A 50,536-nucleotide genomic window follows, 5' to 3' on the forward strand; every position below is an offset into this window, starting at 1 on the left:
TAACCTAACCAGTGTTCCTGAATTCTGTTCCAATGCCAATATGCCCTCCGCAAGTAACTTGAATCAGAGAAAGAGGACGAAATGACCGAAAAATATCTGTCATCAAATCGTCACAAAAACATACGCCTCAACCGGGGATCAATCTCATGCCCCGTAATTGTAGATCTGCGCTCTTTTTACAGAGAAATTGATAGAGCATATGTACCGGTTTAAAATCCCTGGTTGTGCTTTGGTTCTTGCTAACCGTTTGGGCGGATTAAGACTTTTTCAGACATGGTGCAAAATTTATAATAGTAGTAAATGGATATTTTCTCTTCGATTTTGGAGAACTATTTTTACTATTAGTAATCGCACACGACAATAATAAGTAGAAATCCTTTTCAATTTTGTTCCTGATAGGTCTGTTGCTACGTGTTTGCTTTTACTTCAGGTCACAAAATCTTGAGTGAATTCATTATTTTTGTTGTTGGCACAAGTATAAAAAAGCAACTTGCCAACTAACATAACTGATCGATGGTTAGCCTGATGCGTTCATATTCTTGTTGACTTTAAAACTGTTATCTTTACATGTTCTTTGTTTTTACTTTTGATTTACAATTTGATAACATTCCGTCTAATCATCTTATTGGCAACATTATTATTTCTTTGTATATTCATCCATTATCATTAGATTAGTTGGTAGGTCAAGAAGCCTCTCTTGCATTTTGTGAATATTAGGCGTAAAAAATATTGTTTGTTTCCGGTATCCCGACCTACCCTAAATTTTTGGCCCGACCCTAAATGTTTTTATGGCCTTGGAGAATTTTTTTCAACTTTTTAACAAAAATTTGCAAAACTGCACTTTTTATGCTTTAAACATGGTCAGTGATGTTAGAAATCAACTTACTGATGCTCTAAACGCATTACTCCCTTATTTGTATTCATTTTTTGACACAAAAATAATTTCCGAAAAATCTTCCTTAATAAAAAAGTAATTCCAAAAACAAAAACAAAAAATCCGACCTACCTACCCTAATTTTTTTAGCATGTTACCGGAAACAAAAAAAAATTAAGACCTTATGGTACTTGTTAACTTTAGAAATTCACATTTTTAATAACATAGCTTTGAAACTATCCATTTTTGCATCATAAGTAGGTACTTGCAAGAGGCAAAAACCTAACTGTTTTCTTACATCTTGTCTTAATCCAAGCACGTTTGCATTCGCAGGCCTTGCTTTTATAAAGCAAGGCCGAGGTACGCCTATATGATTTTGGTGTATCAATAAACTTATCCAGTTGTCATTCACAACGATATAGTAATAACCTTTATACCCGTAACTAAGAGCTATGTTTATTCATTTAAGTAAGTTATACTTACCAGTCTCTTATAATTATGTTTTGAATGACATATGTTCTTTTATAAGATTTTACTGTAATGTATTGTGTAGTGCAATTTGAATTTGAATATTCGTTAAGCTACTTGTTTTGTACTTGCATGTAATCATATGTGACAATGTACTCTAACATGCAATGTCATGTTCTGCATGATAACATTGATGGCCTCCACCTAAATACCTAGTTTAAAGTTGGGAAACCAAATTATGTCTTGTACCGGTTAGCGCGCGCAATTACCTGTGCGTTCCAACATGTAAATTTCTTTCAAATCTGTTAAATTTGATTGGAGCTTTGATAACCGAAAACGAAACAAAAATAAAATTAATCTCAAGATCTGGAGTCGTTTTACCTAAAGTTCTAATCGATTACGTAATCTGAGCACTTGCAAGTCATACTACAATTTAAACGTTTATAAATAAAGATATTGATTACAATTACATAAGCATTCAATGACTAATTAAATAACTATAACGCTCAGTCAAAATTAGTAATACCTAAAATAGTCTCATTTCTCACAATAAACACCTGAGATAAACTACATAGCGTTATTCATTTTAGTAGAATAATATGAATTGTATTCCCGTTTCGTCATGCTAGATTTAGTAATATCCAAATTCAAAGTAGCCGTGTCTAATCTATACGGAAATAACACGTCATACACATGAAAGTATACATATTTTATCAAGTGCGGTATTGTAATATTTTATATTGTGCGGTATTTTAATACCAATTTATCATACAATGCTGCCTATTTTGGCGTGTTTGATTATTTCACCAAAAAGTAATTCCTCGTTTAAACTTGGAATTTAATTCATTTACGACTGGTTCGAAGATTCAACATCGCAAAAGTATTTTGTGTTATGATTAAATTTTTCTCACATGCACGCATCTGACCGTATAACGGTACTTCAAACCCAACATTTTTGTCGGTTAACACGGAAATGCACAAGCACGTGGAAAATTATACACTTGGAAAACTTTCTAACCAGCCAATTCAAATTAAGGAATATGTTTTAAATGTTTTGGAGATATATTTATTTTTATTTTTTTTTTGTTGTTTTTTTCAAGATATGAAAGAAATCTTCTTAAACTTAGCAACAAGCTGATAACGTCAACATATCCTTAAAAGTTTATTGTAAATACGTGATATTAACAGAATAATTTACTACAGAAACGAGTCTCTGTCCCCACCCGTCTGTACCACTACATTACTGTCCACCAGACAATGCCAACACAGCTATGATTATTCATATTATATACTAAAAAGTCATGCTATTTTTTAATATTAAAGTTAGTTTAGCAAAGATTATAGTTTGATAGACAACAGTACAGACAGGTCGCTGAAATGTCAAACGTAATTTCATATAAAAGGGAGGTAATTTGAAAAAATATATTTCAATAGGCTCCAATAAAATGTTCCAGTTAAGATATAGCAAACTTATCGAATTAAACGGAAAATGCAATATTACACAATAGGCATCTACTTTAAAAGAGCTCTTTTACAGTTTTAATATAATGAGCTATAACTCTTGCAAGTAATATGATCCTAGCTTGCAAGTGCTAATTTTGCCGTCTGGTTCACACAAAAAAATGTTTACAGAAAAAGCATTTGAAAAATATATCATTTTGAAATATATTTATTTTCGTCTTAAAAATGGCTTTTTAAGGTCATCACTTTTGTCTATCTTATCTATTATATCTGTTAAGATTATCATATGATGACAATTTCATTGTCGATTGAATTACGTCACATTATTGTAATACTAAACTTTCTATTTACGATGTGAATTGATCGAACTAGTTTTCAGATAATTCTGTAAATATTATCATTGTCTTTATTCATGAAATCTTTGTATTAAATTATAATCATTGTAAATTATCGGGCGGGGCGTATGTTCTCCGTGACTTTTGATAAACGACATTATGTCTGAAATCATTAGTCCTCCACCTCTGATTCATTTGGGGAAGTTGGCAGTTGCTTGCAGAGAACAGGTTTGCACTGGTACAGAATCCAGGAAACTGCCCGCCGTTACATGACTGAAATACTGTTGAACAACGGCGTTAAACCCGAAACAAACAAACAATCATTGTAAATTCAGCAAAACATATGCATTCATCATATTTTTGAAAGAGTTGATATTATATATCTTTTATCATTTCATAATGACGATCACTCATTATATCCAGGCGTATTACTCAGCCCTGTAACTAGTAAACATAAATATTTTATGGCACCTCGCCAAAATGATTGTTTAAACCTGAGTGTACGTGTACAGTACATGTAATTATCTAAACTTAATGATTACATAACGTCTGATAAAAGAACGGTTTAGCGGGCATACCACCACATTTACGATCATGGATATCAAGTTGAAATATACTGCTATAATCGTATTTTTCTGTGTAGTTTTATGTTCAGCTGCAGTTTTAGTACTGTTTTTGACTATGCCCGATTCGCCATCAACTGTCAGAAATGATCAAATTTGTCTTCCAAGTGAGTTTGGACTTCTTAAATGCGGCACAACAGCAGATCTCCTACACGAGTATTTAGAAAGGGTAAGTCTTTTTTTTCTCTTCCGCCATTTCTTAAAACTACTTCGTAATAATTAGAGTACATAAATAGGATTGATTCTTCATGATTAATTAAGAAGCCAAAAGGGAGGGAGTGTAGCGACCGACCGCGGCTTCCTACATGTTATCATGAAGAGTCCTATTTATGCACTCTAAATATTTTAGTGTATAACCTATTTTTTAAGCCAATGAGACGGCTGCATTTTTCAAATTTTTGAATTTCTATCTCATGTAGACAGCCGAAGTTGAACACTTAATTATTAATAGTGCGCTCTTCAGAATCAAGTCTTCAGATACAATGCGCATGTCCATGATGTATTATCCTGCTCATGAATAAGAAAAATAGACAAACAGTCTTTATTAATAGCACATCTAAAATGAGTAAAATAAAATACTAGTTATATACTAAATTGTAGGGAAGAAGTATCTTTATGCAAAAAAAAACAAAAAAAAATAAATAAAAAAAAAACTTATCATGCTGATCCTAAACCATGAGTAACTGAGTAACTCAGCATGTCAAATTTGATTAAGTTTAGAAAAAAGCAGACGACAATTTCAGCAGACAACAAATTTCATAGCATGAATAAAAGGTCGTCTGTTTACAAATCTATTAATGACACTGCTTAATTGTTTACAAAAATAAGAATATACTAAAATATAGGGGAGACGTTAATAATAAAATATAAGTAAAACATACGGTACATCCTATGTTGTTAACGTAAGACTTAGTCATTTCTTAAGGTTATTCCGTAACCATAAAACTGGGAAAATGTTATTCTGGGTCAGTTTAATAAATGATCAAATGTCTAAAGCAACTTTGCGTCCATCCTTCCAGAGGATGAGCTTTTTCAAACATTTTGGATAAAACTTGAAAATATTTTTTTTTAAAAAGAAAAAAAAGCAGACGAGAATAAATTTTGCCTTGTTCAGGCAGCAACTCCTGGGTTGCAATGGACAGAAACTGGGTTGAAGTATGTACCTCTGTTATATTGAAATCATCGCCGAAAAAAGCTTCAAAATCCCCGATTGCACATAAATCAAAATTGAATATTTCTTCATTCGAACTCATTGTTTTTTTTGTTGTTGTTGTTTTGTAAACCTATGCAGACAATAATCACAATATGAATGGCCGGCCTATGGAACGCCGGGATTGTCTGATGTGATCAATTGTAGTTTTATTAAATTAACATACAGTATTAACTTGTTTAAAGCTGTATTTTCTTGTTAGTTTTCTGTATTGTCTTGTCTACTGACCATATTATCTTGTCAAACGGACATGCCATTATGTTTACATACAGTATTAACTTGTTTAAAGCTGTGTTATTTTGTCTGTTTGCTATACTGTCTTGTCTAGTTATGTTTTGTCTTTTTGCTGTACTGTCTTGTCTACTGACCATATTATCTTGTCAAACAGATATGCCATTATGTTAATTTACAGTATTAACTTGTTTAAAGGGAATTCCTATAGTTTTTTATGCGCATCTTTCTGCGCAGCCGACACTTTCTATGGAAAACTGAAGTGAAGTCAACATTTGTTGAAACATGTGACAGACAATCTTAAATATGAGGAATCTTGAATGAAATAACATTTTTGATAAGTTTTTATCAGTAATCAAATGTTAATGCTGGTTTATGTTATATTAACAAGTGTCATGCCTGACAGGTATCTTGCTATTTTTGTGGTTGTGTTTTCACATCGCATTTTAGTACAAAGACAGAGTTGTTCATATAATGTAAGACAATTGACTTAGTACTGATAAGACAATATCACCTTTCAGATTATTTAGTATTCAATCATAGAAAGAATTAAGAATTTTTAAAACTTTTTTTTAACTTCTAGCAGACATACATGTAATCAATTTTGCAAGGTTCGTACCATTTTCCGTCCGAAGAGGTGTTGTATTCTAGCGGTCTTAACAAAAAATTTAGCCTGGTGACCCATACATTTTAGCCATTTTTATGCTCACAATACAATTATCTATACACAAGAAAAACAGGAAAAAATCTATGAAAGAGTTTTTTCAAAATCTAAAAAAATATTCTTCACTATGGGTATTTTTCATTGAAAAAAGTTCACAAAAGTGAATATGAAACAATTTGTTTTTAATTTGTACCCATTATTGTAAGGATATTGAAGATATTGATATCAAATAAGTATATAATAAAATTTGTAAAAAGAATAAACCTAATTGTGCTGTCTTGGTGGTATATTTTGGCTGGTATTTATATAAAAAAAGCAGAAAATTATGATAAGAGGTTAATGTGTCAATCTACTTTGAATTGGTAACGAACCATAGACCTACATAATGTAAGACAGAATTTCAACGGTAATCATTCATGAATAGAGTGGGAAAAAAAACTATTTGAATTTGCCTAGTAAATGAATCTGATCATGCGACATATTGATTTAATAGAAACATTGACTGTGTGAAAATATGTTATTAATTACTTTGAAAGCATATATCAAGAAATATCAATAACCGTAACCTACAATCATAAAAATGATAAAAAAAACTAGACTGGTCATGAAAATGTACTGGTTAGCACCATATTTTGAAACTCTTTGTGTACTTATTTCCCCCGGAATGAAATGACTATTATTACGACAGAAAAAAAATAACTTGACTTTATAATAGAGCGAAACAGAATGTGAAATAAGATATTTCTTCCGGAAACATTGTGATTTCAGTTTTTGTAAAATAGACATTTATGTTAAGTGGTTTGATCTGATTTTCTAGTGTCCAGTCCTTAATAGTATGTCAACTGTGAAATGTTTTGCATTGAATTCACCTCTAAAGTGACATAATATTATACTCTTAATTTCTGCAAATCCTGTAAAATATAGAAACCATATGTTTGAGACTGAACTCCCTATTGGCTCCTCGAACTACTTATTATATGTCTTGAGCTGTAGCTTATTTCATTTTGTATATAGTCGTTTACTTTCTACAGACAACTGCAACACAATATGACGAAATCAAAACAAAGGACAAAGAGCGACAACAAGAACACCTTGATAAAAACAGAGTTCACTTAATGAGCATCTACGACAAAGCATTCTGGGAAATGAAGCCAGCCGCCAAACTCACTGGAAAAGAACAGCCTGACACAAGAAAGGGTATAACACATTGTCTGTTTCATCTATATGCTGTCGTAGTCTAAATTCTATATCTATGGAATGTTTTATCTCTTTCATAACTGTTTTTGATAAACAATGTATTCATAGTTAATAAAAGTATCAATAATTTTTCAAGTCTTAATGATAATTAACAAAGATGTATTCAGTGCGAGAGTGGCTCTTGTAGGTTTGAAATTTAGACATCAAACACCAGGCATTCCTTTCTATTTATTAGCTAAAGAACCATAATTGTTGGAAAGAAAACTCATAATTTTTTGTATATGTTTTTATTAAAAACTGGCATGGTAAATACCTGATTAAAGCATAGAAAAGGAAAGGAATATCCCTTTCCTTTAATTCACATTTAAGAATATCTTCAGTCATCCTACTGCTCAAACATTATCAAGAAAAAATAGAAAAAGTGAAACAATGGTTTCTTTCCAGGCGATATCGGTGCTGACATGGTGCCTGTAAGAGAATGGTGCCATGGCAGAGAACTTGAGGACACCAGTGGGTTCGAAAGATACGGCATTCGATACAGAAATGGCCGTTTGGTCGTACCTGTAGATGGAACATATAACATTTATTCTTATGTCGATTTATTTGAGTCATGTAATCCATCAACGGGGAAGCCTAATGTAAACGATACCACTAAACCTATTAAGCACGGCATATTTAAATTTGATATTCTTGATAGTGAGGAGATGGAATTAGTTTCAAATGTACAACCACATACGGTTTCAAGTAACAGATATTTCAACTCTTACAGTAGCTATATTTCGTCACTTGCAAAACTTAAAGCTGGTGACGAGCTTTCTGTAAAGGTTAGCAATTTAACATATCTTAAATACACTCGAGATAATTATTTTGGGGTCAATTTAATATAGCAATACGGAGGCCTTCACCACACTTATATCCTCACCGTGGAGGTCACGTGCTCGTCGTGGTGGGGGCACTCTCCGTTTCCGCTAACAAGCAGCGACGGACTGACAAAGACCTCCTTCCCCGTACAAATCGAGTCTGCTATTATTTGTTTGGCCGCGTCCTATTTTTTGAAAACGATTTTTCTTATAGATTATATTCATATATTTTACATTTTTGTAACCGTTTTAATTTTTGTTGTTGTTGTTGATTTTTTTTAATCCTTGAAGAAGACATTTAAGAAGAAAAATGACTAAAACATGTGTAACATACTGTTCTTTTGTATTATCTTAAAAGTAAAAATGTCATGAAATGGCAGATTTCAAATGATCTCACTTCGCCAGCCTAATTTCACCTAAACATGTCCACATTAATTATTGTACTTTAAAGGGATACGCATGTAGAATAATGGATGAAACTTTTATCCTTACTGTCATTGTCAAATTACTGGTCTTGCAATTTGGCAATTGGATTCGCGAGTTTAGTGCGGTTAACATTTCATTCGGAAAGTAAACAGCTTCTGTCTATTGCCTTTAATTGAATGAGTAAATAATTGGAAATACAACGTGGGTCTATTCTTAAAAAGAAATCCTGGGTATCCCTTTAATAAAATATTAATTTTTGTCGGAATAATTTTGTTTTGTTGTATGTATGATACAAACGCAGGAAGAAGAGGACAACTGTAAGCTAATACAGCTTTCTGTCCAATTCTTGAAATGTGATTTTGTAAATATTTCATGATTATCTGAATAAAAATATGTTTAAACTAAACGCAGGAAGTTGAGATGATGAATAAGATTTATTTTTGGATTCAGTGTTGTTACATTTTCTGGTCTTTGGGATCATGGAGTATACTCATTTCCACTATGACAGAATTCCGCTTAAGCCCCGGTGCTAGATAGGGAGGGGAGGTGAGGTTGATGTTGCACATTTCATTATCTCTCAGGAACAGATTTAATCAAAGCGAGTCTGTCTTTACGTTGCATGGTTGCGTTCTTTGCTTCGGACGGATCTTTTAATCTGAAAACTGCCAACAAAACCTATTACTCATAAACAGTCAGTAAGAAAAAGATATAAAGCATTTTCATCTTACCAGGTAATAACGATCTTTCCACTTTGAAATGAAAATTAATTTCATGTCCTGGATCTATGACCATTTCCTTTAAATTGAAACATATTATTCCTAAGTAAGAACTGTCGGTATATGGTGGGCCTTCAATGTTGCGCACTCCGCCCCCGCTCCCAACACACACACACACAAACGCACACGCACACTCATACACCCAACATCGCAATTTACAATTTTTCGCTGCAATAGAAAAATTTGTGAAATGTGTACCATTTGACATTTTTTCGTTGGGAAATAAATGACACCCACCCTTTCCACTATCCCAACATTTTGGAAATAAAACATCATTGTTGGCGGGATAAATACGCACTATGTGCAATCAAAAGAGCACCTATAGTCATTTTCCCACAATCAAATACTGTATGTATCTTCATGGCCACACCTTCACATTTTAGTGCTTTTATACCACCAAATTGCTTTTAAAACGGTTATTTAAAAGAGAGGTTCTGAGCTATGTTTAACTATGAAGAAATAAGATTTCTTTTGACTTTACATATTGAGTAACTTCACTCATATACAGGAGCAGGGGATATTATGCCAGAATATCTTAATAGCAGTGTATTTAGATAAAAATATATAATAAACATTTGCTCCGAAATATAAGTACATTGTAATTTATTAGAGTCTAAAAAGACAGAAATATATAAATAAAGCTGGCATTCAAAATGAATCATTTTGCTCAACTACAATTTATTTCAAAATTGCATTTAATACCCAGATGCCCGGACATGCATCATTGCCCAGTTAATTTTAATTGTGGGTTAGTGCCATAACTACAACATTCTATGATTTTTTCAATACTGCTGTATCCTCTAAGCTAAATTGGTGCTAATTAGATGCTTTATACTTTTACATCAGAATGTGTTAAAAAGAGTATCTACGTATTTAATAAAACATAATGCAAACGAACCGAGTAAAATCAACGATAGAAAAGATGATAAAGTTTCAAGTATTTTGACATGTTACAAAAATCTTAAAAGATCGTAGATCGTAGGGGCATGGTCATGCTCCAAAAAGGATACCTATGTTGTTCGATGAAGTAATTTTGATGAATATTTGTTTCATAAATCATAACTTTTAATTAAGTTTCATGTGTCAAATATTTTCGTTAAACTTAGTAGGCGTCATTTCTATATTTTATTTAAGATTTCCATTGTCTCCTTGTAGAAGTTGGCAAAGGCTGGTATAAAAGGTGACAAATACCTTGCAATAAATGCATATATACAAAATTGTTGAGTCGCATATATGCAGATCCTTTCCAATTCAAAAATAATGCTTTCAGATTAAAATGTAAAAATGTAAAATAAAGCATGTGAAAACTCTATATCGTCATTTTATTTTTCTTTATTTGAAATGTGCTCCGTCATTGTATGATAGACATGGGGAGCGTTCGTCCGGGAGATGTTTGTCATGGGACTCGTTCTGAAAAGGCCGGTTTGTGAGCCGCGGGGTAGTTAAATGAATGACTACCGACTTCTATCCGCCTGGCGCCTGGCATAGTGGCAGGAGTTGGGAGGTAATTGGTACTCACAATAAAGGAGTCTCATAAGCCAAATTGGCTGGCCCTTTCAATAGGGATGACACTATAATAAACAAGACCTTTACCTTTACCTATTGATTATCACTATACAGAACAAGCAAAGTTTTGATTCTATGCATTTAAGTCGCGAAAGTAATTTTATTTATTTCAAAATCAAGGAGTGTTACCTTTCTGGCTTTAATTAAACTAAAATAAAGAAGCGAGACAGAATAAGGTCCAACTGATAGTTATATTGCATTATACTACGAGCACAACATCATACAAATATTCCTATATAATTTATGTGTTTCTTGTACATCTATAATAAAGTTTGCACTGCATCCTATTCAATTGTTTAAGCCAACTTATTCTTATTCTTGGCATCTTAGCTAATTAAGCAATATTTTAGATGATGTTTTACTAACTGGCTATATATGTACTCGTTTAATATATGAAATGAAGAAGAAAATGAATAAGTATTATGTAACCTTCATGAGTAGTGAGAAATTATCATTTTTTGCAAAAATAAAAAATAGAAGTCACGTATTTCAAACATCGCATCATCTAGTATTTTTAGTTATCATTTCATTTTTTTTCCGGTGCAATTTTGAAGAAAACCGGACTAATACATACCTTTCTTCCTTAGAAGTACTTCTTTCTACTATATCAATACTTATCTTCTAGTTAAAGCCTTGAAACAAATACTTTGTATTACTGTGGTTCATAGTTTAGTTGTAGGGCTTACATTATATACCGTTCACATGAAAAGTTTATCTCGGGATGAAAATAATTATTATAATTCATGAGATGACCTTGTAAAGTATTTTCATGCAATTTTTTTGTTTAGATATCGTATTCTCCATAGACAAAATCGTAGAGCTTATCAAAGATACTCGCTGACTAATAAATGTACTTTACATATATTTATATGTACGACCCATCTATTATCTAATACACACAGTATGTGTAATGATTTAGTTAATTCATAAATTGCTTTCTAGTTAATTTGTAGTATGTCTTCAACGAGAAATTATCTCGTAATGATTAACTTGAACCTTTCCTTTATTTTTAAACAAGAAAGATAGATTACAATTGTACTGAGAAAAAATAGTTTACATAAACTACCTCATGTAAGAATCCTAGTATAGGGTGTTGGTAAAAATTCCCTTTGAATTTTTTCGTAGAATTTTAATAATTTATCCTGTTGAGTTTTGTGTGTGTGTGTGTGTGTGTGTGGAATACCACTAGGTTGTACATCATAAGGCAGAAACAATACTGCCCATGGATATAAGCTGTAGATGTGAAACCCGTGAAAGGCAAGAAGGGTATCAAATCGGGATCAAGCAATATCAATAATTTACGGCAGACCCCACGGTGCTCTTTCAGCAGACGCCCAGTGCAGACAATTATATCATAAACATTCATCAAATCCATCATTTCTTGGTAATTGTCTGAGGTTGGAGGCAGATAAACGACTAGACACAAACACCTACTTATAAACACTGATTAATCGAGTGCAGGTAATCGAAAATCAGTTGGACCAAGGGCCAAGTAAATGCATGCTTAGCTTACAAACTGCACCGCTGTAGTTAATATTTTGCTGTTGTTTCTTTGCTTCTTGTATAGATATCCACAATGTAAGGGTTGGGTGCTGCAAGGATTTACTGCTCATTTATTTAAAGGTCCATTACTAAAACCCGAACGGGTATTATATGAAAACCAGAGTTTGTAGCTGAGACTTCCTATTTACTGAAAATATGGCCCACTGCATCGGTTCTGACCAAATAGTCATGAATATGTTCAAGAATAACTAACAAATAAACAAAAACTGTTGCCTATGTCAAACCGAAAGTATGCTTTCCGACTGCTTACGAACCCGTCGAGCATCTTCGGACTTTTTCGGAAGAATCCTCCGAAACGAGGCTATAATTTATAAATAGATGCAAAATATATCATATGTCCAAACGATAACGTGATTTTTACAAACTTAGCACATGGAATTCAGCAATTTTGTAAATCACAAAAACTTAATGAAAATCATTTATATAATACAGGTAATATACAGCTATACTACAAGTTTTCATAAGGACAATTCAGGCCCTTCCTGAATAAAAGTGTTTTTACAACTTCGTCTGTAAACTTTTTCAAATAATCTCTTTTCAGTATAATTTTAAGAATATAAATGAGTAACTGTCTTACACTGCAGAAACAAAGTATGATTGAAATTTACCTAAATACACTTATTTATGTACACATGACTACATTAATTTAATAAGATTTTAGAATTAAACACATTGTCTTGGCCTAATATATGTCACTGTCATTTTGTACATCTCATATTTTTCGTGCAAGTCGTGCATAATTACCATCATGGAAATACAGTTATTTTGTTGCGCGTCTTAAATGGATATTCGTTTGAAACAATTTTAAAATCACGTGATTCCGAAGAATTTCCGACCGATTACGGAAAAGCGGTAAACACGAAAGTAGGACAAAATGACCCCCATGTCAGTCTAAGAAAATACAGAAACAATCATTTGTTTCTCTGTACATGTGTTGATTTCAAGGGAATATTGCACGGCTATCGTAATGTTTAGTACTATATTTCAAAATGTGTAGTCTTTTTTTAAGATTTATGTATATTCATTTGTCTTTATTTTGCACCTTTAACACAGATATTTGATAGTCAGCGGATCGCATGAAAACTAAATTGTATATTTTGTTGATATTTATCTGAATTTATTTTGAGGTGGTATACATTATTGCAGTTTCTAAAGATAGACTTTAAATGTAAAGAATTTGCTTAATAGTTATTTTTGTCCTGACTTACTATCCACTACCCCATTGTCAGGGTACGCAGGATAGATACAATTCGCTAATAGACACCTAAAAATTAGCCGCTGTAATATTTAAATGATACGTAAGAAAACTTTGGAGCATTGAGGGTTTGTGAGTGATTAACCAGTTTAAGCGCCCCGGTGCTAATTTTGCTAATAACCGTTCGAAGGTGGTGCCACAATGTGTTAATTAATGTTAATGCTTTGTATATATTGTCATTTTGTTTTTGTTTATCTGTACTTTAACTGTATATGTCAATCGCTTATAAATATATAAATACTTACAATGGTGACTGGTTGCGGTGTAGAAAGATACTGTCTTTAAGGTAGTTCTGCACGTTTGATAAACCGGAAGTGATGGCGTAACGTCATTTATCCGGAAAACGTTGAATAAAGCCTGGATTCGGCGTGCAGAAATGAAAATTATGGCAAACTGTTAGCAAATGTATTACAATGACATGTACACTATCTTTATAAAGTTAACAATAATTCAAAACAATGTCTTGACATTAGCTTGAAATATGCGGTTTACTGTAATCACGGTCACGTATCTCAAAAATAAGCACACGGATCTATACATTTTATTTCACCACATTATAGACCATATGTTTATGTACGACTGAGATAAGTTTCATTAAAATCTTATTGTAGAAAAAAATCTATTCGCGAAAATGTTATGAAAGTTGTGATTTTTCAATAGACTCCCATTGTGAAAAATTGCGTAAGGTCAAAATGATTTCTCTAGTGAAAATCAAGCATACTACCCTATCTTTTTTATTTGCTGAATTTTGTAAGTTTATTTTGAAGTTTTGAAAACTCAGGGTTTGAACAAATTCTACATTATAGAAAAAATGTCGATTCGAATGTGCAGAAGTACCTTATGCGCGCATTAGAAATGCGGATGTAGTTATTTGAATTTAGATATAAAACCGTTTAATTTAAATTTTCCTGAAGAATGCCTTTTAACGGGGAAAAACATGATTAACAAAAATGCACTGAAAGTGGAAAATTTGACAGGTATTGAATTGAGACTTTTGGCTATTATATGTGGAAAAAATATTTACTAAATACAACATATTCAGACATATTATTAGGAGAGAATATTTGTTATTGTTGCAGATAATTGCACATGCATGTTTAGATTTACCTGCTTTAAAACTGATATGTCTTTTGAAATGGGAGTTCATCAAAAAATCTTCTCTTTGTATGACATCTTTCCTAAAAATCAACAATAAACTTGAGTACATAAAGTGATTTGTGGATGAGCTGCTTTAACACACCAAAATATACACCTGTGCCAACTTTTGTTACAATTATTATTGTCTTATCATAATTAAAGATAAAACATGCTCATTTTATAAAAATAAATTAACATGTATATGAAATTATAAAAATATATCACGAAATTCTTCGTTGGCTATATACATGAACTGTGTACATATAGCTGTAATTACTGTAACCCCGACTATATGTACACTGTAATTACACTATATTAAAGTATAAATAGCAATTTGTTCAAAATTGTTATTTATTTTTTTATATTTAGTTTTGTGATCGCGTAAGTATTACACACGGTACTGTATTACAAACATTATGTTTATTTAAAGTGTACCCATATCAATTATCGTGCGGTTTAAACTTTTAGGTTAACCTAACACAGACTATTTTAAACCAATAACCGTTGCAGTTTACTCTGTCTAGTAATCTCGACGGTGTTGTTTGTAATCTCGTTTGCAAAACTAGGCTACAATAAGTCAATAATAGTTTAAAAATAGAACCATGTAATGATTATTAACTGGATTTGTCAGGGGAATATATCGGCCATTTTTGAATTTGACTTGTTGTGTTTTCCGTTGCTTTAGATTAAATATTTCAACTTTAAGATATTCTTTTTTTTTTGAATTTAGTTTAAAGGACCGCTTGTGTTTAATAACTTAACAGGTAGAGAGAAGTAAATATGGGCGATAAATCGAAAGAAGAATTTGAGAATAAAGAAAACGAAGCGTTAAGAGGACCAGACGCCGAAAAGGGTAAGCGTAAGCCATATTTCAAGAGAGAATTGTCCTCCATTAGCAGCAGAGAAATAGCAAAAGACAGACGAAGATACAATTTAGGGATATGTCTATTTTCTGTTTTGAATGTACTCTTGATATCCTTGATTATAATCACGGGTTATTACGTCTTCTCTGAGAAAAAAGTTATCGTGTTGCGTGATGCCGACATATGTGTGCCCTGTGAAGACTTGAGACTACATCCGGATGACAAAATAGAAGGAATCGAAAGGCGAGGGGAAAACAAAACAGTATGTTGTATGAAGGAAGAAGAGGGATCAGATGCTCTTGTTGGATATGTACGTAATTACATGTCATACAATAACATTAAATGTATATGGAAATCGAAAGTACTTTATAAATTTGCAAACGTTTTTATTTTTATATTATCATAAAGGTAAAAAACAACTATGGTTTAGCAATATAAATAAAACTGAAATAAGCGATATAAAAATACAATGAATTAATTTATTAACAATAGTTTTATCTCAGTTAAAAAAAAAAGAAACATGATATAAAAGGAAAGAATGAACTTCCCGCAACCTTCTATATTGGAATATAATTAAAAATTGGTTTTTAAGAATGACGTTTTGATTTTAGTTGAACGTTATGGAAGTAAGGTTATGAATTATCGTGGTTAATCTGTAATGTTTTTTTCCACTGATTCAAGACTACAAACCATGCAGTTACATTTGTGTGTAAAAATACTTTACAAAACCTTTACAATCTATCATTACAGTTCATCGATCACTGGTTAAAGAAGAAACTAGCGACTGGTAAGACATTTAAGACATTATATACTTTTTAAAAAAAAAAAAAAAAAAAGAGTCGTCTGCTCATACTTAAAAATATCTGGTAACAAGTGAATCTTTATTGTAGATAAACTTAGATAATATTTAACACTTTTAAAGTAACAACACACACAAATTATACTATTTATAGAAATACTTTTTCATATGTGTATAAAATCTAATGTTGAATTTGACCTTATTAGGTAAGATAAGCAAGAAATTGTTGATGTATAATCATGACTTGTGTATTGATACATTAACAATTACAACATGCATACAAAAAGGTACATGACCCTGTAGGCCGGTAAATACACTTTGTGCAAGAAGTTAACTTTTATAAACCATGTACGAACCTATGCACAAATATATTTATTATTTTAAAATCAACTTAAGTATATCAAGTTACAAGATAGAATAGAACAAAAAAAAAACAATACCATTACATATAAACATATGTTTGATCAAGTATATATATAAATATCTGGAAAGTGTTACAAATGTTGAAAACAGTTCGTCGTCGGATATGTATATTGAAATTATACTAACCTAAAGCTCTTTCGTGGCAGATGACCGACAGTTCATCCGGTACGAGTGTAATGATAAAGACAAGACCACATCACAAAAACCTATCATCAAACTGGTTGGAAAAACGGAAAAACAAAAGGGTATCTTTATCAGTTCCATGTATATTCATGTATATATCAAAGAAAATTTAATAATATACATAAGTTCAACTTTAACTCAAATATTTCGTCACTAGATTTTATTCTAATGGTAGAATATATATAATTTGGCTTCACATAAAAATAAACATGTGTGTAAATCTATATGCACATGCACTGTCATATAGTACTAATTTTGTTAGAAAACATTATTATAAGTTTTTAGTTGGATAACTATTCGATTTTTGACTAGTTACTCATGATGATCATTTATCAAGTATTTTCTTTTTAATCTAATAAACAATACTTTTTTGAATGCATAAAATATGTGTATTTCGTGTTTACTGTATAACTTTCTGTGCCTTTCTAATGATGAAATTTGGGAATAACATTAAGATTTCTCAAAGCTTTAAATGTAGTTTAAATATAAACATCACAGATGTTTATTTATTTATAATTATATATCAATAATTTCATTTCATAAACTAGTACATCTTTGACATCAAAGAAATCACAGCTCATACTCTAATTTGATTTCAGAACAACACTTCTTAGACTGTAATATTTCCTTTAATTCTACGATTTTTTTTTTCAGCCGAACACCACAAGTTGCATTGGGATGGTGACTCAGAAATGGCAATAAAGTCAGAAAATGGTGAACTCACCCACCACAAACAGCATGGCTTCATTGAAATAAAGAAATCTGGACTGTACCAAGTATACAGTCAAATAGTCCTAGACCATGATATGAAGTCGCAAAGTCAACACAACGCTCCGGCTATCTACCAACACTCTGTCGTTCTCATAGAAGCTGGAACAATGCATGACAAATATGCCAGAGAGAAGATTATTTTGAAAACATCGAACTCGCACTGTGCGAGTAAATCGAATAGACAGACAATTACAAGTTACCTTGGTGGCGCCTTCCAGCTTTCAGAGGGAGATAAACTAGCAGTCAAGGCTCACAACAAAACAGAACTGGTTCCAGTGCCTCATATGAACTTCTTTGGTGTTCATATGCTGTAGACAAGAAATTGGTAAATCCAATCCAGTTATCAAATATCATTTCTAGCCAATTTCCATACATCAGAACATTTACTTTTAAAGCTGAGAAATAAATGTGGTCATTTCTGGACACTTTCAATTTATTTGTATAGGTGAAAACAAATCTCATTTCTAGTAACTTTTAATACGTTCCAACATTTATTTTTATATCATTTTAGCTAATTTCCAGACATCGGGACATTCATTTTTGTAACTGTAAACAAAATGTGGCCATTTCTAACTATTATATATATACATTGCACCATTTATTTTAGCAACTGTAAATCAAAAATGATCATTTCTATCTACTTTCCATTAAAGCTGAAAACCTTAATTAAATCAGTTTAGCAACTTTCCATAGGTCGCAACATTTAAGTTTTATAACTGAAAATTAAATGTGATAAAAATACATATCAAATTTTGACATTATGTGTGATATTTTTCTGTTTTTTTAATGGAAAATTGGTGTCACAGAATAATCTTTTTCTAATGTTATATTTCATAAAGTATGGAGTGTATTATGGATAACAGTACAGTCAAACCTGTGTTAAAACCACCTCTGAACAGAGACACCTGGCTCTAAAGACCACATGTTTTATTTCCCATTTTAACATTTACAGTGTACTTTAACCTGTGAATAAAGACCTCATTTTGGCTCTCCCAAGGGTGGTCTTTGTAGACAGGTTTGACTGCATTTCATTTAAGTTTAGCTGGTCGATGTCGAACATGCTGATAAATTGTTTTCAAATTCAAATTGTAGATAGTTATTGGAGGATTATCCAAATAAAAACTGAAACCTTTGTAATGTAATTGCAGTAATTTTATAAAACATATCTGGGATTGTTACATCTTGAATATATACCCGACATCTGAAATCCAATATTCGTATCACGTTTAAAGCTATTTCGCTGAAATGGCAAATTAAATATGAGCCGCGCCACGAGAAAAACAAAATAGTGGTTTTGCGACCAGCATGGATCCAGACCAGCCTGCGCATCCGCGCAGTCAGGATCCATGGTGTTCCCTTTGAAAGTCTAATACAAATGGATAAACTGTTAGCGAACATCATGGATTCTGACCAGACTGCGCGAATGCGCAGGCGGGTCTGGATCCATGCTGGTCGCAAGGCCACTATGTTGGTTTTCTCATGGCACGGCTCATATAAATATACTTTTTGACAAAGTAATAGATAAGGTAGAACATGTTTTTTATACTAGATTCACTTTAGAAACCTCTCATTGAAAAAATATGCAGTATTCATTTTCATTTTGTTTGTTTAATTTTTATGCTTGTCAAATTATCTTAATATTTCCATAACCAGTTAAGAAGGTAAATATTTACTATAAGAAAATTAACAAAAAAAAATATTAGTAGAAAAGAACCTAAAATATATGGTAATTTCGACAGATGAACAAACTTCATTGGTTAACTTTCCTGAAATATATCTTTCTTTTAAAGTTGACTGTATGTTTGTAGCCTGATGACTAAAACGAAATTTCCTGAATTTGTTGAAATGATAAACATTTTTTTTTAGTATTTTGTCCATTTCTGAAGCCAAGCTAAATCATCATTTGAGCCGCGCCAGGAGAAAACCAACATAGTGGCTTTGCGACAGGATCCATGCTGTTCACTAACAGTTTTTTCTAATTGCAATAGGCTTTGAAAGCGAACAGCATGGATCCTGACCAGACTGCGCGGATGCGCATGCTGGTCGCAAAGCCACTATGTTGGTTTTCTCATGGCACGGCTCATTTTATAGTTCATATCAGTAGTTTAACTTCCTCGTCTAAACCAGGACAAGATCCCCATTGTTGGAAATATGGAGGCATAGGATATTTTATCAAAACCTGTTTAATATAAAGTTGTTTTTGATGTTATTCAATGAGACTGTGAATACGTATTCTGGATCTTGTCGGACCAATGCTTAGGCGAAACTTTCCAAAATGATAAACTTTGGTTTTGTTCAGTATACATATCCCGTCTCAACAATCGAGATGATGATATTTTATTTTTGTATAGTATATATCCTGTCTCAGCAATCGCGATGATGATTTTTTGTTTCTTTTTAAACCTGGGGTGTCCGACATGTCGGTCGCATTCGTTTTAGCTATAAAGTCTAGTTCATTTCTATAAAATCAGTATACTATTTAAACTATTTATAGAATATTTATATCTGTTTATAAGGAGGTGGAAAAGTGACTCTTTGTTGTGTGATGTCATAATGTTAAGAATAATTTAGAAATTCATATATAAGAAGACATTTACTGATTTACAATGCATGTTTACATCTTCCACCATTTTCTTGGACAAATAGCTATTTTATGAACGTTTGCGTTGATCTAGCATCCACTTGGAGGTTAAACACTTTTATTAGATAGGTTGTTACTTTGTCTGCATGGGCCAAACAGAATAAATGAGCCAGACAGTGAATATTGTTATTTTTTGTACTTGTATATTATTTGCCGACATAATATCATGATTCTTCTTTTAGCTTTTGTGATTCTAGTAAAACTAGCATTTTTTAATAGCGCCTATAATATGTTTGTACATAACTAAATGCTTTGTCCTTAAAAAGAAAGGGACTGTATGTATAAAAATACGTTTAATTTAACCATTTATATATTTTCTGTACTTCTGATTGATTAGTCACATAAATTATCATGCATGTATTTAATGATATCTAAATATTATATTTGTTCATAAATTTAAAAGCATCGAGTACTTTTTATTGCATTCACTAATTAATGTACTATTCTATTTGTTTTCGTATGAGCACTACAGTAATATGACAATGTCTCCTAAGGATCGCTCTGCATACTGTAAATTTCGTTGTGGTGTGACACCTATAAGAATTAAGACTAGCTGATAGGTTCGAAAACTTGAGTAAAGAAAATAGAACATGCCCCTTTTGTCAAGCTATTGAAACTGAAAGTCATGTTATTTTCAATAGCTCTATGTGTGATGATGTTATGATTCAGTTGCTTGCCCTAGTTTTATCAATAGAACCTAACTTCAATAATATGCAGGATTTCGATAAGTTAAACTTGTGTTTTCTAATCATTCACTCATTAGAATAAGTGCTTAAATTTGTTACGACATTTTAAACAGAAGAAACGTTTATCTATGTAAATAATGTAATTTCTTTTTAATATGTTATTTGTACCTCTTACTTACTCCTAAGAAGTAAGTGCTAATCAGTTCATCTACGATCTGATCGGGATGATATCTGAGTTTTAACCTATTTTTCTAATCTGCGCAATAGTGCTTTTTTCAAATATCAGTGTTTTAATCGCTCATTTTAATATCCTCTTAATATATGGATTAGCGTCTACTTCTTAGCTTTGAAAATATGTAAATAGCATAGTGATATAATGTAATGTTAAGCGTACCCAAATACCCAAATCTCTTGTAACTCATTACATGAGGGGCTACGTACTTTTATATATATATATGTTGTTGTTGTTGTTGTTGTTTACAAGTTTGTATAATATAATTGTATGTACATATGTACATTGATGAGACTCAAATAATAAAGATTATATATACATGTTGTATATATAACAGTTGACGAGGGCGATTTCAAATTTGTCATTCAATCGCCATAGATGAAGTATTTAATAACTTAGTCAATGAAATTTGTCTGGTTTTCACAAAGGTACTAGCCTGGATTTGAGTACAGAAAGTTCGATATGATAACATAGTTTGCAGTAGCTATAAACGTTGTGCTATTCAAGTGGCTTAAGTACAATATCACGAATTATTCTATATCTGTTTTATCTATCCAGTCGTGAACGTTTCTTTGCAACACGTGACCATACAATATAATAGGGATATTATAACAGTAACTTGATCTGGGATGCAGTATTCGGCTCGAGTGGATTTTGCCAGATCGGATCTCACGAGGCGCGCAAGCGCCGAGTGTGATCCGACCTTGCAAAATCCACGAGAGCCGAATACAAAGTCCCAGATCAAGCTACTGTTATAATGACCCTTTTATTATATACCTTTACCATTTTGATTCTTGTTTTGTTCTTGAACGAAGTCTTCAATGTTTATCGATATTAAATGGAACTTAGTGAAGTTTTTATGTGCGCAATTTATAGAAATGTGCCGGGTCATGCATATTAATGAAAATAGTCCGGCAGCATACAATACGGAAGGTACAATACGGAATTTAAAAGGTACAATACGGAATTTTTGTCTGTCTGTTCATATTTAATTGTGAAATACAAGCCGATTTTTTACAGAATTTTCATAGGTATATAGTAAATTACTGTACTGGACACACGTGCGTACACAATCACCTGTATTTTTCCGTGTTTGGACGGTTCAATAGTCTCATGTTCAACATACGATAAAGACCGAAACGCGTGAAAACGTTCCGATTGTAAATCGGGTGACATAGGCGCTCTATGTACAGAGTTTGATTATGTGTCGTGAAATCAGGATCCTAATATATCCAAATATATCTCCGTAGTGAACAGAACAATGTTAAATAACTTAATAATAAACTGATTATACAATATTTATATATTCATCTTTTAATTTCGTGTTATGTATAGTATATATTTAGTTGGTATAATATTTACATGTACAGATGTTACAATTGTTGTATGAAATGTTAATCTGTGGGATAAAGTACGTAAGCTTCAAAATTGTTTTTGTATCTGACTTTATCGGGATAAATTAGCAAAGGAAGTGATAAACGTTTTTATTAAGTATATAAATCCGATGAGAAAATATTGAATTTGTCTTAAAATGTATTTATACCAATATACAGCTTAGGTGGATAATAAGAAAGAAATATAATGTTAAACAGTATTTTTATTAATGGTCTACGTTAGTTTTGAGATAGTTTGATGTCTGTTTTTAAAGTGGCACTGTGGAAGAAATGTTATATTTTGACATATGTTTCTTTTATTACGTTTCATAATTTCGCAAAACATTTACAATCATATACATTATCATACAAAAAAATAAACTGTTATTCATTATTGAATGTGGAATTCCACGCTTAGACTTCTGAGATAAAACATATATTTGGAGAAAGCATGTAGCAATCGTTTTAATCTTTGTTTCAGCCTCTTGTGTACATGGCAATGAACGACTGTTTTTTTTTTTTTTTTTGGGGGGGGGGGGGGGGGGTGCAATATTGTTTTACTAAAAGTATTCTTTGACTACATTTATAATATAAATGTAGGTGGAAACACATATCTCTTCTTATTATGTAAGAATTTCGCTAAATGGAACTCCTATTATATTACATAATCAACAATGGAAAATTATAGTTATATGTACAATGAACGTGTTTTTTCTGGGTAATGTTTTTTTAAATGAAACTTCTTGATTTCAGTTAAAACCCATCTTATATAAGAATATACAAACTTGTTTCTTTCAGAAAAAGTAACAGAACTTACCTAGAGAAGTTTCTTAGTGTAGAAATATACATTTTAGCTTTTGATACACACTGAGCGCTAAAAGTATATTTTGTAAAGAACACAGGGCTTTTGTTTTCAATTTCAAATTTTTGAAATGTGCATGTTTATAATTCTATCACAACTGAAATTACAATGAGAAAACTGGAATGTTTACTTTTTGTAGACGTTACTGTGTAGGGAAATACATATTTCGCTCAGTCTAATAAATATTTCTAGTGTTCAGGGGCCCATTTTGTATAGAATATCTAACTTATTGTTTTGTTCGTTTCTAAACAAGGTGTATATCTAACATGGGTTATATTACATGCATAGATAATTATGTCAGACAAAAGTTAAAGTTTGTGAAAAATATTTTTGAATAAAAGGTTTTGTGTTCTCCAGAAAATAGACCATTGGCCCTTAAAGTATTTTATAAGAAGCAAACTTTACATTTCTAAACAAAGCAATCTAGCTACTTTTTTCTGAACAATTCATAATAATATTATATTGAAGAGAAATACAGTTAAGGGGAGGTAATCAAAATAATAACATGAAACTTAATAAAACGTTATTGAAGAGTGTTGATATATTGCCATAACTTTGTTAATTATTTTTTTCTATTTCAATATTGTTTGTAGTGATCTCAAGGAAAATCATATGTATGCTTTTTTAAACAACATTCATATCCAGTGCTAGAATGTGTAAACTTATTTTGAATAATGAATTATAGTTTATCAAATCTAAAATATCCAAAAAAATGTAAGTATCTTCAAAATCTGTAATATTTTGTTTGTTTCTGTTATTCTAGGTTTGAATTTGAATAAAATGTTATTTAAATGTTATTTATTTTTTATTTAATGTGTTAACTATTTCATTGGTCTTTATTAAGTAAAGGAAATAGCTCATAGGTTATGTTCGTGACCAGTTTCAAAACATTAGAATCAGCGTTTGATATTGCACAGCTACTGAGATTTGTCCCATACTTCAGCGCTCCGATCTTGGAGCCTGGTACATTCCCTCACCTCGGATGTAGTGAGACATATATGTAAAGCCGGGTTGGAAAGCCAGTGCATCAAACCTCTGGCATAAGATGATTGATTCTGGCTTTATTTTGTTTTCCGTTTTTTGCTCTCCCAAGATGTTGATGTGGGAGGAAGCCCACAGATGCTCTAAATGACATTGTTTCTTGTTCGGACTCTTCGGCTGAATCACTGACCTTCAGTAACCCAGTTAAATAGCTCTCTCGAAAGAAAGATTTGATATTTATCTAAGAGCAATGTCTGTTGTGAATGTCATGGAAATGGTTTGATAGAGCGTTTATAAAATCAAGGTAAATCGGGGTCAGGAACACAGAAAGTGGTACGTATGAATGGCATAAGAAAATAACTTCCTATTTTTTAGTAATTTCTAAAGTAAATGACAACATGCTAAATAATTTGCTTTTATTGCATTGACGTCTAATCAGACAAAAATATCTATTTTATAGGTTGGCAGTAACCGTTTTTGTTTCATTTTCCGAAAATTGTAGGCCGCTTTCTTATGTTAATCCAGCTATTCTTTTCTCAGCAACGCAGAAACCAATACTGCATATATTCCGCTTATCTCTCAGGTACTCGGTACAATATCTAGAACCTACAGAGGAAGGAGTATGTAAATGTGATTCTAACAATATACATTTTGTATCGGACTTTAAACATTTGTACAGAATGATTTGTTGCAAAAACGTTAGCCTTGTAACTGACTGATCTGGTTTCAGGAAAGATATTTTTATATTTAGAGTGAGTGGGAGGAAGTTTACGTGTTAGTACAAATAGAAGAAATTGCAATAATTGGATCACTCGTAGGATATCTTTTGAGAGTAGAAAAAATATAACGTATTTTCTTTCCCTATTTTAAGCCAAAATAAAATATATATAACTAAAGTACTTGTTGCTACTTTCTGTTTCACGGGAAACATCAAAGATTTTTTAAGTACATATATCAAGTTGTCACCACCTACTGTTGTTGATACTGTTATCTGAAGGAAGTTATATAGAAAAAATATAGGAAAATAAATAAAGTGCAGTAGTTGAAAACGGATCTTTTATTCGGATAAAAAGGGACAAAGTAATGGGACCTGTGATGAAGTGGCTGGTAATTAGTGTACTAGGTTTGGTTGTTGTCGTTTTATCTATCGTTCTTGCGCTTGTCTGGTCTATGCCAGACCTGCCGACAACCATTAAACATGACACCGTATGTCTGCCGAATGAACAAGGAAAATTAATATGTGGCAAAACACCTCGTATTCTACATGATTATCTTATGAGAGTAAGTGTTTCAAGTGTTATGTCTTAATATTATTTTATAAATTTACTCTAAACCTGTATAACAAAAAACGGGCAATGTATTCTTATCTGTTATCCTGTCGGATTTTTAAAAAGAAATGTTTTGTTTTATTTATTTCTATTTCTTTTAATTTCATTGAATTACTTTGACTTACTTTCTTTACCTTTTGCTTCTTTTTCGCTTCTGATTTTTTATATCATTGTTATATAATTTCTTAGGAAATGTTGCTTTAATCATTATAATTTCAGAGAATTGCGTAAAGGTTCATTTTTAACTTTCCCGTGTTCCTTTAAATCAACATATTTCACAATTGTACGAGGTTTGAGACTTGCTACATGATACGGCAAGTGTTGGGGGAGGGGGTAGGTACCGGGTATATACTTGAGGAGAACACTTAACAGACAAGATATTTCAAATTAACTTATCTATCCTGCGCCGAACACAACATCCTGTACCGAAAACAGCAACATTCGCCAGAAATAGCATTATACTCCGAAAATAGCACCCTACTTGTGCTCTGACAATATCATCCTGTGCCGAATACAGTAACATGCGCCGAACGTTTCTCGTTACATCGTGTGATAAATTACTCACGATTGGGTTCCTCTTCGAATAATATATGAAAACAGGAAGAGAAACTGAAAGGACTAGAAAATGTATTGAACTATGCATTCCTAGAAACCTGGTTTCCCACTTCTGTCGCCATAAGATGGATAAGAAATGTATTGTGTGAGTTATCAATCACAAACGGAAATTCCATTATAAGTAGCAGTGACAGAGAATATCTAATCTTTCCTTCAACCTTTATCATAACTGAAGGTATTTTGTGGAAGGTAGAAATTATATTTTAAGAAGCGTAAGGGCAAACGTTTTTTTCGTCAGTGCAGTAGTCTTACACCCGACACCCTGTTTTACTGTTAATGAACTAACTGAGCAGGAGTGGAAATTTTATTTTAAGTTACAATGACCTTGACCAAAGAGAGTCTAAAAATACCTCCAACATTTCCAGCACTTACATATTAATATGTGCACCTATATACTGATCTGTGCACCTTTACACTAATTCGTGCACTTGAATATTAATTTGTGCACATATCCTTTCCGCAGCCTTTAAGTACTAAAACGTATTAGCGTCTGATGGCCCTTTCACGCTTCCGTAGAAACAACATTTATTACACGAAACTTATTTTGAAAACATTTCTGAAATGTCTAGGTCTGCAGCTCTCAAATACGGTTATATCTTACATCTGAGGCATATACTGACACTCTCAGACAACATCAAAAATGACATTTTGAGCGATTTGATGAAGTTCCAAAATTATCAATGTACCCTTGATCCGTTACGGAGCCCTGTGGGATTTCTGTTTATCCAGAGCTAAAATATTTTCTCGTAGATTAAACGCAGACATGCTGTACTAAAGCCCAGGTAATTTCAAATCGTAATAAAGTGCTGAAAATTGGCTCCCGAATAGCAAAAAAAAAATGAAGTCCACGCGCATACATTTAGACGGGGTGACCCCTGCGCGTGACCCCTGACTATCTACGAATCAAACTGCGGCTTTCGTTTTCAAGTTTAGCATTTCTACTTTCATTTTATTTACTTCCGGAAATAGCTGAAGGTCGAGTGACGTCATTTTCTGTGTTGTCAAAAACATACATATGCCTGGCGAGATTGCATAAATATGTGCTGGCCGTCCTAAGGATATACACTAATTTATGCACCTGCACACTGATCTGTGCACCTATAACGTTGAACAAACAGAACTTTGCTAAATGCTAATGATCTTTACAGCATCCCGAAACCAAACCTTCCTTCCGTTCAATGTAACATGCCCAAGCAACAAGTTTCACTGAAACTGTAAATGAAAGGTAATAAATGATTGTTTGTTTTCTTGTCTACATTTAATATGATTACAAATGTCGAGGATGTTAGAAGTAATTTCTGACATCCTGAAAGGAAAGAAAATACAGTTATACAATGCACATGAAACTGTATTCTGGATGCAAATAAAAAAACTTTGGAAACCTGGCTGCGTGAAAACAAAGATAAATTGCATATATCTGTCTAACACAAAAAGTGGACTGAAACGAAGATGTGCAAAGGGTCCATATAAAAAATCTCATTTATGAAAAATGCCACCAGCTAAACCGTTATTGGTCAAAGCTCTTAAATTTGATTCTGTAAAGATAGGAAGTATAAATTTCTGTTTTTGATCAAACCAACAACAACTTTTCCATGAGAAAATACGGTCATCTTCATGATTTTCAGATTCATCTTCCTTATTTTTAGATTCGTTTTTTTTTTAGATTCATGATTTTCAGATTCATCGTCAAGATATTTTTCAGGTTCATTTCATGATTTCCAGATCCATCGTCAAGATATTTTTCAGGTTCATTTCATGATTTTCAGATCCATCGTCAAGATATTTTTCAGGTTCATATCATGATTTTCAGATTCATCCTCATGATTCTTTTTTCAGATTCATCTTCATAATTTTCAGATTCATCTTCATAATTTTCTGATTTCATGTCATGATTTCAGATAACCTTACATAAGTACGGCAGAATTATTATTGTTATTATTATTATTATTATTATTATTATTATTATTATTATTATTTTACCAGATTTAAAGAAGCTTGTGTGATTTTTTTCTACAAGTTATGATCAGCCAGAAAATATGAGATTTATGTTTTCATTGCAGGAAGATAAACTCTTATTAATACGATAAAAAAAGTCTTTACTTTGCCTTAGGTTATATCTAATGAGTACGAAAGAATAAAGCAGGAAGATGAAGAAAGACAACAAAAATATCTGGATGAAAACAGAGTCCGCTTAATGGCCATTTATGACAAATACTACTGGGAGATGAAACCTGCAGCTAAAGTGACTGGGAAAGAGCTACCGGACCTAAGAGAAGGTAGGGTTATCCATACTTAAGACTTATTATGAAATGGAAATATCATTGCGAAATACTGTATTCCAAACGGTGATTTGTCTTTTAGTTCAGATGCGAAGAAACTAGCAGTTTTCGTCTACTTTGTTTAATGGCAAATAAATCGGGTCGTGTAAGAATGGCAGAAATAGTACAAGCGGAGTTGTCTCTCTTTCTATATTGTATAAAGTATGTGTTACGAGGGCCATTTCAATATTTTATGCCAGCAAAACTATATATATTCCTTACAGGTTTTGGTAAATTTATGGACGAACTTATGATTTCATGCGTCCTACAGCAGGTACTATCGCATGACTACTCCAAAATTCGTTTGCCTTATAACAAAAGATTCGAGGTCACATACAATATTTATTATCTATCAAATGTGAAACAAATGTCTTGATTCACGGTCCATAACGCGTTTTCTTGAAAACTATTTGACTGAAAAAATGCTTCTGTCTCCTTAAAGTGGAATTAAAGAAACTGAGAGTTTATGTTTGGCATGTTAACCCCAACAAAAATTTAACAACAGACAAAGCCTTGACTATTGCTTTGTTCAACAAAAGTTACGACATTTCTTTTACGTTTGTGAAGAGATATTATTAACTACTAACTGATTTTGAAATGAAATAACCTGCACGATTTTCTAAGATTCATTCAATAAACACTTGAATCTATAAAAGCAGTGGCACTTTTAAGTGAATTTCTCTCTCGTAGGAAAACAATTGTACATTTACCTTTTATTCTAATAAGACAAAATTAATCATTCTTATCTTTATTGTTACGCCCCAACAGCGCTAGCCATATTTGATCTACGATTTTACGCATAAAAATGAAATTCGAAATAATATATAGCAGAAACATGTTTAAATTAATTAAAACACTCCGGAGATGTTATAAGGTCCTCGGAATGATTTCAGAAGTACACATGTCGTCGTGTTGAAATTAATAAAAGTACGCTTTTGCTCCTTTTTTTATTCCTTCAATGGAGTGTAATAATCAAAGAAGTAATCAAAGCACTGAACAGCAATTACGTTTCTGGCAAACGTTTGACTATATTTTATCTCAATGCATTGCTATCAAAATCTTCTTCCTACGGTTTTTAATGTAACAATTCATATGCAGTTATATTTTCAGCTGATGTTGGTCAGGAAATGACACCAATCAGAGTATGGCGACACGGCCGAGAACTCTATGACACAAGTGGCTTTCTAAGATACGGTATCCGGTACAGAAATGGACGGCTAGTTGTACCGGTTTCCGGAACATACTTTATCTATTCATTTGTTGACTTCTTTGAGCCATGTAGCCCCACAACAGGAAAACCAAATATAAGTGATGCAAACAAACCAATAAAACATGGAGTCTATAAATTCAACATTCTTTCTGAGTTAGAAACGGAAATAGTTTCAAACCTGCAGCCTCACACTGTTTCCGGAAACAGATATTTCAATTCCTACAGTAGCTACGTTTCATCACTGGCAGATCTCAAAGCAGGCGATGAAATATCTGTGAAGGTTAGCAACTTAACGTATCTGAAGTATACAAGAGATAATTACTTTGGCTTAAATTTGATATGACGCGACATGAAATATGTAAGTTCACAGACTTTGAAAGACATCTTTATACACAGAGCTGTCTCAGTTCGTATTTTCATTTTCAGGATAGTGTTATTAGTCCCCTACTGGTTGAAAACCAGTTTCGGGGACTATAGGAATGCGTCATTTCGTCCGTCCGTCTGTCTGTCTGTCCGTCCGCAATTTCGTGTCCGGTCCATAACTCTGTCATCCATGAAGAGATGTTAATATTACTTGGCACAAATGTTCCCCATGATGAGACGACGTGTCATGCGCAAAACCCGGACCCCTAGCTCAAAGGTCAAGGTCACAATTGGAGGTCAGAAATCAACAGGGCTTTTTCCTGTCCGGTCCATAACACTCTATCTATGAAGGGATTTTAATATTACTTGGCGCAAATGTTCCCCATGATGAGACGACGTGTCGTGCGCAAAACCCGGACCCCTAGCTCAAAGGTCAAGGTCACAATTGGAGGTCAGAGGTCAACAGGGCTTTTGTCCTGTCCGGTTCATAACTCTGCCATCCATGAAGGGATTTTAATATTACTTGGCACAAATGTACCTCACAATAAGACAATGTGTACTGCACAACTTTCAGACCCCTAGCTCAAAGGTTAAGGTCACATTTAGCAGTGCATGTGTGTGTGTGGTCGTATATGAAAGAGATGAACTAAGCGTTGTGTTTCAGGTTCGATCCTTTTATTGCTGTATACTCAAGTTAATCATAACAACGTTGTGGCCGGAAGTAACGTCATGGCACAACGGTACGTTGCGCCATGACGTCGCGCGTTAAAGCCCGCAGTCCACGACATTCTCCGGGCCCACAAAAGATACCTGTAAAACTATAGTAATTGATACATATGAACAAAATATCTCAAAATCATGTAAACTGAAATGTCGAAATGTTTCTCTTTGATAATTTTATAACGTCTCTGAAAAATAGAAATAGTTACACACATAGAATAGTTAAGTCTATGTTGATCAGTAAACAATACTCTTCACGTTTAAATCTCAATCACTAATTATGTATCACTTAATTATGAAAGTGTCTCTGTTTGTACACAATGTATTTCACTAAATATATAGAAAGTCAGTTTATGTGTTTTCTTGTCTCACTTCTAATGGGAACAGCTTCACGAGTGGTCTGTTAGTTACTCCTGTGGACGTCTTGACCACAGCTGAGCGAAATAGTCCGTCTTTACCAGGGATTAGTTGTTGTACCACGGCTAGTCTCCAGCGCTTTCTCGGCGTCTCGTCATGTATTTGGACAACATCTCCAACTGAAATCGTCTGCGAGTTATTCCCTGTCGCCTGATGATTTTCTCTGAGGCCCGTCAGGTACTCCCGGCGCCAACGTTGATAGAAGTGTTCGACCAGCGTCTGTTGAATACGAGCCTGTTTAATAATAGACTGGTGGTTGCTAAGGTTACCACTGGTCAGATCGAGATTGTCTGTATCGTTGTGTGAAAACGGAAGGGAGGTAAATCGTCTGCCAAACATCAGGTGTGACGGTGTTAACGGCTCTGGGTCTGAACTATCGGATGTGACATATGTTAGCGGTCGGTCGTTAAGAATCGCTTCTGTCTCAGTAACTACTGTACTTAATGTCTGGTATGTGACAAATGAACGTCCAAGTACTTTCTTCAGTGTTTCCTTGGTCAGTCCGATCAACCGCTCCCACCATCCGCCGTGCCAGGGAGCTCTCTTTGGAATGAATTTCCATTCTATGCCGCGTGTGGTAAGGTTATGCTGTACTCGCTCATCTTGAAATAGTTCATGTACGTAACGTGATGATGCGTGGAACGTCGTTGCGTTATCGGACATAATGACTTCCGGAACAAATCGTCTGCAGCAAAACCGCCTTAGTGCATGTATGAATGTATCTGTTGTCATATCTGGAACTAATTCAAGATGTACTGCTCTGGTTGAAGCACAAGTAAACAAACAAACGTATGCCTTCATTTCTCTACTGTCACGGTCACGTACGTGTAGCGCTCCTGAAAAATCTATACCAGTTACATGGAATGGCTTTGCATCTTCAACTCGTATCTTATGTAAGGGCGGGGCGTCTGGGGACATGTAAGGTCGTCCGTTGACTTTCTTACAAGCTACACATTTCTTCAATACAGACTGGACGCTACGTCGTATAGAAGGTATCCAGTATAGCTGGCGTAACTGGGTAACGACAGATGATACGCCGGAATGTAGTAATCTCTCGTGTGTATCTTGAATGAGTAGTCTGGTATAGTTGTGCTTGTCTGGTAACAGGTACGGAAACTTAGTTTGTTTATCTACCGGTGCATTGTGAATTCTGCCACGACATCGTATGAAACCGTTTTCATCAATGTATAGTCTAAGTTGTCTCACTAGCGTTGCACGAGCTGATCCGGTTTCCATAGAGACTATTTCTTGGGTAAATGTAGATTGTTGAATATCTTTTATCCAAATATTCCTAGCCGTGTTCACTTCGTGTGATGTCAAACTACCTAGTTTCCGGTCTGTACGTGGCGAACGGCAATTTGAAGCGAATCTAAGCACGTACGCTGTCACGTTCAATAATCTATTCAGCTTGCTGTATCGGTTAATGTCTACTATCTGACTAATTCCCGTAGTATAAATGGTGTTATCTGAAGTATACTGTACTGAAGTGGTATGTAAGTCGTGCGATATCAGCTCTTGTGTGTTCTTTTGTAAAGATGTAGAATTTCTATCGTTCCAGGTTGGCCATTGAAGTTTGTCTGTAAGCCAGGTAGGTCCGGATTCCCACAGGGTACTCGTACTTAGGTCTCGTGCTGTGATTCCTCTAGTCAATAAGTCGGCTGGATTATTTTTCGTACGGCAGTATCGCCAAGGAAAGTCGCCACTCAAACTCTTTATTTCATCGACTCGATTTCTAACAAATCGCTGTAATGGTTTATCGCTCGATAACCAACTCAAAACAATCTGACTGTCGGACCAAAACGTTACTTTTTCTATTTGTAATGAATCCTGTGCATGTTTAGCTATGCGTGCGCCTACAACTGCAGCCATGAGTTCAAGCTTCGGGAGGGTCAATGGCTTCACTGGTGCAATTCTGTTCTTCGATATCACGATTCTTGATTGTATGTTGTTGCTAATGTAAACTGCTGCTCCGTATGCTTGAATGCTTGCATCCACAAACACGTGCAATTCAAAAGACTGTTGGATAGTGTCGCTGGATGGTAAATATCGTCTGCTGAGATGGGTATCGTGACAAGAGCATAAATCTGTTGTTAGCGTATTCCATTTCTGTAGATACTCATCTGATAATGGTTCATCCCAGTCTACTTTCTGTTTCCAAATATCTTGCATAAGTAGTTTTGCGCGAACGGTCACCGGGCTAAGTAAGCCAAGAGGGTCGTATATGCGAGAGGAAAACTTCAATATATCTCGTTTTGTTACACTGTCTAAGACTGGAATATCTCTCTGTGCGAATGTAAGCGTGTCTGATTTTGTATTCCATAGCATTCCTAGCACTTTGCTTGATTCGTCTTCTTCAGCAACTTTGTCGTCTGCTGCTAACTTCTGTATTTCTAGACTGTTGGAAGCCCATGATCGTAGATTCATTTTGGTACTAGATAGAAGGTTTCTGGATTCGCGGTAAAACTTTAATAACTCATCCTCATCTCTAAAACTGGATAGTACATTGTCAACGTACAAATCACGTTCAATAGTTGATGCAGCTTTCACGTGCGTGTTGTTGTCAAGGTGTTTACTAATAGCGGCACTCAGTATGAAAGGCGAGCACGTGGCACCGAAAAGAACGGATTTGAACCTATAGGTCACAAGAGGGCTGTTTGGGTCGTTTGGATTGCTGAGCCAGAAGAAACGAGTTACATCACGGTCATCTTTGTGGAGTCCTATTTGTAAAAAGGCTTTCTCTATATCAGCTGTCACTGCATATCTGTGTAGTCTAAACCTGAGCAAAATGGATGTGATATCGTTAAGATCTGGCGGTGTGGATTCAAGACAGTCGTTTAAGCTGGCATGGTCTTTAGTCTATTTGCAACTGCAATCATACACTATCCGAACTGGGGTGGTACTTGATTCTTTACGTACGGGATGATGCGGTATGTAATGAACCCTGGTTTGAGTCTCTGTGACGTCACTAACTTTTTCAATAAATCCGCGGTTCTCTTGATCTGAGATTATTTTACTGTAGAACTGCAGCATTTTGGGTTCTTTGGATAGTCTACGTATGGTGTTCTCAGTACGTCGTAGAGTGACGTTGTAGTTCGTCGGTAGGGTAGGGTGTTCCTGCTTCCACGGTAGTTTGGCTATATACTGTCCATCTTCGATATCAATGCACGTATCCTTGTACTGTTGTAACACGCTGGTATCTTTCGTGTCTTCATCCTCTGGTAGAATTCCCATACTCTCTAATTTCCAGAATCGCTCTAATGACATTTCGTCTGCTGCACGTGAGGTTATACTAACATTCATCACGTGTTCTGATTGGTTCACGTTACGATGTCTATCGTCTGCTACTGGTCCCGATAACAAGTATCCCAGCTTGGATTTCACAGCTGTCGGTCCTTCTCCTCTTATAATCTGGTCTTCTACTATCGTCCAGTAGTAATCTGCTCCAATCAGTATAGATATATTGAATATCATTTCTCCGGTTATGTGATGGGCTAGTTTTAGGTCTCTCAGGTAACTGTATTTAGACACTTGATGTATGGTTCTGTTACTCATGGGCGTAGCTATGCTGGGGACAATTAGTACATGGATTGGTATCAATTCACGCTCGTCTGTTACAATATGCACGGTTGCTGTATCAAGATGCATTAGTCTGTTGTCATGGTTACCAAATGTGGAAAGGGAAATTGTTTCAGGACGCTGACGTGTTAATTTCAACTGATTGGCTAGATCTTCTGTTATAAAGGATCTTTGCGCACCCTCGTCTAGCAGTATGTTCGCAGCCGCGTCTATACTTCCGGAACTTACTGTTGCTGTCGCAGTTTTTAGCAAAACACCTGCGTTGACATTTCTAGACGTAGAATGAAATATAGCAGCTTCTGGTCTTATGGTAGAAGATATTTCAGGCCGGGTCTGTGGTTGATTTCTGATTACACCATTGTTACATATACTAGTATGATGGTGTTTGTTGCATTTGCGACATCTACCTGTAGCGCGACAATTAACAATACGGTGCGACTTCAGACAATTAAAACATAGTTGTTTCTGCTTAACGATCTGTATTCTAGCAGTATAATCAGTGTATTGAGTACAGTCATTATGGGCGTGGTCACCTTCACAAAATGCACACTTCTTGGTTGTTTGAGTATGGACCGGGGTTTGGCGAATATTTAGTCTGTTACCTGGTTTGTGGGTTTTAACGTGGGTTTCGGTCAAGAATTATGCTGTTGTACTATAGCTATATAGCCCTTGCTGTCCTGTAGATATACTATCACCAGCTTCTATTATGTCTAGCTCTGTACGTATAGCCTCTCTAAGCTCACATAACTGCCAGCGATTGTTACCATGGTTACGTGTCATATTGCGTCTTATCTCGGAGGGGAGTTTATCTATAACAATGGGGACTAGTAAATTTCCGTTTGATTCCTGACATTCACCAAGTGACTCTAGACTTCTTATATATGCCTCTAGTTTATCATGGAAGTTTCGTAGACTAGGCAATGCATTACCGGGTGCTGGTAAACTAAGTAACGCCTGCATTGTAGCATGGGTGATCTTATGTACCTGACCAAATCTTCCTTTAACAGACTGACCGCTCTGCTATAATTATCGTTGGTCAAGGCAAATCCTTCTATAGTACGTTCAGCCTCGCCTTCTAATTGGTTCTTAAGATAGCTGAAACGTTGTACATCAGTTAGGTTGGGGTTACTATGGACTGTGGAATCAAACGAGTCCCAAAAGATCTGCCAGCGTAGAATACTACCATCAAATGTGGGAAGGGCCAGATTAGGAAGTTTATGAAACTGGGACGGATGGGAAACTCTAGAAAGTTCACTTACAGTTTGGCTGTCTGTCATTACCGCATTTGTGTTCTGTCCTTGCTCTGTCGATGTTGATTGTGTTATCGTTGTTTGTTCTTCTCTCTGCTTACCAAAGTCTTTCAATAGCTGTAACTGCATGTATAGATCCAAGGAATACATCTCCGTCTGTAACGTCTCATCGTTGAGTTCCTCGATATCTGTCTGATTTGAAAATTTCTCATCAAGTACCTTGAGCTGTTGAAACTTCACCTCCAATGACTCCATACCGGCATTGTACTTTATAGGTGAGAAGTTTGCTTCGTCTTTGATCGCCTCGATTTTCTCTAAGTATTGCTGCACTACGTTTCTCTGGGCGTTTCTCTGTGTTAGGAGTTTCTGTAGAATCATCTCTGCTATTTCTATCCTGGTCACGGCACCAAAATGTGTGTGTGTGGTCGTATATGAAAGAGATGAACTAAGCGTTGTGTTTCAGGTTCGATCCTTTTATTGCTGTATACTCAAGTTAATCATAACAACGTTGTGGCCGGAAGTAACGTCATGGCACAACGGTACGTTGCGCCATGACGTCGCGCGTTAAAGCCCGCAGTCCACGAAATAGCATAAATAGGGTCTGTTTCGTGTCCGGTCCATAACTCTGACATTCATTAAGGGATTTTAATATTTCTTGGCACAAATGTTTTTCATGATGAGACGACCTGTCCTGCGCAAATCACGGACCCTTAGCTCAAAGGTCAAGGTCACAGTTGGAGGTCAAAGGTCAATAAGGTTTTTTTCCTGTCTGATCCAGAACTCTGTCATCCATCAAGGGATTACAATATTACTTGGCATAAATGTTCCCCATGATGAGATGACTTGTCATGCGCAAACCCAGAACCTAGCTTTAAGGTCAAGGTCACACTTTGAGATCAAAGGTCAGTAGGATTTTTTTCTGTCCAGTCTATAACTTTGTCATACAAAACAGGATTTAGATATCAGTTGGAACAAATATTCCCCTGGATGAGACAACATGCTATGCGCAAAACCCAGGCCCATGGTCTAATGTCAAGGTCACACTTAGAGACCAAAGGTCAGACACAAGAATGACATTATCTGGAGCATTTCTTCTTCATGCATGGAGGGATTTTGATGTAACTTGGCACAAATGTTTACCAACATAAGATGGATTGTCATGCGAAGAACCAGGTCCCAAGGTCTAAGGTCAAGGTCATATTTAGAGGTCAAAGGTCAAATTCAAGAACGACTTTGTCCGGAACATTTCTTCTTCATGCATTGAGAGATTTTGATGTAACTTGGACCAAATGTTCACCACCTTGAGGCAGCCTTGTTTTTAGAATTACGTCCCTTTGTTTTTACTATAAATAGATTTTATTGTAACTTTTTATTACTGGCCGTAGAGAAAAATCGAGACCACTTTTCTGTGGTACAACATTCATGTTTCATCCAATTTTTAGGTGTATTTTTACCTATCTCTACCTGGTAAAGAGTTTCTTGTGGACTTACATTATATAGATTTTTTTTTTAAGATTAATTTCCCTTTGTTGGTACTATAAATAACTTATATGATAACCTTTTTTATAATCGGCAAAAACATTTCAATATGAAAATAACTGTAGGTTTTTATATATGCACATTTTAATCCAAATGCGTTGTTATAACATATTGTGTATATAATACAATATTGTTTATACATCATTGACAGATATCAGTTCATTATGTTATACTGCAGTAGAGAAAATTAGGTGCCTTCCAGTAGGGGTCTTTGTATTGCATGGCAATACTTCATTCACTTGTTTTGTTTCATTCTGCATTTGTTAATATTTCTTGATATTTCTATGATAGCTGTTAGCAACACATGACATTTTTTTGTTATTATTCATGTATTTATTTATCCAACATTTTATACAAATGCGACTTAGGGCACTTTTATATAAGTTTGAGATTATTTCACAATCAGGTTTATTTTATATATAATAAGTTGTTTTGCATAACCATTATATGCATATACCATCGTGATTCGCAATCTTTCTGCTCACTGCACTGCAAATTTGATGTGATTCTGATCATACAGTCAGTCAGGAGTTACGCTACTTCGAAAACAGTTGCTTACACGAACCCGGCGCACGGTGATCATATTTTAACGACGTCGCGCCTTCATTGAGATGCTTTCATTAGGTTTGCATTATTCAATATTTATAAATTTCTTTTATTAATTTTGATGAACAACACTTAAGCCATAATGAGCTGTTTGGTTAGAATACTGAAAAGTATGAACACTTATGCCAAGCATCCCAGACATGAGTACTTGGTCTTTATTCAAGGCGTCATTTATTGACGATAACGCTCACAGATTTTTTTGTTTTCGCCCCTTCACCTTCGCTGTCTTTAAGCAAGTATGGGACATTTGCGAATCGTTTGTACCACTTGAAAAATCAAATCACAAATGATCGAACATTTTTGTGGCGTCTGCTTCATTAGTTTATAAATGACAGTTGCTTTTCACCAAACTTTCTTTCTACATAACAAACAACCGCCTGATTATCTAAGCGAGTCGATGACGACATAACATGCATTATAATCAGTGAAAGAAAACACAAAAAAGGCCCAGCAAATCAAAAGACTGTTCGAATATACAATTACGAAACCTAGCCTAACGGGGCTCATCAGTCACACCCAGAAACAAACGACGTAGTAATAAATATTTACATTTCACAAGCTTAGATATCCGTTAATTTATATTGAAATATATACAATCCGTCAAATTAAATGTCATAAAGAATCTATCATTATTAAATCTCACTGTTTAAATGACAACGGAAACATTTACTTATACAAAAAAAAAAATATGAGCCGCGATATGGGAAAACCAACATAGTGCGTCTGTAGTCTGGCCAGGATCTATGCTGTTCGCTTTCAACGTCAATTGCAATTATAGTAACTATTAGCGAACAGTAAGAATCATGAGTAGAGTGCACCGATGCGCAGGTTGATCAGGATTCATGCTGGTCGCAAACGCACTATTTTGGTTTTCTCATGGTGCGGCTCAATTATGTTTTTAACAAATACATATTTTTTCCTACATGGTAAAAAGCTACATATGATGAGATGTAATCCGATCGTCGGTAAAATACAATGTGATGAGATCACTACTAGTATAATTATGCGTCTATCTGGGTCTGGTGTCTAAATGCTACATGTATTTCGATTTTTCAAAGTTCGACGCCCAGAATTGTAGGAGTTGGACAAGATATGATAGGAAAACTATAGTTATGATTTTAAACTTTCAAAAGCACATGTGACTCTGATTAACTGCATATTGTCAAATGGTACGGTCATTAAATTCTAGTATTTGTGACAGGCAATTGGAAAAACCCACATAACTTGACTCGCGACTTGGGCGGAGTTAATGTAAATGACGGTTACAAAATTAGCCACTCACAATAAGAAAATCGATATCAGTCAGTGACTACAAATGTATGATGCAAACACTGAAACGGCGAGCTATTCTGAAATTGGCAGTATGCAGCCAAAAATTAACAGAAGTTAATAAATAGAGGATATTTGTTTGTTTCAGTGTAAAATCGAAATATATTTCACCGAGTGAACACTATAATGCTGCGCCACTCGTGAAAATGTAAATTATGGTGTTCTCGAGTGAAACATATTTCGATATTACACTGAAACAAACAAATTTTCTATTTATTTTATGCATTTTCAATGTTTTAACCAAATTATATTCAGTTTCTCCGCGCAACGTCACATGCATCGCCTCATAACATCATAATGTCGCGACGTCGGGATGCTTTGTAGAAAAAACTATAAATAGTTCTATTACGTTTCCTGATTTCTTTTACATTTCATTATGATAAAATGTAAATATTTATGATCCTTTTATTCTTTTTATACATCTTTACCTTTACTGAAGAATTTTTTGCAAGGAAATTCCTATCATTTATAATTCATATCATTTCGCATTCAAATGTAGTTCCGCCCCAGTGAAAAATAAAAATTATATTTTTACTGTTTGAAACAGTGAAAATATCAATTTTATTTCACTGATAAATTTCAGTATATCACAGAAGAGCATAAAATAAATGGTGCGATATGTTTCCATCAAATTTAATAAAATGATAATGGTGCGATATGTTTCCATCAAATTTAATAAAATATGTACTTTTACAGTATGTGTATTTCATAGACTAGCATAACTATCTGTTATAAAGGTAGGTACCTATGACACGTGCATTTACAAACGTGACATTTCAACGTCGAGCTCTTGTTTGCCGTTTTTCAAACAAACCTCCTTGACTACTGTAAACTTCTTTATACTAGCCGTATACGGTTTTCTGCATAAAGAGTCTACGCCAAACTCTGTGATTAATTGAGTAAAAATTATTTGATACCAATGCATGTGTATGTGACAGTGATTTTTTGTTATTTCTAAACGATTATGACTTAGTTCTCTTTAATGAAACATATGGATATCAAAAACTGATTACTTTAACTATGACATTGTGGGCTTTGAAAATACTCATATCTTAGGTAATAAGTCATAAAATACGAACAGAGGAAGGTCAAGTCGTGGAATTTCATTGTATTATAAACACTACATGAAAAGGTATATAACCATTGTTGATAAAAGTCAGTATGGATATATTTGGGTAAAATTAGATAGGTCATTATTATGTCTCCCACCACACTGTGGTGTGGGAGACATATTGATTTACTCCAATCTGTCTGTGTGTCTGTGTGTGTGGCTGTCACAAAGCTTGTCCGCACTCTAAGTCGAACATTTCTCATCCGATTTTCACCAAACTTGAACAAAATGTTTTTGACCATAAGACCTCGGCCAAGTTCGATAACTAGCCAAATCGGTCTAGGCGTCTTGGAGTTATGGCCCTTGAATTACCAAAAATCGGTCTTTTTACTCTTGTCCGCACTCTAATTCGAATATTTCTCATCCAATCTTCACTAAACTTAAACAAAACGTGTTTGACCATGAGACCTCGGCCAAGTTGGATAACTTGCCAAATCGGTCCAGGCATTTTGGAGTTACGGCCCTTGAATTATTGAGAAATTGGCCTCTTTACTCATGTCCGCACTCTTAATCGAACATTTCTCATCCGATCTTCACTAAACTTGAACAAAATGTGTTTGACCATGAGACCTCTGCCAAGTTCGATAACTAGCCAAATCGGTTCAGGCATTTAGGAGTTACGGCCCTTGAATTATCGAAAAATCGGCCTTTTTACTCTTGTCCGCACTCTAAGTCGAACATTTCTCATCCGATCTTCACCAAACTTGAACAAAATGTGTTTGACCATGAGAACTCGGCTAAGTTCGATAACTAGCCAAATCGGTCTAGGCATTTTAGAGTTACTGCCCTTGAATTACCGAAAAAATCTGTTTACTCTTGTCCGCTCTCTAAGTCGAACATTTTTCATCCGATCTTCACCAAACTTGAACAAAATGTGTTTGACCATAAGACCTTACGCAAGTTCGATAACTAGCCAAATCCACCCAGGCACTTTTCATTTATGGCCCTTGAATTACTGATTGGATCCACTCATCCAGACCATCTAATTGGATCCACTCGTCTAAAACATCTAGAGAAACTAACATTTTTCATCATCTAAGGGGCAGTTGTGGGAGACATGCGCTTTTCTCAAAAGCATCTCTAGTTTATTTTTGATGAAGATGTTTTATCTGTCATTTATACATTCCGCCGACTTCTTCTAATGTTATTAATAAAGAAGAATTTGATTTTTTTTGGATAAAATTGAATCTGATATCTTAAAATACAAAGAACTTGGTAAAATTTACGTTTCCGGAGACTTTAATAGTCGTACCTCAGATTTGCCTGATTATTTCGAGTTTGATAAGTACATTGATCAACATTTGTCATTTGTAAACAGGGCAGCCATTTTATAAATAGAGAACGATAACGAAAACATTATCGGAAAAGTCGATTATGTCTCTATTGGTAATTCAGGTTTACTTCATGGTAAATCAGGGTTTTCTTTATAGTTAATACTATTCAAAATTAGTACAACTATTTTGTCACGGATAGTGGTTTCACTACCCGATTCCCCTTTTCTCAGTAGTAACATTTAACATGTTATTGTTACAAATAACGTGCGAGAGTAGTACCTCGTAAAAGTCGAGATAAAATTACTGACGCACAAGGTAGGCGCTTAATTGACAGGTTGTGTAATCGCTAACGGGCGCTTGTTGGCAGATAAGGGAAATTGTAATTTTACTTTCTGTTCCCAGCAAGGGGAGAGCACTGTTGATTACTTACTTTTAAGCAGTGAAGATTTACATACCTTGAATAAGTTTGAGATTTTATCATTTACTGAATTTTCGGATCACGCACCGTTGAGATTTTCTTCGTAAACAGGTTGAAAGGGATGAACCAGCGTTAGATAATGGGTCATGTAAGGAAACACAAAGAATTATCTGGGATGCTATCAAAGCCGAATTATTTGTTGATAAAATAAAACAACACGCGGATGATTTTAGTAAACTGACACATGAACTGAATTCCGTCCCGGTCTCTGAGGTTGTTGACAATTTTACAAAAATTTTGAGTAATGCGTCCATTGAGGTTTTTGGTAATACGAGGTCAGGGCGTAGTTCAGATACCCGTAAGCATAATAAACGGTCTGAGTGGTTTGATTGAAACTGTTTCAAGGAAAAGAAACTGTTTAATAATGCAAGGAACACATCCGTTAGAGATAAATCTGATGCGTCTAGGCGAAGTTTTGTGCGTGCTAGAACGAGATATAACAAAGTAAACAAGAGGGCCATGAAGGCCCTGTATTGCTCACCTGACCTATTGACCTAAAGATCATCAAGATCAATATTCTGACCAAGTTTCATTAAGAGAAGGTCAAAAATGAAGCCTCTAAAGTGTTAACCAGTTTTTCATTTGATTTGACCATGTGACCTAGTATTTGCCCCCGCATGATCCAGATTTGAACTTGACCTATGGAAAATCAAGATTAACATTCTGATTAAGTTTCATGAAGATACAGTCATAAAAGTGGCCACTATTAACAAGCTTTTCCTTTGATTTGACCTTGTGACCTAGTTTTTAAATCCACCTGACCCAGATTTTAACTTGACCTAAAGATCATCAAGATTAACATTCTGACCAAGTTTCATTAAGATATGGTCATAATTGTGACCTCTAGAGTGTTAACAAGCTTTCCTTTGATTTAAATACCTGGTGACCTAGTTTTTGACCCCACCTGACCCAGATTTAAACCTGACCTATGGATTATCAAGATTAACAATCTGATCAAGTTTCATTAAGATATGTCATAAATGTGGCCTCTACAGTGTTAAATAGTTTTTCCTTTTATTTGACCTAGTAACCTAGTTTTTAACCCTACATGACTCAGATTCAAATTGTATTTTGAAATCATCAAGATTAACATTCTGACAAAGTTTCATGAAGATACTGTAAAAAATATGACCTCTACAGTGCTAACAAGCTTTTCCTTTGATTTGACCCGGTGACCTAGTTTTTAACCACAGATAACCCAATATCAAACTCGTCCAAGATTTTATTTAGGATAACATTCTGACCAGGTTTCATTAAGATTGGGCCAAAATTGTGACCTCTAGAGTGTTAACAAGCCTTTCTCTCAATCTGACCTGGTTTTTGACCCCAGATGACCCAATATCAAAGTCGTCCAAGATTTTATTAAGGGTAACTTTCTGACCAAGTTTCATTAAGATTGGGCCAAAATTGCGACCTCTAGTGTGTTAACAAGCTCTTCCTTTGATTTGATCTGGTGACCTAGTTTCTGACCCCAGATGACCTAATATCAAATTTGTCCAAGATATTATTGAGGGTAACATTCTGACCAAGTTTCATTAAGATTGGGCTAAAATTATGATGACGGACGACGACGGACACACGGCGATCACCAAGGTGAGCTAAAAAACATGCTTTAAAAAAAGGTTAGAAAATCTGTCGAAGAAAACCCCAAGGCAATTTTGGAAAGCAGTCAATAAAACTATTAAAAAGACTCAAGAAGTCCCAAGTTCCTTTTCTGTAGATGATCTTTTTAATCATTTTCATACACTATTTGGAGAATCAGGCCAATCTCATCCAGATACAGAGACTAGGGGTCGCGAAAATGAGGAATTAGATAGAAATTTTAGCGAAACTGAGCTACATAGGGCAATTTTTTCTCAAAACAATAATAAGTCTCCAGGCACTGACAAGATTACGAGTGAAATGTTAAAATCTTGTTATGACATTATATCTCCATTTTTACTCAGTCTTTTTAATCAAATTTTCAACTCTGGAAACTACCCAGCATCATGGGGTGAGGGTATTATAGCCCCGATATTTAAAAAGGGCAATCGGTAAATGAGGCAAAGAATTACAGAGGGATTACATTGATAAATATTTTAGCAAAGGTTTACTCTCAATTATTACTCAATAGACTAAATGTATGGGCAAGATCGCACGATACTCTTTCTCAGAATCAGTTCGGATTTCAGAAAGGGAAATCTATTATCGATTGTATCTTTATTTTACAGTCTGATATTACAAAGGTTCTGAATTCTGGTAACAAATTATACTGCATCTTTACAGACTACCAACAGTGTTTCGATAAAATAGAAAGGTCCTTTCAATGGCATAAATTAATTGCAGAACAGGTTAGTTCTAAACTTGTGATGGCAATAAAAGCTATGTACAATTCCGTCAAATCGTGTGTTAGATACAAAAATACATATTCTGAATATTTCAATACACATATAGGCTTGCAACAGGGTGATCCAAGTTCGCCTCTTCTCTTTATGCTATTTGTTAACGATATTATACAGAACATTAATACGTATCTTGATTGGATATTTACCATTAATGAGCTCAAATTATTTCTCATCTTGTATGCAGATGACCAAGTGTTATTTGCTACATCCCCTGAAACATTACAGTCAATGTTAAATAATATTGGTGATTATTGTAATATATGGGGGCTAAAACAAAGGGCAATGATTTTTGAACGTGGGAGACATACGTATCATAATTTTTATATATATAACTCACAAATTGAAACCGTTGACTCCTTTAAATATCTTGGGATCACGCTTTGCAAGAATGACAATTGGTTTCGTACCCAGAAATACTTATCACAGCATGCATCATTCTCCTTATTCAATCTTTTTAAATTATTTGAACATGAAGATTTTTCAATTGAGCAAATACTTAAGCTTTTTGATACTCTAGTTGGGTCAATCCTTCATTTCGGCTCGCCAGTTTGGGGTTACCATAAAGCGCCAGACATTGAAGTTATACATACAAAGTTTCTTAGGCGCATTTTATGCGTAAAACGATCTACTAATTTAGCAGCGCTTTATGGAGAAACAGGACGAATACCTTTATGTATCATAAGAAAAATCAACATGCTCAAGTATTGGTTACATATACTCAAACAAGGAAGTAATTCACTTGTTAAGCAAACATTTGTAATGTTGAAAGAGGATGTAGACCTTCATAGAACTCACTCACAGAAAACGTGGGCCTTTCAAATTAAAGATATTTTAGACACCAGCGGATTCGGATATGTCTGGGATCACCAATTTGAAATAGACATACCTTTTGTTGCCATTAAAAATAGAATACTTGACATTTACAAGCAAACATGGTATAGTGAAATTAACAATTCAAGCCGCTTACAGTCTTATGCTCTTTTTAAACATGAATTCGGTATAGAGAAATATTTTTCATGTATAACAGAAAGTAAATAAAGAATTTCTCATACGAAATTCAGAATCTCATCACATAACTTACTTATTGAATCGGGAAGATACGAAAATATGCCCCGAAACGATAGACTTTGTAGATTTTGTAACATGAACCAAGTAGAATCTGGATATCATTTTCTTTTGATATGCCTTAAATAGGAGACTTACGAGTAAAACATTTATCTAAATTACTTCTGCCGCTGGCCATACTCGAACAAGTTTGAAACTCTTTTATCTTCGAAATCAAGAAAATCTATACAGTGCCTTGCTAATTTTTTGTATTTTGCATTCAAGCGAAGGGGGAACTAGTTCGTTCTTTTTCACAATATATTCTGTATTTCGTTAGCTCTAGTAATACAAGAAAACCATACTGATATCATTATCTACCAGACATTATTTAAAGAAAATCAAGCAAATGTCAACTTCAGTATTGTATTCATGTACTCCTCTGTTAACCATCTTTGATGTTTGTTGTGAATTTGTATTCTACCATGCTACCTTTGTACTTTGTATATTTGCTAGAAACAATGTAAATTGTTTAATGCAATAAACTATTCGTATTCGTATTCGCAATGCATATATTACAACCTGTGTTATATGTTTAATTGCAAAAACCAAGCTGTTCCCTGGACGTTTTCGTGAAAACATTTTTTAATGATTATTTTCGCACGTTTTCAAAGCATGATGCTCATTTGACTAATACTCTCTCTATAAGTTTTTGAATTTTCTTTCTTGTTTACCTTCTTGAAAATTATACCAGGCTTTAGCCCGTGTATTGTGATAAAGAATACATTAGATATCCAGCTTCTTCTTGAAACTTATTTTACCTCCATAATTTGACATTCCTCGGACATTTCCGTATTATGTATAAACTATATATAAATAGAAAACCTCACAGGTTATCTTACAAAGACATCTCTTGCATCTACCAGCTGGATTGTGATTGATGACGCTTGAATAACTTAAACTTGCAAACATTGACAGTGTACGCGCAAATGACATAAGCATTTCATATCCAAAAGTTTTCGTCATATTGACAGATGTTTGAATATTTAAGCAAGTAACTTGCAAAATACATGTATACGCTGAACATTGTGACTGAACATAAGCTCCACCATTTCCATTTACAACATGTTTTACATTCTAGACACACATTCATAGCACATCCTTTCCATAGCCGTAACGTACTCAAACGTATTAGCCTCTGGTGGTCCTTTCACGCTGCCGTAGAATCAACATTTATTAAACGAAATTCATTTTGAAAATATTTCTGATATGCCAAGGTCTGTAGCTCTGAAATACGAAGATATCTGACATCCGAGGCATAAACTGACATTTTTAGACAACGTCAAAGAGGGACCTATGTACGATTTGACGAAGTTTCAAAAATCTCCATACATTTTATAACCTTATTACATGAGTACCTATAAATAGTTACAAATTTTTGCTGAAAATTCTCCCATTATCGCATTGCGTCATGCATTATCACATTATCATAATAAGCCCCGGGGCCATTATCGATAATGGCCCTGGCGTTAGCGCGGGAAATTAACGTCCGTAAACAGAAATGACGTCATGGCGTTTCATGAAAGTAAAACAGCGAATATTTCCGTTTTATTTTATCATCTTGAGCGTAACATCGTGTATTCTTCGTGAAATAACGTATTTTTATCCCTAAATTATGCAATAAGCAAGAAAGTACAACTATCCAGGTATTTGATTTTATACAGTAAATAGACTTATACAAATAATATAGAAACTGAAAAGCTGAAATTTATTGTGCCAGAAGATGCAAGTACCCATAGAAATAACACAAAAAGCATTTCTTACTATATTATAGGTAAACATGTAATAAACAGGTAAATACATGGGAGAGCGGTGCCTTTGAGTGATAATGGCCCTGGAAGAAGATAATCGCCCTCGGCTGGCCACAGTACTCGGTCTTGCCTCTAGTTGTAGGCCTTAGTCCATTTTTCTGCCGAACACTTGCAATTAAGGAGAAGAATCGCTTCAAATGCGGTTTTTGTTCCTGCAGCCCACTATAATGTTTCACTTTTCTGTCGATTTGCCTTGTTTACTGGTTAATTGGTCGTGTCCGCTTGATCATATATTTATTTTTTATGCACGTATTTAGACAAATAATTGGGATGCTCTCATATTTTGGGGCAAAACGGAAGGAGGTACCGCGATATACCCCTGACGGTTGCTGTCTGGGACGGATGCCCCGCACGCTTTATTATATGTTATATGATAAATTCAATGCTCGTCTACCTTATTTGCTTAATTAATACTACACGTGAATGATGAAGATACTGCGGGTTATATAAATAATGGTTTAAATATGTATTATTGTAAGAACGTAATCCCAAGTTAGAGCTACTACCGATTTTCTGACCAGCGTCTCATTGCAAGAATAATAAGCATATGTGCCCATACTACGTGACTTTGACGTCATTTTTTTTGGCTAATTGACAACAACTTCGTCTATTCAAAACTTTAAAGCAATATTAGTTCTTTACCCCTTAGTCCAATTTACTCAAATATAGCGCAGGCTAAGGCATAAAGTGTCTACTACACACTGAAGTAAAAGGTTTTATAAATAGACGAGCAGTTTTGGTCTGAAAACGGGAAAACTGTTCTCTTTTGAAAAAAATAAGCATGCTAAGACGGCAAGCAATTTGACAGAAAAACGGGTCAACTATTGGTGTTCTGCGTCTTTGAGCTCCACAGAGACTTATTTAAGGATCTTTTGAAGACATTAGATGGAAATAATGTGGCTGAATTAATAGAAAAATGCGGAAAATGCAGAATAGGCATATGCTAAGACGGCAAGCCCGCTAATAAGGCAAGCCATTTTTTTACTTTATCGTCCGACGAGTCGCACTTCCCAGCAGTCATGTTCTCCAAAAGCAGATGATTCTACTTCTAACCAAAACCACATCAATTTTCAAAGACTATAGATCATATTAAATTCATGTCCCACAGTTTTCATGCGAGTTACTTTCTGACTTTGCCCATTGAAAAATATATAATTCACAGACGAGCACATCAAATATAAAACTTCACCAGATCACTATCACAGTCGAAATGTATCAATTTCTTAAAGAAGTGGATAATTCGAAAGCATTCAGGTGAAAAATGCAACATTCCTCACGCCTTAGAGCACCTGTTTCTACAGTATTTAATTTAAAATCTAGGTGTTGAAATCGATTATCCCGTAGGACCAGAAATTATAAAACTTAATATAGTCAAACGATATCAATACCTGCTGTTAAGAAGAAAATATTTTTCTGAAAGAAGTGAATTCTTGAAAAGCACTGCACGCAAACAATTAAACAGATTATGTTAAGTCAGAACAGCTAAGGGTAAATGTGCACCTTTCCGAATACATTCCAAATTATAGAACCACCTACTGAAGAAGTAATGCATTGTATGTATATTTGATATATTTCAGTACGATGGCTTTAGCAGCGGAAGAACATACTTTTGCATATCATCATCATGAACTTCCATGAAATAACACACAGCGGGGCACTACTGTTCAAGCTTTGTTGCAAATACTATTCAACGACTCCTACATAAGTAAAGGTACAACGTTCTGTAGTTATTTGCCAATTTAAAATTCTTAATAATACTTTCCCCATAAAAAGGACCATGTATGATAAGGGGTGTTTTGGGCCCCCAATTCAATTTTGTTTTTAAATGCATCATTAGACTATAAAATATGTCTATTTTCTTTATTTAGTTGCCAAAAATCTAAATAAAGTCAGTATTTTTTTAAAAATACTGATTTATATATACATGCGTCCAAATGTGTGAATATTTGCTTTATAAGGGGGTATGCTTTAAAAAAGTGTCAAATTAAAGTTATTACTTAACTTAAATTAGAAATTTACTTGATCATTCATTGCTAATATAGTGTGAAATTTATTTTGACATTTAATATCCATTACAATACTTGGATAAGAAAAGAAATATAAAGGGAGATAACTCTTCTTCACTCAAAACAACGGGAAATTAAGGTAAAACTTAACTAAAATGCATATTTTTTTCAAATTTCCACCATAAAGACACATCATGAAATGTTAATTGTTTTATATCTATTTTATCTTATTTTGTAAGTTTAGAAATTGTCATGGTTACAAATCTAATGACTTGTTACCATGGTTACAGATTGATTTCATGTGCATATTTTAACAAGGCATCCATTATTTCTCCTCAATTACTCAAGTTTGGTTTGAGATATTAAAAAAAAGAAAGTCTATAGGTTAACTATAGTAAAACAAATGTGTTGGTGTCATATGGAGTCTGTGGTGTTAAAATAAAAACAAGAGGACTATAAAGATCCCAGATTGCTCACCTGAATTACACTGCTTGCTTGAACAATTTTGGTAGATGGCCATGCAAGGAAAATATTTGTCAAATTATTTTGAAATAGGGCATGTCTGTTCTGAAAAGATGGTTATAAAAGTTTCCACTAAATAAATATGGATAGGTATGGTGTAGAGGATAACATATGATAG

General features: G+C 34.2%; 4 protein-coding genes across 4 annotated transcripts; 3 read left to right on the plus strand and 1 right to left on the minus strand.

Moving 5' to 3' along the window:
* Nucleotides 1-3,625: 3,625 nt before the first annotated feature.
* On the plus strand, nucleotides 3,626-10,437 carry LOC123554522 (uncharacterized). The gene is made up of 3 exons (XM_045344740.2): nucleotides 3,626-3,930; nucleotides 6,898-7,063; nucleotides 7,508-10,437. Exons 1-3 carry the CDS (start codon nucleotides 3,733-3,735, stop codon nucleotides 7,948-7,950), a joined length of 807 nt encoding a protein of 268 aa, XP_045200675.1. The 5' UTR covers nucleotides 3,626-3,732; the 3' UTR covers nucleotides 7,951-10,437.
* A 4,826-nt stretch (nucleotides 10,438-15,263) lies between these two features.
* On the plus strand, nucleotides 15,264-24,276 carry LOC123554521 (uncharacterized). Its single transcript, XM_045344739.2, has 4 exons — nucleotides 15,264-15,819; nucleotides 16,260-16,296; nucleotides 16,878-16,976; nucleotides 17,569-24,276. Exons 1-4 carry the CDS (start codon nucleotides 15,427-15,429, stop codon nucleotides 17,997-17,999), a joined length of 960 nt encoding a protein of 319 aa, XP_045200674.2. The 5' UTR covers nucleotides 15,264-15,426; the 3' UTR covers nucleotides 18,000-24,276.
* A 468-nt stretch (nucleotides 24,277-24,744) lies between these two features.
* LOC128545995 (uncharacterized) lies at nucleotides 24,745-31,364 on the plus strand. The gene is made up of 3 exons (XM_053547878.1): nucleotides 24,745-25,741; nucleotides 28,514-28,679; nucleotides 29,832-31,364. Exons 1-3 carry the CDS (start codon nucleotides 25,544-25,546, stop codon nucleotides 30,272-30,274), a joined length of 807 nt encoding a protein of 268 aa, XP_053403853.1. The 5' UTR covers nucleotides 24,745-25,543; the 3' UTR covers nucleotides 30,275-31,364.
* A 1-nt stretch (nucleotide 31,365) lies between these two features.
* On the minus strand, nucleotides 31,366-36,635 carry LOC123560863 (uncharacterized). Its single transcript, XM_053547080.1, has 3 exons — nucleotides 35,992-36,635; nucleotides 34,310-35,353; nucleotides 31,366-34,207 (listed from the first exon to the last, which is right to left on the minus strand). The coding sequence occupies exons 1-3, from the start codon at nucleotides 36,633-36,635 to the stop codon at nucleotides 31,366-31,368; spliced, it is 4,530 nt and encodes a 1,509-aa protein (XP_053403055.1).
* Nucleotides 36,636-50,536: the final 13,901 nt, after the last annotated feature.

This window comes from Mercenaria mercenaria, chromosome 7 (assembly GCF_021730395.1).
Source record: "Mercenaria mercenaria strain notata chromosome 7, MADL_Memer_1, whole genome shotgun sequence".
NCBI lineage: Eukaryota > Metazoa > Mollusca > Bivalvia > Venerida > Veneridae > Mercenaria > Mercenaria mercenaria.

What these genes read in the sequence shown, in the direction of transcription:
- LOC123554522 (XM_045344740.2), top strand. Translation starts at nt 3,733, where the DNA reads ATGGATATCAAGTTGAAATATACTGCTATAATCGTATTTTTCTGTGTA. An exon ending in TACACGAGTATTTAGAAAGG is followed by an intron (nt 3,931 to 6,897) that starts GTAAGTCTTTTT and finishes TACTTTCTACAG; the next exon opens with ACAACTGCAACACAATATGA. An exon ending in ACAGCCTGACACAAGAAAGG is followed by an intron (nt 7,064 to 7,507) that starts GTATAACACATT and finishes GTTTCTTTCCAG; the next exon opens with GCGATATCGGTGCTGACATG.
- LOC123554521 (XM_045344739.2), top strand. Translation starts at nt 15,427, where the DNA reads ATGGGCGATAAATCGAAAGAAGAATTTGAGAATAAAGAAAACGAAGCG. An exon ending in AAAGAAGAAACTAGCGACTG is followed by an intron (nt 16,297 to 16,877) that starts GTAAGACATTTA and finishes CTTTCGTGGCAG; the next exon opens with ATGACCGACAGTTCATCCGG. An exon ending in AAAAACGGAAAAACAAAAGG is followed by an intron (nt 16,977 to 17,568) that starts GTATCTTTATCA and finishes TTTTTTTTTCAG; the next exon opens with CCGAACACCACAAGTTGCAT.
- LOC128545995 (XM_053547878.1), top strand. Translation starts at nt 25,544, where the DNA reads ATGGGACCTGTGATGAAGTGGCTGGTAATTAGTGTACTAGGTTTGGTT. An exon ending in TACATGATTATCTTATGAGA is followed by an intron (nt 25,742 to 28,513) that starts GTAAGTGTTTCA and finishes ACTTTGCCTTAG; the next exon opens with GTTATATCTAATGAGTACGA. An exon ending in GCTACCGGACCTAAGAGAAG is followed by an intron (nt 28,680 to 29,831) that starts GTAGGGTTATCC and finishes TTATATTTTCAG; the next exon opens with CTGATGTTGGTCAGGAAATG.
- LOC123560863 (XM_053547080.1), bottom strand. Translation starts at nt 36,635, where the DNA reads ATGATTCTACAGAAACTCCTAACACAGAGAAACGCCCAGAGAAACGTA. An exon ending in TTAAAGGAAGATTTGGTCAG is followed by an intron (nt 35,354 to 35,991) that starts GTACATAAGATC and finishes TGGTGTAATCAG; the next exon opens with AAATCAACCACAGACCCGGC. An exon ending in ACCACCCCAGTTCGGATAGT is followed by an intron (nt 34,208 to 34,309) that starts GTATGATTGCAG and finishes CATTTTGCTCAG; the next exon opens with GTTTAGACTACACAGATATG.